General features: G+C 37.2%; 1 protein-coding gene and 1 long non-coding RNA gene across 2 annotated transcripts; both read right to left on the bottom strand.

The window, feature by feature from the left end:
• Positions 1 to 52,303: 52,303 nt before the first annotated feature.
• LOC121368545 lies at positions 52,304 to 63,161 on the bottom strand. Its single transcript, XM_041493281.1, has 10 exons — positions 62,904 to 63,161; positions 61,710 to 61,826; positions 61,059 to 61,127; positions 60,451 to 60,519; positions 57,353 to 57,427; positions 56,576 to 56,755; positions 55,503 to 55,725; positions 55,132 to 55,208; positions 53,086 to 53,317; positions 52,304 to 52,773 (listed from the first exon to the last, which is right to left on the bottom strand). Exons 1-10 carry the CDS (start codon positions 63,159 to 63,161, stop codon positions 52,559 to 52,561), a joined length of 1,515 nt encoding a protein of 504 aa, XP_041349215.1. The 3' UTR covers positions 52,304 to 52,558.
• Positions 63,162 to 64,788: 1,627 nt separating this feature from the next.
• On the bottom strand, positions 64,789 to 66,916 carry LOC121368342. The gene is made up of 4 exons (XR_005957505.1): positions 66,826 to 66,916; positions 66,149 to 66,214; positions 65,397 to 65,477; positions 64,789 to 64,911 (listed from the first exon to the last, which is right to left on the bottom strand). It is a non-coding gene; the product is annotated as an uncharacterized LOC121368342 (long non-coding RNA).
• Between the last annotated feature and the right edge of the window lie 5,173 nt (positions 66,917 to 72,089).

Below are 72,089 nucleotides of genomic sequence, written 5' to 3'. Positions count from 1 at the left end.
ATTTTATACTGGAATAACCAATCTACCATAGTGTGTGATATGTATTTTTATGTAATACTCATCGTCAATCAAAAACGAGAAAATAGACATCTTACCGCAACGTCATCTTCCTCAAAATCATCAGAATATTCCTTGTCACTACCATCACCGGGATCACTCTCCTAAAACAAAACCATTACAATAATCCATAACACAATAAAAACCGCGACCACAAACATCATCACTACCTTCAGCAGGAACACTCTCCTAAAATAAAACAAACATCAGCACAGCAATTCTTGTCACTACTACCACCACCATGATCAATCTCCTAAATAAAACACCCATCATCACAGCAATCCGTGTCACTGCAATCACCAGAACCACTCTCCTCCTAAAATAAAACAAACATCATCACAGTAATCCTTGTCACTACCATCACCAGTGCCACTCTCCTGAAATAAAACAAACATCAACACAACAATCCTTGTCACTGCCATCAACACGATCAATATCCTAAAAAAACAACAACATCATCACAGCAATCCTTGTCACTACCATAACCACGATCAATATCCTAAAAAAACAACAACATCATCACAGCAATCCTTGTCACTACCATCACCAGGACCACTCTTCTGAACTAAAACAAACATCATCACAGCAATCCTTGTCACTACTATCACTTGTCACTACCATCACCAGTACAACTCACCTAAAATAAAACAAACATCAACACAACAATCCTTGTCACTGCCATCACCAGGACCACTTTCCTAAAATAAAACATTATCATGGTAATGTCAGTGCCATCATCTGGATCACTCTCCTAAAATAAAACAAACATTACAATAATCCTAAAACCTACCAAAACCAGGACCACTCTCCTAAAATAAAACAAACATTATCACAGTAATCTGTGTCACTGCCATCATCTGCACCGTATCAACATCCACAATATCCCTTATCACTTACGTATCCAAGAAAAATATCATAAAATAAAAGAAAGATCATCACAATAATATTTGTTTTACCATTCCATTGACATCCAATAGCCGATGATTAATTAATCAATGTGCTCTAGTGGCGTCGTTAAACTAAACAAACTTTTTTCTACCATTCCAATATGTCGCATTGTCAGTGTATTATACTTAAATATGTAACAGAAAAATATCAACCTCCACTGAGGGGATTCGAACCACAAGCTCTCGGTACGAGAGTCCAGCGCTCTACCAACTGAGCTAATAGGGAAATTCCCTCTAGCTACTGCCAGTAGGAGCACTTTATATCAACACTACTACATACTCCCCCCTCAAGTGAAGCTACGTCCCGGGCTGTGGGCCACGGGCAGTTGAATTGTTACGGGTCCTGACTGGGTTATAATTGTATTCTTGTGTTAAGAACACACCCAGTCCCTACGTCGGTTCCAAATGTAACAGAAAAATATCATCCTCCACTGAGGGGATTCGAACCACAGACTCTCAGTACGAGAGTCCAGCGCTCTACCAACTGAGCTAATAGAGAAATTCCCACTAGCTACTGCCAGTAGGAGCACTTTATATCAACACTACTACAAATACACAACACGGCTGATTTGCTATGTAACGGCAGTTGAACCTGGAAGACTCCGTGTGTTTGCCCAGTTTAATTACAAAAATTACACGGAAAGGTTAAAGACCAGCATGTCCCTGCCTTTACTAAGTAACTTGAGGAATTTTCTTAATCATTATTTTCATTCCTGTCAACCACCAACCTAAACTTTGTTGGTCTCAAACGGGCCTCGGGTTACACAATATAGTTCATTAAAATAGACCAACATTTATGTAAACCTAGACAAAATAAGTTCATATGACAATCAGGCTAAATATTCAAATACCTCATAGATAACTTCTCCATTTGGACCAATAATTCGTCGTTTTCTTCGAATCTTTCGATGGCGCTTTCGCTTTCCGTGTTTCTTTTCTCTCTCTGCCCGACTTTCGACGTTCTCATCGATGACGCGTGCGGTTGGGTCGGGCGAAAATCCCGAGTCAACAGACCCAGAGTCCGTATTTTCTGGATAAATAATAATGTTGTTTTATATTTGTCTCAGTACGGTTGCTGTGCATTTTACACGTGTATAGTTCAGTTACAAAGCCATATCGATGGAAGGCGGACTTGTCTAGATAATAGTTTATGCATGCACGTATGCACGAGGATACTTTTAAACACCATTCTAAGCACCGGTACAGCTATTTAATTATTTTTAATCGTTATATTTGCAAATGTCATATTTCCCTCTTTCTTTTTGTGATAAAAAATTAAATTAATCAAGCTCCTATATCATCCTTGCAGTTAACAGCTGATATTTTGTGGGTCAAGGAAAGAAAGAAATGTTTTATTTAACGACGCACGCAGCACATTTTATTTACGGTTATATGGCGTCAGACATATGGATAAGGACCACACAGATATTGTGAGAGGAAACCCGCTGTCGCCACTTCATGGGCTACTCTTTTCGATTAGCAGCAAGGGATCTTTTATATACACCATCCCACAGACTGGGTAGTACACACCACGGCCTTTGATATACCAATCGTGGTGCACTGTCTGGAACGAGAAATAGCCCCATGGGCCCACTAACGGGGATCGATCCCAGAACAATCGCGCATCGAGCGAGCGCTTTACCACTGGGCAACGAGTGGGTCAAGGAATTCGTTTAGAACAACTCAGCAAATTAAAGGGACATTCCTGAGTTTGCTGCACGTTTTAAGATGTTATTGACTAACAGAGACTTTTTAAAGATTGTAATTACATATCAAATTTATTTTTGTGCATAAAATATTAGTGGCTGTATATTAAACGTGTTTATGATCGTTTTAATATTTGTACTAGGTTAAATTTCATCGTTTTTCCTAAAATATAGTAGTTTCGTAGGTACGAAATTATTTGAAGACAAAATCCAGTTTGGCCTTCTTACAAATATTAAGACGACCAGAAACACATTGAATATACAGACACTGATATTCTAAACAAGAAAATATATTTAATATGTAAGTTTAATCGTAGAAATATTTTATTGGTCGGAAACATCTTACAATGCAGCAAACTCAGGAATGTCCCTTTAAGGCATCACAACATCATTTAAATCTAAGATGGCCGCTACTACAGCAGCTAGAACCAAAACAAAGTTAATTATCGTATTATACATACACTGGATAAATATTTCGATTTTAGTGATTGAGTTTCATGGACCAAGGAATTAATTTGTAACAACATTTAATGCGAAAAACGTGTGCGATAACTGAGGTTACACGTTTAAAATGTGGATCAAGTTTTACAGTTTAAAATAAAACTGATTATTTTGATATTTTCTACCAGAAAATTAAATTATTTGATTCTAATTGTTTATGAGCATGAGCATAGTCCTATGGTAAGCTTGAAAGACCAAACTTAGGTATGTTTTATATCCTGCAGAGGGAAAAGGAGTCTATTTATCAAATGGTTCACTCAGTAAATCAGTTGCTGGTGAACTGATACCTCTTATGGGACTTAATGCTCTTTTATCTTCGTTTTTTTTCTGTCGTTTTTTTTTCGTCTTTTCGCGAGACACCAGCACAAGAGAATGATGAGCAGTAGAAGCAACAGCAGCAGCAAGAGCACACCGACGGAGATCAGCGCTATGGTGGCTGGTTCCAAGTCTGTAGGTGTCGTAGATGTCGTGGAATTCAAAATGGCTAGAACAGAATTGTGTATTCATGATATTTATGTACGATATTTATCTCATGGAAATTCAAATCAATGCACCTGAGAAGATTGATTTCGATTGGTTAATGAATTAATTCATATTCATAAAGTTTATTACGAGTTCACGAGAAGCATTACACACCCTTTCTAGCAATGATAGAGTTGTAAGGTATAAAGTCCGGAGTAACTGCCAGGTGCTTTATTTACAAAGGAGAGCTGATCTTGACCACTATAGGCGTGCCGTGTATACGTCCTTTCGAGGAGGACTGCCACTTTTATCATGCGCCAGTACAGACGCCACAAACCTTTTCACAGCTACCATTAACTAAGAGTTGTTTCAATCCGCACACGGCTGATGACGTTTTCAAGTAAGAACCAAGTATTTTACAGACATATTGCTGGAATTATTTGGTAGGTTAAGAACTTTTAACGTTAGATTTGTCATACTATGAATTACCAAAATAACGTGGCATTACTAACTCCGTACAAGCTAAATCTATGATTTACCAAAATATGTGATACTCACGACATAATTCTGAAAAAAAGAAAGAAAAGAAAAATGTTTAAGTGACAGAAAAAAAAAATGTATTCTTTTTAATAACAAAATAATTTTTTCTCCACTACTTCTTTTATAAACAAATATACATAGATTATAAGTCAGAAATGGAATAAACAGAGCTATCTGTTGTTCTGCTATTACAAGTTACATAATTCTGATTTCTTGTATAGCCATAATATTGGATAACACATTCAATGTTAAATATTACTTGAGGTGTGCATATATCCAAATGTTCAATGTACATTGTGTTATGTGTTCCTTTTCGGTTTCATATTTAAGATATCCTTATACCCACAAAAAACGATACTGTTTTAATTTCATCAAGTCCTACAAAGGGTTACATCAGAAATTATCAGGGTCACTTGAGCATCATGTATGTAAATGAGCTAGGTCATGTGACCGCTTCTGATTGACTGCCTCTAAACGTGAGGGTGTGGCCTAATGACGTCAAGGCATGGGGATGCTGACCTTTAAGCGTGGCATCGGTGCTAACTAGGTTAATGGCTTTGGCAGCTGTCAGAAGAAAGCGTCATGACCTCGGTGACCTGGGTTAATAGGTTTGGCAGCTACCGTGGGTCATTTGATGTACAGGAAACAGATGGAACGGGAGTGGGCAGTAGCCAATGGGATGTCGTGTAGATTACCAATACTTACATTGAAATGTGCTATTTATTTGTTATGTTGTGTTCAACAGAACCAAACTTTAGGTTCAGTTTTAACTGCTTTTTATAGCATTAAGTATGCTCACGAGATGATTGGTTTGTCAAGTCCAACTGATAATAAAATGGTTGTTAATGTATTAGAAGCAGCAAAACGAAAGCTTGCAAAACCTGTGGTGAAAAAGGAGCCCATTTCACACGATATACTTGAAAAGCTATTTGATGCTAAAATGAATCATCCTTCATTGTTTGATTTGAGAACGGTCACTATGTGTTTAATTGCTTATGCAGGGTTTCTGAGGTCATCAGAACTAATTAATATTACAAGAACTGATATTGTTTTTATGGAAGGGTACATGTCTTTATTGAGAAATCTAAAACTGACATGTATAGAAATGGTGCATGGTTAGTGATCGGTAGAACAGGTACAAAAATGTGTCCTGTGGCGTGTTTAGAACAATATGTGTGTGAAGCTTCAATTCCACACGAATCGGATGTTTATATTTTTTCGGAATATGACTAAATGTAGAAGTGGATATATTTTGCGGGAGAAAGATTGTCCAATGTCTTATACTAGACTTAGAGAAGTGTTTTTGGAAGCATTTGAACCATATGTCATAGACATTAAAAAGTATGGTCTGCATAGTTTAAGAGCCGCTGGTGCTACAGCAGCAGCTAATTGTGGCATTCCTGATAGAATGTTTAAAAGACATGGTCGTTGGAAAAGCGAAAATGCTAAGGATGGTTATATTAAAGATACTTTGGAAAATCGATTAAAAGTTTCACTTTCCCTGGGTATTTAGGCTTTCTTTGATCCTCATATTCGGCACTGACTGTATGCAATTATATGGTGTTTGTTTCTTCTATATGGGCCAGAATGTTTATTGTAGGGGGGGGGGGGGGGGGTCTAGTAGAAATGTAATTTCTTTCGTTTGAGATCCGAATTAGAAAGAAATTTATTTCTCCTAGTATACGGAAATAAACAAGGGAGGTAATATGTATTTATAGAGGGTGTTTTGTATGTGGTATAAAAGGCAATGTATCATGTGATGAGTTCACTCAGTTCAGTGGTCGGCAGTCAGAATGACGAATAGATTATTATATTATTTTTTATAACTGTACTTAGGCTGTTAAGGGTTGGCGAACCTTTATAATACGTATTAAGTTCAGAACAGAGTTCTCAGACTGACAAGTCTTTATAATATGTTTTGTTTTGAATTATACATTATACATTTTTTTACATGTTGCAGATTATTATCGGAGTTGGTCCTAAAGGAGGTTGACGAACCCTTAGAATACGTGTTGAAGAGTCTGTATTGATGTCGTGAGACTGACCAAGTCTTGATAATATGGTTAAGGTTGTTATTATAATAAAGCTCGTCTGGTCATATTCGGCACTGACTGTATGCAATTATATTGTGTTTGTTTCTTCTATATGGGCCAGAATGTTTATTGTAGGGGGGGGGGGGGGGGGGGGGGGGTCTAGGAGAACTGTTTTTATGGCACAAAAATAGATGTCGGTCTATCAGATGTCAACACAGCGTGGGGGCGCAGACCTACTGGTGTCGGGATGCTGACGTCTAAGCGTGGTAACTGAGTTAATGTTTTTTCTGCTGTGTGTTGAAAGTGGCAACCTGACCTCTCGGCTTCACCTTTTTTAACTGGGTTAATGGCTTTGACAGCTGTCAGGTATAGAATGTCAGGGGAAAATTCCACGGCGTGGGTAGCGCCAAAAACGTGTCCATATATGGTGCGGAGCGAGACGTAGCCCAGTGATAAGGTACTCGATTAATGCGCGGTCGGTTTGGGATCGATGCCAGTCAGTGGGCCCATTGAGCTATTTCTCGCTCCAGCCAGTGCACCACGACTGGTACATCAAATGCCGTTGTATGTGTTTTTCTGTCTATGGGATAGTGCATATAAAAGATTCCTTACTGCTAATTGAAAAAAGTAAGCCATGAACTGGCGACAGCGGGTTTCCTCTCTCAATATGTGTGTGGTCCTTAACCATATGTCTGACGCCATATAACCGTAAATAAAATGTGTTGAGTGCGTCGTTAAATAAACCATTTTCTTCCTTCCTTCCATATATGGTTCTGACCCGATGTAGCGTGGGTACGCTATGGATGGCAAGTAATGGTTTTCGCAGCTGTACAAAGAATGTCAGAGAAAAATTCCACCAGAGCGTTGACCAGTAAGCGTGACGTCGGTGTAAACTAGGTTAATGGATTTTGAAGCTATGTGTGCGTTGGGGGGGGGGGGGGGGGGGGGGGTCAGCGTGGGTACGCTATGGATGGCGTGGGGTGTGATGTCACAAGACTTGTCCAGAAATGTCGCAGACATTACTTAATATGTATTTAAATCCATAATTAAATAAAACCCACATTATTATCGGCCTCGGTGGTGTAGTGGTTAAGCCATCGGACTTAAGACTGGGTTCGTATCTTGATACCAACTGGGTAGGTGTAAGGTCACTACCCGGACTTTTCTCTCACTAACCACTACCTCACACTGTCCTGGACATTATATTATTACATTATTTATGTTTTGTCTTGTTAACGTTCGTAGAACGGAGAATGAACTGAAAGAATACCACAGAGACTTCCAGATTTATTCATAAAAAGGTAAGCCAATCAGAACGTTGCTAGAGTGTTGTCGCACGATTATAATTTCAAAAAGAAGCTAACAAAAAATTAATGAATATTACATATGTATAGCTATAGAATAAGTACTGGTATTTGATGAATGTATACTAAAACGATATATAATAGTTAAAATCATAATAAACACAGGGTTTAGGTAGTGGTGTTTTATGAAAGTAAAAATGACACACAGCGGTGCTGGGCTGAAACGGTTTGTGAATAGGAAATATGATACACTCAAGTCACAGAGTCGAGATTAAACAAAAACAGATGTGTTTAGCAGACACAGTCACAGAGAAAAAGTCCTAGTAAACGAAAGACATATGTGTGACACCCTATCCCATCACTTTAAAAGCAGAACTTATCAAGTATTAAAATGAAAGAAAGGAATGTGTTAATGCACTTAATCAGCGGATATTAGGGAAAGAAAGGCATATTTGTTAAGGAGAAGAAAGGAATGTTTGTTAAAGAGAAGAAAGGAATGTTTGTTAAGGGGAAGAATGAAATATGTGTGGCACCTCAGCCCATAGCTTTGAAAAGAGACATTATTAGGTATTAAAAGAAAAATGTGTAGACACCATAATCAGTGGTTAGTAGAGAAATAAAGGAATGTTTGTGACACCCCAGCCCATTGTTTATCTATAGAAGAAAGGAATATTTAACATGTGACTGCAACTCGAAATAACAGAATCACTTCTGTCGAAAAGGTCCTCTAAGTCTTGCCTGTTTTTCTGAATGAGCCTTCGAAACTGCCCTACTTTTGTTTTCGTAGATTTGTAGATTGTCTTTCGCATACATCATCCACTATCTGATGGTGCATGAATCATATTGAATATCGAATATTTGGTTGCTAAGTTTCCTATATTGCTTCAGAAAGAGTTTCATCGCTTGTGGAAACAACTTCTCGTCAGCTGTGATTTTGGCTTTCTTTTGTGAAATATCCTCCGTCTTGTATTTTAAAACTTTTGTTCCACAGCTCTAGATGCTTCCGCCATGAACTGATCGAACACCAAGTGCGCCATCAGTGTTAGTCACTGTCACTGTCCCCCATTTTCGAAAACGTCTTCCGCTTGAATGTCTTTATGTTAGAGTCGTCATCATCCAAATATCGCTTTCTATTGAATAATCCATTAGAGGTTTCGGGATACCATGTCTTCACGTGTCACTGTAGTTCGTGTATCTTTTGAAACATCAATCCACAGACGCCACACGACTGCACGACTGCATCTGTTTAAAAAGTACTCTACCTCTACTCGTCACTTTTGTGGGCAGGTATGCCTGGCATTTTTCTCTCGAATGCGTTTCTTTGCATGATTTTACGGTATACGCAGAGTCCTTTCCCCAACAGTGGATGCAAGTCTTCTGAGGCATCCACCGTTGCATTCGTACTTTTATAACGTTCAGTATCACCTGTTTCTAAGCAATTAGTTCAAAGGCACCAGGGTCCGGGCGTGGTCGGTATCATGTCCACCAAGATATGGCCGTAGGTCTTGTGGGTGGCTTCCTCAAACTGTTGCATCAAATGACGAGTGTTTTCTGGATACATCTGCCGTGTCAACGTCAGAAATTCTGCTTGTTGATGGAGTTGCTGAACAGCGTCAGGTAATGACAGGCATTTTTCTGTGATAGAGGTTCTGATTAATGTCAATCACCGATAGATTTCAGTGGTGACTTCCTTCTGTGAACAGGTCAGCGATGTGAGGGTTTTATTGGCCGTGCATATCACGTCGTCTAGGACGATGAGATTTTTGATTCTGGGATCCCAATAATGATCTTTCTCCAGGTCCTCATGTATGCCATGGATGAATTCATCTTTTGCAACCACCTTGATACTGTCATATAGAGGCTGCCAACGTCTGTAGAGCCAGATAATGCGTTGGGGAAATGGGTTGATAATACCATCCCTCAATAGTTTATACAACCAAAACATTGGTAGTGGTGGTTGTGGTGGCGTTGGCTACTGCTGCTGTAGTGGTGGTTGTCGTAGATCTTTTGATGAAAATAATTCAACATGGCATCTTTCCTGTAAAATGTGAAGCCACATTCTGAACATGTGGTCTGCATGATGACTAATCTTGAAATGAAGATATCTGACTTGTGTGGTTCCTTGTGTACTCTTTTGTTATAAGTGCATCTGTTACGTTTCGGCGCTTCCCATCCCGTACCACTATGATGTTGCTTCGGTTTCAGATCGGCTTTGGCTTGCTCCAGCACCTGTTGTGTGTATGAGATCATGACAGTGTTGGGCTTCGTGGCTTCCGAGGATTTGTTCTCATTTTCTTTCTTCCACGTGGGATCATAAAGTTCCAGACACTCATCCACATGAGCTGCCTTTGTCCACTGTGTTGAAGTTTGCCTTGCACTTGTGGATTGTAAAACCGGATCCATAACGATGTTGGTCAGTACCTCTTTATTTATACTATCTACAATCTCGCGCAAGCACATAAAATGTAGTTTGAATTTGTGTAATAATTATGGAAGTGTCCCATCCCAAAGCATAGCTCATGTACTCGCCTCAGGGCCACCATTACATTAATAACAAACAAAACGTGTTATTCATATGGGTTTTTTTTACAAAGGAAATGTAGCCCACCAAAGCAATAAATGTTTAATGTCTTGAACACATTGTTAATGTAGGGACATTCCTGGGATAGCCTGTAATATTCGATCATGGGTTCATCCATCTTCTTCCATCCGTAGGCACGTAGTCCGCAACAGTAACAGACGGCGGCATCATGGTCTCCCGTGTAGAAGAAACCGGCCTTGATGAGCTCCCTCGGTATCTGACTCATCTGGATGGGCCACCGACCAATGTGTACAGTCGTCTCATTTCTGGACGATGACGGAACATCGAGAGGACATCCCGTTTGTAATCAAGCGTCATAGGCTTCATCCACGATTTCACCGGCTTCACGAGTAACATCCGTTTGATCCATGTCATTCGTATGTGTGTTCTGATTTTGTTTGGTTGTCAATCTTTTGCATTTGATCATGTGTCTTTCGGAACATTTGCAGACGAAGACGTCTTCAATGCTACCGCTGCTACTGATTTTGTCCATTCTACAATGTCTAAGAGTGTACGTTTTCTCTCTACAAAGGTCGACTGACGAATGGCGCACAGTTCTAAATCTAAGGTTTTTATGCACAGTGTCTGGAGTTTTCCCCTGATGTTATAACTCCGAACATGTCTGAACAGGTTTGTAGAACTGGCTGAAACCAATTTCTTTTTATCACCTTTCCCACGATCATCCCAACAGCTGCAAAATATATTAACCCAGTTCACACTGATGTCACCCTAGGGGTCTACGCCATAGTGAAATTTTCCTCCGACATGCTTTGTACAGCTGCCAAAACCAATACTTGCCATGCATAGCGTACCCACGTTACCTCGAGCCGTCACCATATATGGTCATATCTCAACACGTCCTGGGTTTTTTTTAACCCTGGATTTTCCCCTCTGAAGCTCCCCGTTACCAAGGCTGACATCTGGTTCTCATTATACAAAAAAAAGAGAAACCCCACTCAGCCCACACCTGTCAAAACCATTAACGACGTTAGCATGCTTAGAGGTCAGGTTCCCACTTTCAACCCACAGCTACAAAAGCCATTAACCCAGTTACCACACTTAGAGGTCAGCATCCTGACGCCAGCCGGCAAAGTCAGATAATCCCAACGTGACTTGAAGCCCCTCTGCGGGCCATTACCGACTTTCATTCCATCTGTTTCCTGTACATCAAAGGACCCCTGATAGCTGTCAAACCCATTAAGCCAGGTCACCGAGATCATAACGTTTTCCTCTCACAGCTTCTAAAGTCTTTAACCTAGTTAGTACCGACGCCACGCTTAGAGGTCAGCGTCCCCACGCCGTGACGTCATTAAGCCACGCCCCTCACGCTTAGAAGTCAGCCAATCAGAAGCGGTCATGTGACCCAGTTCGTTTCATACATGACGGTCAAGTGACTATTATTTTAATCTTAGAAATTAAACTTGTGATTTGTCAATGAAATATAGTATAAACTGAAAAATTAGATATCCTTCATTTTAATAATAATATGTGTTGTGAACGTTAACTTGGATATTCGTTTCATAATTTGTGAATTCTTAACATCCATATGCAAATGTTTAATAAATCAATGTGGTCTTATGGTGTAGTAAAACAAAAAGAAGTTTAACTTCTTTGCGAACATACAGTTATGTTTCATATAGTGCAAACATTCGCCTATGAATTGAAAAATTAAACATGTTTCGTTGATAAAAATTAATAATATCTGTATTTTGCCCACTTGTATATGAGAAATCAAATGCCAGCTTTCCTAGAGGAGTACTTGAGTCCGCTGTTTGGTTCCATAGACACTCCCGTGGATTTTGAGATATATTTACACCATGTCCCGTTTTCTGTATTGCCTAAAACAAGTAAATGAAAACGTAACGAAACGTAATATATTATTTTTATATACTATGTGTACTAATTATAGTATCATAATTAATTATTTCACAAAGCCACAAGCCGCTGCGAGTTTATAATTTCAAAAAGATATATTTTTATCGGCACATTTAAGAAAAAAACAACAACTAGACTAATCTGTTGTGTGTGTGTGATTTTCGATGTGTCTGTATGTCTGTCTGTATGTCTGTCTGTGTGTGTGTCTGCGTGTGCGGGTGGAGCGGGGGTGTTTTTGTTTTTCTTTGTTAATTAAACATTTATAAACCATTTAATTTAGAATGTTTAAGTTTCATTCGATCAGTCAAACTACCGCTGACAAACATTTGTTTTTAAATTAGTCGGCACCTTAGAAAACGAATAATAGCCATTCATGATTACTGCATCAGCTCATTGGAAACCAAAAGGAGACATCCATGGCGTACGTTTAAGAAACAGTATTCGGAAATGTGTGCAAAACCTGTAAGATTTGTGACATCCGCAATAAGACATCGAGTTATTATGATGCAACTCTTACCAAACACGTGAACGGTTCTGTTGTACTTGGTGTCACCGTGCCGTTGTTGTAGATCATCAGGTAAGTTGTTGAGTGTTTTACCACACCATGAAGACACTTCACAGAGGACCCATCTGGACAAAGACATTAGTACAAAACGAAGATATAAAAAGCTGATTGTATTGAAAATATACTAATTTTTAATTAAGATTGTAGCTGGATTTTTTTAATGTTTTGTTTTCTTTCTCTTTTTTTTTTTTTTCATTAACACAATACTAGATAGATAGTCTCAATGTTACAACTGAACATTATATTTGGATTCATTTTCGTGTTCAGTATACAAATAAGACTAAATGTCAAAATGACCAAATGTGTTTGCACACAATAAATAGTCTCGTATATTCAATTTCTAAACGGCGAGGTGGCACATCTAAAGCTACAGTGACGCCTATCCATAATGCAGCGTGTTTTCTATGTATGCCTAAATGTCAAAATTACCAAATGTGTTTGCATTAACACAATAGATAGTTTCGTATATTCAATTTATAAACGGCGAGGTTGCACATCTAAAGCTACAGTGACGCCTATCCATAATGTAGCGTGTTTCCTCTTTAAGACTAAATATCAAAATTACCAAATGTTTTTGCATTAACACAGTAGATAGTCTCGTATATTCAATTTCTAAACGGCGAGGTTGCACATCTAAAGCTACAGTGACGCCTATCCATAATGCAGCGTGTTTTTTATGTATGCCTAAATGTCAAAATTACCAAATGTGTTTGCATTAACACAATAGATAGTTTCGTATATTCAATTTATAAACGGCGAGGTTGCACATCTAAAGCTACAGTGACGCCTATCCATAATGCAGCGTGTTTTCTATGTATGCCTAAATGTCAAAATTACCAAATGTGTTTGCATTAACACAATAGATAGTTTCGTATATTCAATTTATAAACGGCGAGGTTGCACATCTAAAGCTACAGTGACGCCTATCCATAATGCAGCGTGTTTTCTATGTATGCCTAAATGTCAAAATTACCAAATGTGTTTGCATTAACACAATAGATAGTTTCGTATATTCAATTTATAAACGGCGAGGTTGCACATCTAAAGCTACAGTGACGCCTATCCATAATGTAGCGTGTTTCCTCTTTAAGACTAAATATCAAAATTACCAAATGTTTTTGCATTTACACAGTAGATAGTCTCGTATATTCAATTTCTAAACGGCGAGGTTGCACATCTAAAGCTACAGTGACGCCTATCCATACTGTAGCGTGTTTCCTCTTTAAGACTAAATGACCAAATGTTTTTGCATTAACACAGCAGATAGTCTCGTATATTCAATTTCTAAACGGCGAGGTTGCACATCTAAAGCTACAGTGGTGCCTAACCATACTGTAATATATTTTACCAAATAGAAACCCGTCTAAATGAAAACGCAAACGGTTTGGATGTCAATTCATAAAATGCCTAAGTCTTACTCACAAATTTCCTTTACATTTTTAAAACATTTAACTGGTTATTATTTCTATATGCTATTTCTTAGAAATATTAATAATATATTAATTAATATTCTACAAACGGGAGGAAGTATATGCTGCTGGCATGATTCCAGGACAGTGTGCTTGAACGTTAATTGGATATAGTCAAGTCAAGTAGCATAAAATTAAATTTAAAGTAATGGGGGATACCAGTAGCAAACATAGCAGCAGTTAACACTGTACATTATTAGTAGGGGTTTCGGATCGACCCCCATCGGTGGGCCCATTGGGCTGTTTATTGTTCCAGCCGGTGCACCACGACTGGTATATCAAAAATCATGGTATATGCCATCCTATTTGTGGGATGGTGCATATAAAAGATCACATGCTACTAATGGGAAAAATATGTAGCGTGTTTCCTCTTTAAGACTAAATGTGAAAATCACCAAATGTTTGACATCCAATAGCCCATGATTAATAAACCAATGTGCTCTAGTGGTGTCGTTAAAGAAAATAAACATTTTTATTGGTAGGCTCCTTGAATGTGAACCAAATCGTCATTTAGAGCCCCGCTGTGTGACAAATCTATTACATATTTCAACAATTGCAGGTAGGGCATTACTATTTGTATACTGAACACCAAAATGAATCTCAATATAATGATCAATTGTAAAATTTTGAAGACCACCCCCCCCCCCCCCCCCCACAAAAACCAAGAGATTAACACATTGAGTTTCAGAATAATTACTGGTATTCATTTATACCGTGTGTCATTTCACAGACTTCCTCGTGTAACCAGTGCACCACAACTTGACAAAGGTCGTGGTATGTGTTTTCCTGTCTGTGGTAAAGTACATATTATAAAAGATCCTTTGCTACATTAGGGAAAATGTATCGGGTTTCCTCTGATGACTCATAGTCAGAATTACCAAATGTTTGACATCCATTAGCCTATGATTAAATAATCAATGCGCTCCAGTGGTGTCGTTAAACAAACCAAACTTCATTTCACGGAATTGATCGTTTGTACTATTACAAACTAATCATAACCCTGATTTGCGTTTCTGTTGGTGTTTAGTATATTTCTGTTGGTGTTTATTATATATGTCACATTTAAAGTTCGGGATACTTTGAACTTTGACCCAGCAAGTGCTATGTGCAGGGCCGTAGCTAGGACTTTTTATTGGGGGGGGGGGGGGGCAACTGAGTAGTTAATAGTCTAAAACTGCCCCACCCCCTCCTTGTCCCCCGCTAGCTACGGCCCTGATGTGGTATATTACTACCAGAAACGATTAGCCGCCAGTGTCCTACAACACGCACTACTTACCAATTACTTGTGATGTGGTAAGTTTGAGTACTATCAGAAACGATTAACAGGCAGTGCCCTATAATAAACACTACTTACCATTATTTTGACTCACCTGTAAAGAATGGGTTTGTACTACAGTCAGTCTGGCCGGATAATGCAATAGCCGTATTATCTGTACAGACATCAATCGTAAGCCTGCATGAAGAAGTCGTATCTTTATATCGGCCGAGAATGTCTGAAGGACAAACTTTGTTGGTCATTTCCAATGAATCTAATCAAAAAGAAGGATCGTACATGGTACAACATTACACTATTTAATAAGCTTATTGATCACCTACTAAGCTAACAGGTGAAACAAGATGATGCGATATCAAAGTAAAATATACGGTGGAGCCTTATTCAACAGAATTATATTAATAATAATTTAAAGGCATACTCAGGTGTTGTGTACGCGCACAACTGCCGCGCATATATGAAACAATACTTCGGTAGCTTGTTGAGATGGAAAGAAAGAAAGAAATGTTTTATTTAACGACGCACTCAACACATTTTATTTACGGTTATATGGCGTCAGACATATGCTTAAGGACCACACAGATTTTCAGAGGAAACCCGCTGTCGCCACTTCATGGGCTACTCTTTCCGATTGGCAGCAAGGGATCTTTTATTTGCGCTTCCCACAGGCAGGATAACACAAACCATGGCCTTTGTTGAACCAGTTATGGATCACTGGTCGGTGCAAGTGGTTTACACCTACACATTAAGCCTTGCGGAGCACTCACTCAGGGTTTGGAGTCGGTACCTGGATTAAAAATCCCATGCCTCGACTGGGATCCGAACCCAGTACCTACCAGCCTGTTGACCGATGGCCTAACCACGACGCCACCGAGGCCGGTTGTTGAGATGGAATGACGTCAATATTACAATGACGTCACTTTGCATCTTCTTACGATAACAATAAACTGGGTACATGAATTCCCTCTTCAAAATACAGGGGAAATTCCAGTACAAAATTGCCACTGAACATAATTTTGTTTAAAAATTAGGAATGCACCTGATTGTGTAAGAAGAAAATTTTGTAATTTAAAATTTTTTTTACAAAAATTGCCTACAATATTGATTTGAAATGAGATTAGGGTAATATATATTATAATTATTATTTATAGAATACAAACTCAAAACAAGGGTGCGAAAAGTGACTTCTATCCTAAACCTGTTACGGATCGTAGACATGGGTCCTAATTGCGAGTGTAACACATAGCTACTTGAGTATTATGTAATACTGGCCCAAATGAAATAAATACACAATTACATGCAGGGGTGGATGCATGATTTTTCTAGGAAGGGGTGCAACATTTTAAAAGGGCGCCTACAGTATTCAAAATTATACTAACGTAATCTTCCACAAAAATATCAAGTTGAGCAAGATATTAGATGTTCCCCCACTAAATTCCAATAAATGCATTATACTCATGTGATATACATACATTTTTCGGGGGGGGGGGGGGGGTGAACGCCCCCAACATCCCCGTTGGTTCCGCGCCTATCATATTTTTGAAGAGTTATATACTTTTCATTATTGTTAGAAATATTGATAGTTAGACAAAACATTGCATTTTACATTACACAACGTTAAAAAAAATGGTAAGAGGTAGGGATATATGTTGTGAAAGATTTTTTAAATAGGGCAGAGACTTATCTTTTTTATTTAAGTTTTAGCAAGTACACATGCTAGTAGTCTTTATACAAGATTTGTGGAAATATTTGAGTGGTGAATTTTTTTTATATAAGCCAAAATGTCCTAATAAAATATGAAATTGTAGTTTAAATATAGTGAAATAACTCCGCAAACGTTAATGGATATTACGTTGTACCAAAATAATTTCTATAATTCACACATATACATTAAAGTTGACATGTATTTCAATTAAAAAACTCTTTATTAGGTATAGATTAAATCAAATTTCAATTTTAAGGTATTTGTACTCAAAATAGGAGAAACTGACACGACCTCTGAGATATGTAAAAAGAATCTAGCCCAGTGACATCCCATTTTTTACAGATATGCTTCTAGAATAAATAGTTGGAAAATTAGCACATTTTGAGTTGTAGAAATATTTGTAGCGTATGTCTGTAATAGTGAGTATTATTGCAATAGGTGTTGTTACAGTAAAGTTTGTTACAGACACTATGACAATCGCAAACCTATATCATGTAATTCGTATATCTACACGCATGTGTGTTTCAGTATTTTATACCAAAAAAAAAAGCATGTTAGAAGAGTGTGGACATATTTTGTAGAATTACATTAATTGTTTTCCAGGAATCCATATATCATGCAATTACCATGCTAACGTCTTAATGGTCAGTACACAAAACACTGAATTCATATGTCTAATACTAGTTTATTTATTTGGTTCTCATTTTATGTATCTGCTTAATGCACATGTTCATATCAAACACTGTTAAACGTCTGATTGAGATTTAGTCCATGAGCCGAGACCCCAAATTTGACCAACTGGTACCATCCGAGGGCACCAAACGTAATTATGCTTTATTGAAAGGGATATGAATCTGGATCTCAAAACGGCATGATGGACTTTTCTACAGTCAAAAAATTAGTTTTAGTAAAGAGTGAGTATTTGTTCTAAAGCTTTAATAACCTTTCTCTGTATTAATATACGTGCCATTATATAGCTACTTTTAATCACACAAATTGAAATGTACTTGTCAACATTCAGCAGGAATTTATTTTGAACTATCCCCAGCTAATTAAGGAACTGCAACATCGTTGTAATCCAAGATAGCCGCCAATATATAAGCAAATCGTAATTTATAACATGGAAATCGTAATTTATCGTATTTTACATCAACTGAGAAGATATATTTATATTATTGAATGAAGTTTATGGGCTATAACGACCTCTTGCAAAATGACATATTGCATTATCATTTCAATCCAAGATGGTCATGAAAATGGCCGCCAACAGTAAGAAGTAGCCATATCTTACGTTCTACATATATTTCCTAAATAATAATTTATATTTCAAATACAGGTTTTTTTTTTATGACAAGCATTTCAATTCTGGTAATCATTTTGTAATACAGATAAATTTTATCAGTGCCTGAATCCAAGATTCCAAAAACAAAAAATGACCCATGTATTTGGGGGGCTGGGTCAAAGTTGGAGGGCACCCAACTTTTGATAGGATTGGTTATAAATGTGAGTGTGTTGGTTGAGTTTCATCTGGGTGAAAAAAAAATGTGCAATTTTTTTAATGTGTCAAGTAAACATGTATGGGGTACCTGTAAAGTACTCGAATTGAAAAAAAAATGTGGTAATAGGGTAGTCATAGACGCTACCCGTTTGTAATGCAGATAAATTTATATCACTGGCGTTTATGCGGTTGAATCCAAGGAGTTTTCCAAAAACTAAAAAATATACACCCATGTATTCAGTGTAATAAAAGTATTATCACGTTTTATTTAATTAAAAACAATCATCACTCGATCATTTGACAATCTTGAACTGCAATACGTACATGTTAATGGGTTTGAATCAAAACTGAAGAAAAGTTGGTTTTCCCTATAACATCTACTTAAAGATTTATAATTTCTTTTTACATGGCTTGGCTCATGGTATCACATACGACTTCACAATGCAAACATTTGCTGTGATAAATGGGTTATAGCACGCAAATCACCAGTGACGAAGGGCATTGTAGGGGCAGCAGTGTGTAGACCGTGGAGGGGATTATGTTGAAAAACATTACCAACAAACTCCATCAGTGTATTTTTCATCATAGTTAGATCTCAGAATCTTTCAATCACTCATGAAAAGCATATAGTTTTATCATTCCAATTTTTTCTAACTAATATATATTACTTTCATCATTGCAATGTGTCGACCAAGACAATTTATCTCACAAAATGTATAATCATGTGACATGGAATTTGAACCAAAGTTGCAGCCTGTAACCCAGACTAACATTACTCGCCATAACATGGCAATTACTAGTGTACTAGTATGCTTCAGCTATATATTGAAATGATCGGCCATCACCCAAAATGAACTTAGTGGCTAATTATTAACAGGATTGTAAAATAACGACAAAATTATTGCAGCTGTAGAAACAACAGTTTCAGTGAGGTTTGTTTTCGCATTTGTCCCACATAGCAGCTATAGAAAATTATCTAACTTAATGATGTTCAGGTGCACATCAACATTTTATGTGATTCAAAAAGGCTATTGTTTCAGTTGAAAAGCTACACGGAATTGTCAATGGCATAATTTCAGAGATGAATTTTTCTGGTTTCTGTCCAAATCTCAGAAAGAGCTACTAGCAGATTCACTGCAATGGGATCTCCCTTGCCCGCCCAGTCTGTAATAGCTGCTACTATAAAATGGGTTGCAAAAGCAAGAGATTTCAAAAATTATGTCAATAGCACTTATCTACCAAATTATATTACACATACCTGGGGATTAGATTCTGTGATATGGGCATATGTAGCATCAGTGAAGGGCATTGTTGGCAGCATTTAGATGGTACAGACGGTGATTGGTGAAGAACCTTTCAACACGATATAGTTTTAGCTTTAGATCACTTATACAATTATGCGACCACGACTATTCCAAATGTATAATCAGTGAAACCATGCACTCTCTGAAATTGTCCAATTCAATGCAGAATTTTCAAATAACGACAAAATTACTGCAGCGGTTGTTTTCGCATTTGTCCCATAGCAGCTATAGAAAATCGCCAACTCAGAAATATTTCAAGGTGATGTAGTTTGTTTTTGGGCACCTAAGACTGGGTGGTGTATATTCAAAATCAACCATCTTTTATGGATCTGAACATCCTCAAAACTTAGCAGTTGCTTTGAAAAAGATTGTTTTATGTGATGCATAGAGCACATTTCTTTGTTTCTGCAGCCATTTTGTTAGCTATCTTTAATTATGGAAATGATGAAATTTCTCTGTAGAAAGTTAATGCAAGAATTTAATTACTTGCCACCTAGAAACCCCTGTATTTGAAGTAAACATTTTGAAGTTTGGGGTAAAACGGAATGTAAGATATGGACACTTCTTACTCCTAAGGACCATTTCCGGGCCATCTTGTATTTAAATGACGATGCAATATCTCAGTTAGTATCTGTTGTAAATGTATTCCTTGAAAAGTACAACAAAACACCCTCAATTCATAACATTTCAATCTTGCTATAGTTGATGTAAAATGAGATAAATTTTAATTTTCTTGTTCTAACTACTATAGTCATCTTGGGTGTAAATAATGTTGCAATATCTTGATTCGCTGTGAGTAATTCAATACGAATCCTTTGACCCCTAAAATACCGTCATCAACATAACAGTTTCATCATACTAGTAGTTGATAAAGTATTGGAGATGCTTCCAGCTCTGTTTTGACCGCCACCTTAGACGCCAATATTTGTAAATGCTCAAGGATATCAAATTACAACTCTCGGACCATTAATCAACACTTATTAAAGATACAAAAACCACAGAAAACATTGTGGGTACCGATTTACAAGGTTTACAAGTGTTTTAGTAATAATTAACACACGGATTTCCCGGATTTGTTTTACCACCTGAATAATAAATGTTAAAATTGAGATAACTAGGTAAAGCTACCCTATTGGAAAGTCCATCAAGCATTTTTGTTTTGTCCCTGGGTGTACTGAAACAATTATAACATTTTTGTTTGGTGTATTCAGAGGGGTACCAATTTTGGTCTGGCTCATGGACTAATTGTAAATGTTCGAAGTAAACTGTAAACTGAAAACATTTAAAATACCTGAAGTATTGGTAGATGTTTCTCTCGACACTACATATATCTCCTTTGCAAAAACAAATGCACTCGACGTCTTGTGAACTTAGCAAAAATTACTCTTTATGAAGGCTGTGCTATTTTAAGTTAATAACTGTTGCGCAAACATATGTCTAATTATCAGTGAGTACTTACCAAGCTTTATTAATAACGTCTGCGGTGAACCTGAGGTGTCCAATTGGCATCGATTTGTTGTTTTATCATCATGTGTCATTCGATTAGAACCAAAAGCTCTAGTACCTAGATAAATGGAAAATATATGTACATGTTCATCTACACGATAAACCATAATCTGACTTTAAATAAAATTCGATAGTAAAATACCATTCATATTCATATCACAATCAAATAATTCAATATTGGCGGCTGCGATTGTTTCAAGGCCTTTATCGTTATGTGTTATTCGATTAGGTCTAAAACCATTATAACCTAGATATATAGTAAAAATATCTACATATATATGTACACCATGAACTATGAATAATGTGAAAGAAATAGTTAAAGGAAAGGCAAACAAAGGAAGGAAACGTAAATAATGCCTTGCTGGTAATTTTTGTTGTTTGTCGGGGGTTTTTGTGTTTTTTTGGTGTTTTTTGTGTTTTTTTGTGTGTGTTTTTTGTGGGTTTTTTTGTACTCGGATTAAATAAAAGAAACCCGAATGAGCTTATCTGAGACCTTTTCAACATGTATTTCCATCATTCAGTCCACATTATTAGTTGTAATCCATGTAAAAATTCGTACTGATTCGTTCGCAACTCTATATAGCTATTTGGCAGTAATGCTAATATGAATAAATGTTGTTATCTAGATTCGGACATTTTCGTTTAATTCGTCCTAACATCAGCCCCCATCCACTACTGAAATGAGAGCTCCTATGCCTATGTCCACACAAAAACAACAATAACCCTACTAACAATGGAATTATTTTAAAAGTGCATGGGACATATGCAATTCCGTGGGACTTGAATGTTAATTTTTGGAACCATCCATGATTGTAATTGTTATATTATGTAGATTAAAAAAAATATGGTTCAATTTATTCTAGTGGAGGTCAAGGCAAGTTTGATCATGTTCAAAGTCAGTACCCAAAATTGACATATAACATTAATGTGAGAGGTGTTGTTTCTTTAGAACATGAACATGTAGTATATCAATGGATAGGTTGCGGAGCCTTTTGTACAGACAAGTCAATATTGTGTATAAACATGGTATACAGGGTCATAAAACATGTTAATAACCATTTTTAATTAAATATAGTTTTAAAACATCTTTCTTTTTTTTCTAAAATCCTATGCGAATTTAGTTTATATTATAAAATTTGTATGTGCCTAAATTATCTCTGTTTCTTAGGTAAATTAAGGGAATATATGGCATTTTTTATTATATTACCCGCCCTGAAATATTATGAGTACATTTCAACTAAAAAGTTTCACTTAATATTAACATCATCTTCCAACAGGTCACCATCAAGAACAAATGTGTGTCTTTGATGACAAAAATATACCATCTTTTTATTTTAAGACATATCTTAGGAAATATTTTTAAAAAAGGAACATTGGAGATTTATTCTGTGATTGTTGTGGCAGCCATTTTTTTAAATGGACACTTTGGCTGCCATGAAAGCCAGTGTAGGTGTCAGAATTGAACACATTTATTGTTATATACACAGATATACATATATAAGTCCACTACACATATTGTAGTTTACTGCTTAATGACAATTTCATGTTGTTTTTAAATAGCTAACATTAAAGATTTACATAGTTTATACTAGACTAGTATGGCTTCTATTTAATACATATTTCAAGGGCAGCATCAGAGTTAATTATTTCTTTTGTATGCGTTTTTGTGACGCAGCCTATTTCATTACTCAGTGTGTGTAGTGAAGATGGAAGTTACTTGGCATTCTGAATCGCACTACCAAATGTTCATAATCATCCTTTGTAAGTGAATGATAAACGGATCGAATGTATATTATGTTCATTAAGTCATAGTGAATATCACTTAATTGTGCTTCTCAGATGCCTTGATATGAAGATGGCCGCTCTCAATGTGGTAGCCGATATTGTTGAAAATAGTGAATTAGTGGATGTCCTAGTATAGTTACAGTCAATGTGTAAAACCAGGCAATCTGTAGAATGCCTGAAAATTTCAGGCCATCTATAAAGTAACTGATTCACTCAGGCAATCTGTATATTGCCTAAATATTTCAGGCAATATAAACATTGCCTGACTTTTCAAGGTAATTTCTAGACACATTGCCTGAAATGAAAGATCCACCATTCATTGACAGCAATTGTTGTAAAGGTAAACACAACTAGTGACAAAATGCAATATTATTTAATTCGCTACGGATTGGAGATAAAGACATTAAAACAAGTAAAAATCTAAACCAAACACATAATTGATAATTAATCACAACATGCACATCATTAAAACAATTTCAATATTTTTGCTACAGATTTGAGATAAATACATTAAAACATACATCACATACATCATTAAAACAATTTGAATATTTTTGCTACGGTTTTGAGATAAATACATTAAAACATACATAGATGCAAATCATTAAAACAATTTGAATATGTTTGCTACGGATTTGAGACAAATGCATTAAAACATACATCACATTAAAACATTTACAAACTAGCACTTCTACACATTTATTTATTTAGACAGGTCAGACTGGAGTGGTATCTGCTATTGCACTTTACACGGTTTGATGAGCATCGTTTGCCACTAATAGCACAATTACATTTTGCGTAGCCCTGACCTCCACCCAATGACTCGTCTTTCACTGCATGTCTGAGTCCCACCTCAATGTCGGTAAACATGTCACTTAAAGTATATAACTTTTGGTTACATAAATCAAACTGGTTCCTGCTGTATCGTCCTTTAAGTAGTCCTGCGTGAACTGCAATGAAGTACAAGTCACTTTGATCTCGATCAACAATCACACACACGATGTTACGAGGATCCCCTTTACCATGGTCTACCAAAGGGATAGGAATGGTCACGTTGCGATTATTCTTTCAAAGTGTAGAATTAACAGATTAAGACAGTGTGAGATTAAAAGCAATATTTCGAATCTTAATTACTTTGATGTCAAGCTTTGCATTTTGACACTAGGTGTGTTTACCTTTACAACAATTGCTGTCAATGAATGGTGGATCTTTCATTTCAGGCAATGTGTCTAGACATTATCTTGAAAAGTCAGGCAATGTGTATATTGCCTGAAATATTTAGGCAATATACAGATTGCCTGAGTGAATCAGTTACTTTACAGATTGCCTGAAATCTTCAGGCATTCTACAGATTGCCTGGTTTTACACATTGACTGTAACATATATAGGCTGACGTTGCCGCTTTAGGATTCCTTTTCCAAAAGCCGCTAATGTGACACATCCCCACCATCCTACACTAGAAGGCATGTGTGATTTATATCTCATGTCGGTCAAAGACTGATGCAATGACATAGCTAAATCATGAACCCTGTTCCAGTTTTGTTTTCCAGTTCTACAGTTGGAAATAAAAGTAATGCTCTGAAAATTTGAAAAGCAAACTTCCGTTTGTATATAAGTATTTTATCATTATTGGTTTTACTTTTGGCCGATCTTCATAAATGACTCCAGCTCTACTGTCACCTTTCACAGAAGAAGCATTCTGGTCATGTTCCTGGTCAACAGCAACAGCAGAGAATGGTTATCATGCTTTTTTTTCAGTGTGAAGCAGCCTGCCAAAATTCAGCATATTCATTAAGTGTCGCCAAATCTTGCAAATGGACTGAAAGTCAGATAGTTTGTGTTGTTTCACGAAACCAATAATGATAAAATTCTTAAAATATTAAAATTATAAAAATCTGTATTAATTATTGCCTCCCACTAGGGAGGCAATAATTAATACAGATTTCTGTACTTTAACCAGACCAGCATCCCCAGAGCACGGAAAGTAATGCAAGAAAATATATTTTACCATAATACTAAAATCGATAAATGCCTTGCGTTGGAGTACCATAGAGCTAGAAAGTTATCATTTGTTTTGTTCTACAACACAATTAGAAGACATTGATTTATTAATCATCGGCTATTGGATGTCAGACATTTGGTCATATAATCGAAGAGAAAACCGCTATACCTTTCAGTTGATGTACCAGGCGTGGGGCACTAGTTAAGACAGAAAAACACAAAACAGTCAGAGCTTAGGTTCACCTAAGTGATTCAATCCTTGGACTCAAGCACCCCAGGTGAATCCTCTATCGACTGAGCTAGATCCCGCCCCATGGAGAGCTAGAAGTCAGTGTAGAGAATTCTACCATAGGCCATTAATGCATGTAGAAAATTCGCTGCAAGAAATGGTATTGAAATATTTCAAGGCTTTTCAGAGACATGTCAGTATGTGACGTAGTCAGATCCTGAGGGTACCCTTTTTATAACATACTAGTATTTGTTGCATTGTGACAGGCTATCGGGTCGAAAACTATTTGTTATTGACTATTTTTTGAAATGCAGAAAGGGGCCACCTATAACGTACATTTCCCCATGCGGGGATTCGGGCATTACAAAGGGGGGGGGTGGGTACATACGCCAAATTTATATATTTTATTGGTGTAAGATGGATGCAATCTAAGCTAATTGTATCCGATGTGCTTTTTCAGCGTGGAAAATCAATGTACACCTACATGCGCAGGGAGGGGTGTAATGATCACATGTACCAATTTTTTTTACACGGGGAGAGGTGATAAATAATCCTTAATTAGTAGTCTGAAAGACCTACTACCCATTTTACAGTGTCCAGATGGCACACATCAATCAGCAAACTGACCTGTGCTCTAGTCAATGTCCACGTTGTATACACTACCAGAAAGGTGTGTGCGCCCCTACATTTGTGTTAGACTGAACAGACCTTTTTCGATAGAGACTAAATACCACATGTTTAACAGAAAATGTGCAACTTTGGGGTGAATTTGACTAAATATGATATAACATTTAGTAGTTAGAATATTTCACGCCTCCACCCCCAACCTTTTCAATTTTCTTCTAACTCCGCCCCTAACAACAACAAAACAAACATTTATTGCTGTTTTAGTGTAGTTTACATGGTTTCCTTTCTTTTAACATGCTACATGCCGATATTTTAAAGACAGTATACGGTGTCACCTTATTTCACTTAGCGCCTTGAAGAGATTTATCCCTTGCTGCTAATCGGAAAGAGTAGCCTATGAAGTGGCGACAGCGGGTTTCTTCTCTCAATATCTGTATGGTCCTTAACCGTATGTCTGACGCCAATGTCTGCGTCGTTAAATAAAACATTTCTTTGAACAGATTTATAGTGGTGACCTTAGGTCACTTCAAAATGACATTGACATTCATTAGAAAAAATGGAACCATATGTTTTCTGAATCTGTATAAAATAGTGATTACAAATATCATTGGTTCCAAAAATTAACATGAAATTCACACGGGGTCTATTTTAGCTACATATACCCCTACACTAAGTATGGAGACTATAACTGATATTTCACACCCATTTGCCACTGATGTATCGTATGTGGACCTGTTTCGGTGAGGTCCCTCTTTCGGTGGTTGCGTCGCTTGTGCGGAACAGTACGTACATTTGAAAATTTCTGACGTCGTTGACTTTTGCATGGGGGATGTAAACAAAACTCCTGTGATCTGGAAAAACCTAGTAAGTCGAATTTGGGTGAAAATTTAGTTAGACCCATATTTGGACTTACTAGGTTTTACCTCTTCATTTTATCAGGTTAAAGATTGTGAAACTCTTCTCTGTTGGCAGTTTTCCTCTGGAAGAACCTAGTATGTCAACAAGTTTTGAGCATGTCATGTATACTGATCTGAAAAAACCTAGCAAGTCGAATGGACCAATCACGTTTTTTCATTCTGGTCATGTGATTACATGGCAATGGCAGCCTCCATTATTAGAGTTCTGTGCTGATATTGCTCACGTTTTCTGCTTATTTACTGATAATAAAATGGCGTCCCGTGGGAAAATGATGCTAGAGTTGGCTTTAAAGAAGGCTGGGTCACAACAAGTCGATCAAACAGTAACAGTTACAGCCGATCAAAGTGTACAGAAGGACAATTTACCCTTGCGATCCACTCATGCCATTGTTAAGGTAAACATGCCTGCTAGTACAGCTAGTACTGGGCCTACACAATGTACATCCACTATAGCAGCAACACGTAAGCCTAGATCTGAACGCATACCAAGTCTGCCACCGGCCATCCCCAAAAAGACTACTGCCGTGGCTGAGAGTACCGTGGGCAGATCTGATGGATCTAGGCCTGTTGATGAGGTCCCAGAGGAAATGAATGAAGTCCCTCAACAGCAGCCAGGTGTTCCAAGGCCAAAGTAAGTATAAAGGATAATAAATGAGTTACCATTTACTATCAAGTTTATTTCCCGAGTGAAATAATGTTCAGTTGTCACGAGCTTTAGCGAGTGACAAATGAAAATTATTTCACGAGGGACATGAACTTGGTAATAAATTGTACCGAATATATTATTCTATTTATTACCCACAGCTATTTTCTAATTTCTTCAAGACCCATGTCAATACAATCTAGAATATATGAAAACCACTACTCATTACATTTTGTGTTGTTTTAACTTGTTTTATTAGTTTTCGCTTTCGAAAATAATTAGTAAAAACCAAAATTCTATTTATTATATAAAAACTAAATCAATAAACAACTGTATTGAAATATTTTACTGGAAATGTATAGTGGGAATGTAGACGTTTTGAAGCAAACGCTCTTTAAACAGCTGACGTAATTTTGTAATTTTACCTTGTCGCAATGACGTCATGTATAATACCGATAAGATGATTGGCGAGAAAGCGTTAAATCATCCAATGAAATGATCTGTTAGACCAATGCGTGATAATTCCCTAGTGAAATTATGATTTTTATTTCCCCAGTTCTGAGTTCCCGCTTGGATAATAAATACTGTTACTAACCATGCTGTCCGAGGCCGTTTCAGTCATTAGACAAAGGTCGACGACGGTCACTTTTCGCACTCTTGTTTTGGGTTTGTACACAATAAATGTAGAGTATCTTACCGTAATTTCACTTGAAATCCATATTTCGTGAAAGGTACAATTTTTTAATCACAAGATTTTCTTCAAACACATTCAGGTGCATTAGTAATGTTCAAACAAAAATATTTCAATAGCAATTTTGCATTAGAATTGTTCCCGCACTTTTAAAACGGAAACGTTATGTACCCAGTGTATGGTTATTGTAAGGAGATTCAAAGTGACATCATTGGAATACTGATGTCATTCACATTCAAAATTAGCTATATTGGTACAATGCTTCGCCACATTAAAATAAAAACTAGTCTACTAATAGTGAAAAAAACAAAGAATAAATTGGCAGGATTCGAACCTACAGCACCGATTCGCTTGCCATTTGACAGACCAGCGCGTTAACCACTCGGCTACGCTACATTCCCAAAAGAAGATGCGCATATAACCTAGTAGTTACAGGGTGTTCTGTCAAACACTCGGTCCGAAACCTTGACCCCTGTCAGATTTCTATAACATTCATAATTCTCGACAAAATATTAATTTTAAGTTTCAAAAGATGAAACAAATAAAACGTACCTTTTGTCAAATATATCATATCAAAAAAATACCATTGGATATGTTTTAATTTAACTGTGTTATCATTCGATATTCCTGTTGTCCCTTTGAATATGTACCAGTATTCACTTTTTTATCATATAATAGGTAATGCATCCAATGCAATCAAAGTGTATAATATTTTTCAGATTACATACTTTCAAAAGTAGTTAACTTTGCAAATTAGATGCACATTTTACCAGGTCACGACCTACAGTTATTGACACAAGTAAACATACTAGTAAACAAATAAACAAGACTGTATAATTTTAAATTGTTGACATTCCATTGTAGGAAAAGACGCCGACTTATTGAAAAGCAGAATGCCCATCATAAGGACAAATACCCACTCCTCGACGGATGCAAGGAAACGTGCAGAAAGAAGTGCCAGACTAAGTTTACAAACGAACAGAGGATGGACATCAATGAATCGTACTGGGGTTTATCCTTTACTGAAAGGAGGTTGTGGCTTGATGGCCACATTCTTGTTACACCTGTGAATAGCAGGAAAAATACCCAAGACCAATATTTACGTTCCCATACTCTAACCTACTCGCTGCCGCTCTCAACATCAAAGGAATCAGTTTGTAAATGTATGTTCCTCAGAACACTGGGACTGAAAACGGACGGGATAATCACGGAGTTCGTAAGATGTAAAGAAACTGGTGGACTGGGGACTGTGATAAAGGACAATCGCGGAAAGACAGCTCCAAAAAACAAAATAGATAAAGACTTAATTCGGGAGCACATCATGTCATATCATCCCCAGGTTAGCCACTATAAGCTTGAGAATGCCCCCAACAAGCGGTACCTTGAACCCCACCTGACAATCACCGCTATGTGGGAGGACTATAAGTCGAAGCACGGAGATATTAGCTACATTGTATATCAGCGTGTATTTCAATCAGAAAACATTGGCTTTGGCAAACCATCACAGGACGATTGTGACGTTTGTGCAAAGTACAAGGCGCACTGCAAGGACCCTGATGATGCTCATCATGTAGATGCTTGTGAAGTATGCCAAGTTGGGCGAGATCATGAGGAGAAGGCTAAAGCAGCTCGCACTCATTACCGCAAAGACCGGGATGAGACAGCCGATGCAGTGAACACTGGGTTATTTACTGTAGACATGCAGAAGGTTATCCTTCTCCCCAAGATGACTCTCAAAGAACACTTCTTTGTCAGCAGACTAGTTGTCTTCAATGAGACATTTGCATCCGTAAAGGAAGATGGCGATCTTGTTATATTGTGGCACGAGGCTATCTCAGGTAGATTGGGTGTGGACGTTGCCTCCACGTATATAAAGTGTGTGAACCTTTGTGAGAAGGACATGGTGATATTCTGGGCAGACAACTGTACAGGACAAAACAAAAACTGGGTCCTATACACTGTGTTGTGTTGGTGTGTCAATCAAAACTGGGGCCCTCAGAGTATCACCATGAAATATTTTGAAAGGGGACACACTTTTATGCGTGCCGACAGCGTCCATTGTAGCATTGGAAGTAAAATGAAGAAGTCTCCTGAAATTTGTACATTTCAGGATTTTGTAGATCTATGCGACAAATCTGGGGCCAAGATCAAGCCAATCATAATGCAATACCATGATTTTTATGAATTTGAGGACGGTCACCGTAATAGAAAATCCAAGAACGTTACGCTACCTCATCTGAACTCGATATCTGTGGCAGAATTCCGGAAAGGTTCGTGCGCAATTTGGTTTAAGCAGGGTTTCGAGGAAGACTACCAGGAAGTCGAGTTTCTGAAACCCAAGTTCAGACTGGACGTTACTCCACCTACCAAGAATCAACCAAGGGGTATTCCTGGAGTGAAACGTCAGAATATTATCAAACTGGCACCAGTCATTCCCAGCTGCTAAGAGGAAATTCTGGCAGGACATTCCAGTGAATGATGGAAATGCTGATCTGGTTGAACAGTTTGAGTAATATCTGTCTGAACTAGACAGGGTCCATTGAAAACATGCACTTTTTTACATGTCATGTTAGAATGTATTCTCAGATTCTAAGAACTGTGAAATAATAACAGTTTATTAAAGCCCCTTTAAACATGCAAAGGTTTGCAAGTGAAGAATATGCATCGATAAACAGTTGTAGTTTATACGACCCATGCCATGAAAGAATGTCATTGATATTGTAATCAAACTAGAGTTGCTGTTTGTTCATATTTCTGTTGAATTTGTTCAGGTTTTAAGCAATACAGTGAAGTACTGCCGACATACTAGTTTTTTGTTGATGAAAATATTTGGTTGTACAATTGGTTTGATCAGGTGAAACCTAGTAAGTCGTTATGTAACCAGATTAAACCAGTCAACGTGATAAAAACAAATGTACTGGAAAGACTTCTAATTATGTTCATCTAAAAAGCCCAAATAAAATTTATTTTATTTTCAGTAGCTTAAACCTAAAGCAAAACGGTTTTCCTTTGTTTTCTCAAATTTGCGCTCAACAGACTTACTAGGTTTGTCCAGATCACAGTCTTTTAAAGACTGTCACATTCACAGAAATGTTCGTAAAATAAGGTTAAAACGTTCACACCCCCCCCCCCCCAAAAAAACAACAACAACACACAAACAACAACACACAAACAAAACAAACAACAACAACAACAAAACCCACAAAAAACAGATTGAACTCAACCCACTCATAAACAGCTCATTTCTTAATACCTTTTTGCTATGATTTTCAAAGACTGTTATTTGACAGAAAACTGTTCTCAGCTGTACTACTATCTTGTTATTGAAGAAGAAATGTTTTATTTAACGACGCACTCAACACATTTTATTTTACGGTTATATGGCGTCAGACATATGGTTAAGGACCACACAGATTTTGAGAGGAAACCCGCTGTCGCCACTACATGGGCTACTCTTCCGATTAGCAGCAAGGGATCTTTTAGTTGCGCTTCCCACAGGCAGGATAGCACAAACCATGGCCTTTGTTGAACCAGTTATGGATCACTGGTCGGTGCAAGTGGTTTACACCTACCCATTGAGCCTTGCGGAACACTCACTCAGGGTTTGGAGTCGGTATCTGGATTAAAAATCCCATGCCTCGACTGGGATCCGAACCCAGTACCTACCAGCCTGTAGACCGATGGCCTACCACGACGCTACCGAGGCCGGTTCTTGTTATTGAAGTCACATAATTGTCACGGCGTCTGCTGGCGAAACTCTCTTTACAGATACTTGCCAAAAATATAACATGGTCCTTATATGTTTGAGCATAAATATCTTTCTGGATAGCTGTTTATATATTTATTAAAATTCAGAATGCAGCTTATATTTTTAACCAAACAATTTTATCATTATAACTTTCATTTGCTCAATTTACAACACATCACAACTGTTATATTCGTTTTTCTAAAATGTTGTCTGTTAACATTGATTCTCGAGGTCTCCATTTTGTAATTTGTCTTAAAACATTTAAAATAAGTTTTATAATTATTATAAGTATACGTTTTGTTGAACAACATACATTTTTTGATAAACCAGTCAAAACTTTGGTGTTGGAAAGTTTTGGCTGTAAGCTATACTACTAACCGTTTCACTCACCGAAACCGGTTACTTTGTTAACAATATTTACTGCTGATGCATGCTACAGTTTTTGACGCACGTTTGGTGATCTTTGCTACATAGCGGCCAGTTTAGTGGTCATCTGAAGCGTAGAAATACTAATAAAAAGGTAGCTATTTGAATAGCAACTGTCTGTTTATAAATATTGATATGTTTTAAAACCGAATGCTTATGCTCACCGAAACTGGTTCACCCATGCTACTGATTTTCGCTAGTTGAAATCTGAACCGATATACCAAGTTGATATTTATCTGTACTAATGAAAATATCTAATATCGCTGGGTGCTTTACACGCTGTGAAATAAACATGTTATAGACAGTCTAAGATTTCTCTACGCGTGTGAGAGGCGCGCGTCTCGTCTCACGTTGACGTGTGGTATTATAATTGTACACAAAACATGTGTAAGTATATGTACTGTATTCTTAGATATGTGTTCATTTCATTTAACATTTTAGTGTTATTGGACTATTTGATATATAAAAAACAAATGTATATATGTGTTGAATGAAACCGAGGTAGATTTCGGACTTTACAATGCTTGAAAACATGTGCGTTTTGATTTAATGTTTTCATAGAAATCTATGAAGAACGAAATTAGTTGCTTTCTTAATGTTCTTTAACAGATTAACTTAATGTATATTTCTTTGCTGTTACATGTACATTTACCACATGCAATTTGGTGTTGGAACAGATGTATCATCGTATGTGTGAATCGCCTGCAACGCGTAAAAACGCGAACCACTCGCCCGTGTAGAGTGATTTTTCTCACCTAGATATACGTCACGCGTGTGAGGCGCGTTACGCGGGAGATCACGCAGAGACATCTTAATTTAACGTTACTTCACCCTCAAAAGAAAGGGTTTTTTTCGAGAGACATTCTATAATCTGAGTTAATTTCCTTGCCAGTAATTCACGAAAACAATATGAATGTTTTAGTTTATAATAGAAGCGATTATATATATATATTGTTACATATGAAATACCGTATCTCTTCACAAGACTGATCCCAAAAGGTAATAATAATAGAGTCGCGAGAACATGCAGTCATCACTCACTGTTAAGCGTTTTGTCTGGCCTCAGACCACACTTAATTTCGCTATATGTGTCTATGTAGCCTTAGTGGCTATAACATTTTTATTAATATCAGCAGGCCCGTGGATTTTTATATGTACCTTTGCCTGCCTGGGGGACACATACCCTGAAAAGGACAACCCCTGTTGTCCAGCTCTATCTCCCAGCATATTGGTTTAAACAAACACACCCTCTAAACCAGGCCGGAGTACTCCCATTTTACACAAAAAGCACTACTTTTGCATGGGCCGGAATTACCACAAACAAGTCTTCAATGTCAACAAGTTACACATGTTTACAAACTACATGATCTCCCCTGTCACTTCAGTCAAATAGTTGCCACTTCATAGCTGTCTGCCATGAAATAATCACAGTCAAACAGCAGACTACTTGCGCGGTCAAATTTCCAGATAACTGTAATCTGAGGCCGTCTACAGACAGCCGGTCCTGACCACGATATAGCTTTATAGCAAGCGCCAGTATAAGAGCTAAAATCCTTTCTGTAGTTTCCGTAAACAAAGAAATTGCAACGGATGTGAAAAGAATAATAGTTCAATAATGGACCTATAAGTAGTTTATACAAATATTGCACAAAGTATGTTAATGGAGAAGTATTTTTAACAACTATACTGAGTCAAATTAAAAACTTCACAACTGTTTCAGCTTGGCCAAGTTGCAAATATAACAGAAGAACGTATTGAATAAGGTATATTTTAATTTTATGACGTCTAAAGTAAAAATAGCAATAAATGTTGAGTCCAAAATCTGTTCGATGCGCCCACAGCATTCGACAAAATCAGAAGCAGTCAAAAGGGTAAATAACAAGCGGGGTTGTCTTAGGGATACGGCGCCATTGTTCCACTAATGCGGCACCAAATTCCTGTAAAGTCTGTAGAGGGTTCCTGAGAGTGCGCAGTCGTCTTCTCAGCACATCCCCGACGTGTTCAACGAAGGCCACCCCATGACATTGGTGCTCGCGTTCCTCGGGTAATCCCTTGTCAAGATGGCCGTATGGGGTCTGGCGTTGTTGTGCTGAATGATCAGGCCTGGACCATAAACTGACATAAAGGACACAAGTTCCTGGGATAGCACCTGGTCGCAGTATGCAGCAGCGTTGAGGTTGCCACGGATGACAATAAGTCGAGAACTGCCATTCCCACAGAAAACACCCCAAATCATTACGTTTTCGCCTCCGAATCTATCAACTTCATTGACACAACACTGAGCATGACGTTAACCACGTCGTCGTCTACAAACCATCTGCCTGCCATCGGCAAATCGCAGTGTGAATCTCGATTCATCGCTAAACACGACTATTCCATTCCCTCTGAGTCCATCACAAGTGCTGTTGTGCCCACAGTTGAAGTTGACATCGGTGTTATTGCGTCACAATGGGTCCAACATATGGGCGCCGTGCTTGGAGGTGAGCGGTTCGCAGCCGATTTCGGATTATTTTCGCGGATATCCGACGTCTGAAACGTTCATTCGTGGTCGCTGTAGCCGCCATGAAACGGTTGCGGAGGTGACGTAAGACGATATACCGGACATCTGCCTGTGACGTAATACGTGGTCTACCCGGTCGGGGACGATCAGCTGTGGTGCCCGCTTGTTGCAGTACTCGTATCCGCAGACAATAAACTGCTCGTCGACTGCAACCAAACACCTTCGCAACGTCGGCTACTTACGTTCCCAAGTGCGTCATGCCGACGGCACGTTCACGCTGCACATTTGTGAAGCGTGGCAGCGGAATAGGTCGTAACAAATATGGTATCAAAGTGGGGTTGTTTTTTGTTTTTTCAGACCACCGTGTGTGTGTAAAGACGAAAACGTGCGCTATTGTAGTCACTTGACCAGTGGCACGTACAACAACAATCTCGCCTCAATGGTGCTGTGCACGTACTATGGATCAGGTCAGGTGATGTGCTTCAGATGAAGTGTTGACATTGTCATTACCATGTCTACTACCTGATTTCAACACTCGTTGATTTTATTCAATTTTAACATTGTGAAGTTTTTATTCCGTACTCAATATATATATATATATATATATATATATATATATATATATATATATATATATATATATTTATATTATTTATATTATTATAATACTATCATATGTGTATGTTTTGAATAATAAAAAAAAAACATCTTACTTGGAGTTAGTTCGTAAACTACTACAGTCGATTTGTCAACAGGATCCAAGTCCAGGCACATGTATATCAATTCTCCACCTCTGACAATTGGTATTCTATCCACACTTCTGCAAATACAAATAAATGTAGAAGCAATGGCCGGATCGAATCCAAACTGAATTTACATTAAGAAAATACTGAATAATTGTTATGCACTACTTGGTAATGTCTAAGCAGGATTTTAACCTATAACCTTTAGTATAGTGTATCATTAATTACTATCATAGAATATGTGTCTTACACCACTAAACCATTGTTGTTAACTGAGCCATTGAAACTCACTCTGGTTTAAAGCCTGTAAAGGTATGAAAAGGCAATACCTACCAGCCTCATAACCGATGTTTTAACCACTAACCCACAGAGGCCGGCTATCAACAACAACAGCATTCAAACATATATAGCCCGACATCGAAAACTGTTAGAATTTGTGACTTACTAGATCACATGATATTTCCAAATATAACAAAAAATAATAAAATACAAACCTATGAAAAACATACCAACACCGGCCTCGGTGAGATAGTGGTCAGCCTTCACACCAAGGGCTGATAGGCATCGAGTTCGTATCTCGGAATTGTCCTGGCACCCACCCATGGGTAGGTGTAAGGCTGCTACACCGACTTTACTTCTCTCTCACTAACCACTAACTCGGTGTCCCGGACAAACAAGGGACGGGACGTAGTCTACTGATAGCGGCTTTACCAAGCGCTTGTCTAATGCGTGGTGGGTTTAGGTTCGACCCCTGAGGGTGGGCCATGGCTTGTGTAATAAAGGCCGAGGTAGTACTATTTTGTCTGTGGGATGCTGCATGTAAAAGATTATTTGTTTGTAATCAAAAAGTGAAACCTGTTGGGTGGCTGCAACGGGTTTCTTGTTTCGTTATCTGTGTGGTCGTTAACTGAATGTCGAACGCACTAAAACCGGAACTAATATGTGTAGAGTACGTCGTAAAATAATGCATTTACCAGGTAGCTTAGGTATGTGCCCAGAATAGCGTGTTTGAACCTTAATTTGATATACGCACGAAATAACTAAACATGAATGAATATATGAAATGCCATTCTATATAGAGTACTTCCACAATTAACATAATGCAAATTAATTTGCCATACAATTACTTTTTACTTTTTAATTACCAATTCTGCTGTATGTTCTTTACTTATTTTACAATTTAAAATGGGGGTTTAATCGGTTACGTTGTATATTTTGTTACCTTTTTACCAACGTGACTCCATTACAAAGGCCAACTGAGACGTAGTCCAGTGGTAAAGTGCTAGCCTCATGCGCGGTCGGTCTGGTATCGATCCTCGTCAGTTGGGCTATTACTCGTTCTAGCCAGAGCACCACGACTAGTATATCAAAGACTGTGCTATTTCTTATGTGGAATGGTGCATATAAAAGATACCTAGCTACTAATGGAAAAATGTAGCCGGTTTCCTCTCTAAAACTATATCTAAAAATTACTATGTGGTGTCGTGAAATAAAACATTATATTGAACTCCATTACAAAGGTAATTGTTAGGTCAAAGTGTGCAACAGTGTAATGAATAAAATGGTTGCATTTTTAAATGATAAAGTTGTTGGTGTCCATTTTGGTTTCCACAATTGATTTTAAAGACATATATAACTAATAAGCAACCATGGTTTAAATCACATAATATAGTTTATCTTTTACGTTCAAAATATTCAAAACTAACCTGAATACAAATTGGGTTTCAGTTATTCTATTGAAACAATAGAAATCATAGGCTGTTGCGCATTGCTGACATGTTGTTGTGTTAACTGGATACTGCAGAATATGTGTATCATTAAAGGTGATACCAGTTAAACCAAAGCGAGTCATTGCCCACGAGCCCCGCAAAACACTGGGTAGACTACATCCTGGAGTTACAGAATCTGAAATAAAAGGAAACATTTTGATGATGAACTTTATGATCAAGTCAATGATAATGGTGATGATAACAGACGATGGTGATAATTTAATGCAACATAATACAATACGATACGATACGATACTGTATGGTTAGAATGCTCGTTTGACATGTGATGTGGTGTTATGCGGGTTGCTTGTGACACCCTCGTTCCAGCTAGTGTACCTCGACTGGTATATCAAAGGACGTGGCATGTGCTATCCAGTCTGTGGTGTATATAAAAGACTCCTTGATACTAATGGAACAAATGTTGCGGGTTTCCTCTTAACCTATATGTCAACATTACCAAATGTTTGCATCCAATAGCCGATGGTTAATACATCAATGTACTCTAGTGGTGTCGTTAAACGAAACAAACTACCGTTTGACATCGTTTACATTAGGGTTAAACAAACACCTCTTTTACTGTAATATAAAATATAAAAAGTAGTTTTACTATAGTAAAACAAATGACCAACATCTTCAGGATAAGAAACAAAATTACATTTGTAACGTATTTCATATATTCGTAATATTGTTTGTGGAAGTGGAAATTAAATTGGCCGCAATTAACTTCCGTAAAACATATTTTAATTTATATTAAATATTTTAATAGTGACTTTTAATACAATAGATGTAATGACAGTAAAGTTAGTTATAGGGATGCAGTAATAAACCTATATTCAATAATTCGTATTTGTACACGCATACATAATATAATGCACATGTGCTTCAGCAATTTATATAAAACTATATATCATATGAGTATGCAGATATTCTTCTAAGACTCAGTGTAATGGTCACATTTACTATGTTTTTCACATCTAATGTGGTAGGGTTAAACAAACGCCTCTTTTTTATCATAATATAAAATCTAAAAATAGATTTTCCTGTAGCCAGCTTATGGTTAAAATCGGTTAAATATATATTTCGTTCGTACAAAATACCCCCAACATCTTCAGAGGAAACAAAGGGGGGAGGGGTCAACGAAAAAACAGACATTGGTAAGCAAGTGAGTTATTGAAAACGACAACTTGGTATAATTTTATAATGGCACACTCACCACAAAGAAGAAAAATATTCCAGATTAACAGGAAAATTACGTGTGTTTGAAATATCTTCATTTTAGTATCCTATGCACACGGTATCTCCAGTCAACACCAGCAAGAACTGTTAACTTTTCAAAACAAATTCTCTCGTTTAACAGATCACCTTGACGATACACTAGTAAAAGTATGGAAACACATTACGGCCAGGACTTACCCAAACCCCATACAATATTGTAAATAATCTCATTATTAGAGTATTCACAAGTTACAGGCGTATTTGACAAAAAAACATTGCGTACAGTCGGAAACAGTTTGTTACATTTTAAAAAGTATTTTGTATATTTATAATATTGTATGTGGAAGCGTAAAATAATTTGACCGCAGTGGACTTTGGTAACATATTTTGTGTTTAAAGCCGACAGGACAGAATGCAAGGTCCTACAATAAGAACATTCACGATTTCGACACAGCATATGTAAATCGCTTACCGTTACGCGGTCAGCCACAATGACACAGCACAATGTACTTTCTGTGCGAGTGTTTAGAAGAACTAAACATTTGTGAAGTCTTCAATGCAAGGAAGACATAATACAATAAATCGTGTGTACGCTACCATTTCAATAGAGACACTTTCACGACCTCCTCGTTGTTAGTGCGAGAAGCGTCCCGTAATAAATAAAAACACTTTTTTACAGCGGTTAACATTTTATTTAAAACAATTACTTTTTTCATTCTGCTTCCACACCCTCAACCCCCATATATTATACAAACACTATTATCAGACACGAAAGCAGGGTGTAGGGTTCGGGGTTCGGGAGTCGAATTGTCAAATGCTGCTCAAGTGAATTTTTATTTATTTATTTTATTATTATATTTTTTTTACATACATTTTCTAGGGAATACGGCTTGACCTCTAGAAACGTAGCTCGCTACCTCCACCCCCACCCCTGCTAGTTTCCAACATAGGAGCCTGATTATATTTATTTATTGTTAAAAACAAAACAAAAACTACTTATTGCTCACATGTTCAAATTGGTATGGCAAAGGGAATGGAGATGACTTCTTCTGAGAAAAGAAGAATGACCTGTACATGTGGTGCCCTGTATTTCTGTGTTGAACAGTGTACCTAGATGAATGTCATAGGTGTATTTTAGTTGTGGAACTGATATTTGTGGGTCATAGTTTGGTTGATATATTGCTTATAGTATTTTTAACTACAAATGTTAACATTGTAGCCTATGGGATTGTATTAGGTATAGTAGAACCTATAACGGTATCCCGGTCGTTCATCTTGACGGAAATTCTCGATATCGAAAGTCGATCGATCGAGATAGTAAGTCGATCGATCGAGATAGTAAGTAGATTGATCGACACTGTAAGTCGAGCGATCGCGATAGTAAGTAGACCGATCGACATAGTAAGTCGAGCGATCGAGACAGTAAGTTGATCGATCGAGAAAAATAATTTGATGTGATATCCTTTCCCAGCCACCGTATATTATAGACAGAGTCGCAATCACAAATATTTATTAAATAACTCGTATTGATAAACGCATATAAAACCGCATGTTAGAAGAGTAGGCAAACAGATTTTGAGATCTACGGTGATTGTTTCCCTGAGCAGAGTATGTATATTGCAATTATAGTGTCATTTGAGAGGTTTCGCAGTCGCATTGCTACTGTTACGGATAGTGATACGTAACCACTACTTACTTACACTACGTACTTTACGTGACGGCAAGCGACATATATTTGCTTCCAACTTTTTACGATTAAAAGGCCAGATAGTACACATATCGAAATGTGATTAGTAGCTATTATTTATGGCGAGACGATGTTCAGAGCGATAGTTTGTGACGTGGAAATGACATACTGAACCGTGTATTTTGATCCGCTTCTCACAATAGGAGTTCCATCCAAGAAGGGGTGAGAAGGTTGTGCCCCTCCCCCTGCATCAGATTAGAATTTTACGTTATATTACAAAGACCATTCCAAACAATTTGTATCACAAGGACCTTTACAGGATTTTCTCTTATTCTTTTTCTAATATATTTCCTTATGGGATTTCTTTCCGTATTTCATTTCGTGACAGTGTCACTAACTTGAACCGATCTGCGAAACTATCTAAACTATCAGTATTAACTGTTACAGTATTGGTTGTAAAACCGCTCAATGGTCGATACACAACATACTGAATTCAGATAACTATGGCATTCGATGATAATTGATGTATCGATTTAAAACACAGTTGTCACTGCAAACACTGAACAAGAGCAATGAAAGTCTCATTGGGATTGTAAATGTGCGAGTTTAAAAAAAACCGTTACTGTATATATGTCAATGTGCATGCGCGTGGGATATATTTACAATACTTGAAGGATTCCTGTATGTTCTCTTGTCAATACATATTTCTCCTTAGCATTAAAATGTGTTCGACTGCTTATTGAAACTAACAAATGTGCTATGTATGAAGGTCGTGCCATTTTCAGTTTATAAATGCTGAACAAACACATCAGTTTAATTTCCAATGAGGACTGTAGTGAATTCGGGATGTCCAACTGACATCGATCCAGTGTGCTGTGATCATGTGTCATTCGATTACGTCCTAAGCCATTACTACCTAGATAAATAGCAAAGATATCTACATGTACATATACAAATATTGATCTTATATTAATTTTAAAGTAAAATACCATTCCAGTATCGCAAGTAAAAAGACTGGACATTCACTGGAAATAATTCAATATCGGCAACTGCGATTGTTTCAAGGCTTTTAACAGAATAATGTGAAAGAAATAGTCCAAGGAAGGGGGAAGAAATTAAACAAAAGTAAATAATGTTTTCTGGTAATTTTGTATCTTTTACTCAAATTGACAAACAATTCCACACTCTGTCTGTTTTTAATTATTTTGTTTTATATTTGTAGTTGAATATGTGTTTGATGTATTTGGTTCTTTGTACACATAAGAGCTATGTCCAAATATCCATATGATCATCCCCGATTTTCTGTGATGAATTGAGTTGTTTTAGGTCATAGTGTGAAATAGCTTCATGTTTGGAATTACCATAGTTTGACACCAAATAGCCCATGTATTTTTCGTGCTGTGGTGTCGTTAAACACATTCATTCATTCATGGTGTGAAATAGAAGAACACAATTTTTGTGTGATTTCCCGGTACTTTATCAGAATTTTAAAAAAGAGTTTGTTTTAATAAGTATCATATGATAATTAACATGGGGAGGATTATATACAGGGCATTGGTAATTAGATGCGTTTCTTTTGTTGTTCAGTTTATCCATATTATTTGGCGAATATGGAGAACATATATATTACTCTCTTTTTACATGTACCATTAGATTCATTGTTCCTTGAAACATGAGTATAGGTGCTGGTAAAATGGTTTTATGTGCCTTAGAATAAGAGTTTCAATACAAATTGTAGTTAATGGCGGCCATTTTGAAATTCAAATAGCGGCCACCAGAAGGAGAAATCGATTTTGTTATGTCCCTATTTTAAATTGACACCACAATGATACAGATCATATGTGCCAAGTTTCTTTGATATTTGTGCCTTGGCAGGGTATTTTTTGATTAGATGCATTTCTTCTTTTTATGAACAGTATATTCATATATTTTCAAAACTAATGATTAATATGTAACAGCAACACAAAAATAGTAATTATATTGTCATTGGAGCTAATATTTTACAGCTTGCACTTTTAAATGTGATACAAAAAGAGTAAGAAATAGTTACTTTGTGGCCATTTTGAATTGTGACGTCACGTGGCCAATATCGGTCACTGCTAGGTTGGTCCTATATCACGATTTACTTTACATATGATGGCCTAACTGCATGTAAAGTGGCATGTTAGTATCCCATTTTGGACTATTTTACCACTATATGTACCAACTCTACTACACTATTGTGAACATTATTCAATTTATTTACATTGATTTGACCATTTAACGTGTGTCTGTTGTTTAACACTAATTGCTGATCTATTGGTTAAAAATCGTTCCTAAGTGTTGACAGAAATTAAATTCAAAGAAATAATAGACGCTACTTTCAAAGTGATATCCACAATGATTGCATGATGGTGAATCGACACAAAGTTAACACCGATATAAGTCTGCATTTAAAGTGTTGCAATCGCGTTTTGATCTACTAAGTAAGTAGCTTATGTTCCCTTCGAGTTACTTTTGGTAAAATCAATCTGGAATTTGCTATTTTTGATCTTATTAAACAATCTGCAACAATGTCAAATAGTATTGTACAAAACGTTTCGAAATTTTAAAAACCTAAATACGGTGTAGAGTAATACACTTACACAAACTCCCTCGACGTTTGATAATCATACTTTTACTTTTTTGTGAAATTTCATGAAATGTGAACTTAAGATATCATGAGAAATGATTGACCCTGACCTTTGTCGCAGAGAGACGATAGGCGAATAGGTTCAAGAGGTCATGATTCTATTCCAATATGTGGAGTTTCATGAACATTGGACGAGAAATGAAATGACTAGAGTGATAGCGTGGTAGTTCTATTATGTTAATAACAGTTACTTTCACCTATTAGTATTGCAGTTGGATTTGTGTGACAAAATGGATTTTATTGCCCTACGTTATCACATCGTGTTTTCCAATATATAATATGTGTATGTTATAGTATGTGTGTGTGTGTGTGTTTGTATGTGTATGTGCGCGCGTGTATGTATATATATATATATATATATATATATATATATATATATATATATATATATGTGTGTGTGTGTGTGTGTGTGTGTGTGTGTGTTTTCCCCCCCCCCCCCTCCCCCATCTCCAGCACACTTGGATGTGTTTCACCCCAACCAATATTATTAAGTAGGCGAAATGTGCTGAATAGCCTTGATCTTTCGGGATTTTGAATCAATATCATGTTTTGCCCCGTTTACTATCTATATTCCAATATTTGCAAGCTAATGAAAAGGATATCACTTTGTTTCAGTATGTCATCTGTATAGTCATAGATGTTTTGTAGGTTATTTTTTTCTGACAGTCCCTACAATTGCATTACATTTAACACCCCATCCTTGGTTCCGCCAATGTTTCTTCGTTTACTCCTTGCTGTATGTTTGGTAATATGTACTCTGTCACAAACGAAACGCATAGATGATAGGGAAAGAAGAAAAGTGTTTGATTTTACAAAATATCGGGGGTGGGGGTGGGGGTGGGGGTGGGGGGGGTTTCTATGCTGAACGACCATGTTAATGTTCCTGGAATGGGACAGCATGCCCAAATGCACTCTAAAACAAATTTGCATTGCAGGAAATCAGCGAGAAATGGTCAGATTTTGGCGAATGCAAGTGAACTCTGGGAAAAGATTGGGGTAGTGATGGGTATTTAAAGCTGCAATGCTCTCAATGATGCCTCATTTCCATTTCGACGTAGACGAGTTACAAGATGCCAAGACTAAGCCTGCGGAATCGAAACACTGCAATAGGCCGCCTCCAGGTGAATCGCAGGCAGCAATCGTACGCCACATGAATGTCCATCAGAGCACCATTTCACGTCTCTGGGACAGGTACCAGCAGGTTCAATCAGCTGAAGACCGGCCCAGAAGTGGAAGACCTCGCATAACAACTGCAGCACAAGATCGCTACATCCGGGTTCTGCACTTGCGTCACCGAACTGCCACAGCAACGAACACTGCTGGGCGCATACCTGGTTTGAGAAGGGTGTCTACACAAACCATTCGGAATCGACTTCGAGAAGCTGGTTCGAGAAGCTACGGCCTAGGAGACCGTATGTTGGCCCCGTCCTGCAACGTCAACATCGACATTTACGTGTTCGCTGGTGCGCGAATGTACAGAGGTGGAACATGGGAAACTGGCGGCGAGTATGGTTCAGCGACGAGTCACGTTTCCTTCTACAGCGACGTGATGGACGCCAACGTGTTTACAGACGCCGCAATGAACGTTTTGCCAACAACTGCGTCGCCCAAGTTGACATATTCGGTGGAGGGAGTGTCGTGATGTGGAGAGCCATCTCATACACCGGCAGAAGTGAATTCGTACACGGCAACCTGAAGCTGTACGAAAATTCTTCGCCGTCACATGCTTCCCATTTTGGATCGCAGATTACTCTTTCAGCCAAGGCCGCTATGTAACTGGATTTCTACAGAATGAGAACGCATTGCTGCCATGGCCATCAAGATCACCAGATCTCAACCCCATTGAACATCTATGGGACGAATACAGACGTGTGATGAGCCTCAGACGCTTGCAATTGTCACATGCACTGCAGGACATGGGGCTGATTCCACGTGCCCGGATTCGTTTTATGCCAAGGAGATGTCGCACATGATTGCTGCTGCTGGTGGCCACACAAGGTATTGATTTGCGCCCTCGTGCGACGCTGTTTGGTGACGAAAACGCCTCCACTGCCGTCAGTCCATAGCAAGAACATTGTCACATACTCATGTCAAATTTGACTGTGATACGATTATAAATAACGAAATTATGCCACTTTGTATTAAAGAGATAATTCCATGAATATTTCGCCTATGCGTACATGTAGGCTGATTTTTGCCCAATTTAAAGGAAAATGCCTGATTCTGAGTAACAAAATTTTATTCATATACCTTGTTTGCATTTTACATGAATTGTAACTAATATTGTGATAGAATGTGGAAATACATGGTGAAACGTTTTTAGGCCGGTGACCATTTTTGCCCGAATGTTTGATTGTTTGGGGAGGGGTTAGGTAACGAAGTGCAGGTACTAGAGCTAGTCTTGAAGACATAAGCATCTGACCTTATGGTACTGGACGAGCTCCAACTACAAAGTGTGACCTTGTAAGGTATCCTGGTGATGCAGGTGCAGGTGCGACGTTCGCCTTGAACAAGGGCACGTCTGTATTTCATCTAACGTGCAGGCAACTAGCGTTTAATATATTTAGTATGTCTTCCCCTTTTCTTGCTAGCTTCTCTTCCAAACACAAGTTGCATTGCCCAGAGTTGCGTTTGAACGTGTTAGACTCCTTTATGATTTCCCAGCTTTTAACTCCCATATATGTTTTCATCGGTGGGACCATTGGGTTATTTCTCGTTCCAGCCAGTGCTCCACAGCTGGTGTAGCAAAGGCAGTGGTGTGTACTATCCTGTCTGTGTGATGCTGCATATAAAAGATCCCTTGCTGCTAATCGACAAGTGTAGCCCATAGTAGCATCTGTTTCGTATTCATGGCCAGCATCCGTCTGATCTGTGGGTTCATCCACGAGTTTGCCGTCTTTATTTCTATCCCCAATTTCGCGTGTAGCATCCATTTGATCCATATAATGAGTACCCGTCTTATCAAATGATCGAGCGTGAATTCGACATCAACAGTGACTATTTCGAAAACAAGAGGAAACGCTACGAAGAAAAAAGCATCTCCCAAGATGCAATCGAAAACTTTAAGACTTGAAGACTTTACAATGGAAGTTATTTAAAAACACGTACTCCCGCTTCCTCACGTTTATGCATTACTTTGACAACGGCCCCAACTCGAGGAAAATTCTAGTCTGTGAATCGCAAAAGAGATGTGAGACCACAGATTCGTTCTAAATTAAATCAGTATCGTTCCTGGATCAGTGAATATTTGGACGAAGTAGATGACGACGATACCGATGATGATTCCAGTACTGACGAAGATGACGACGAGAAATGAACACTAATAACATTCACCTGTTGGCATTGAGTTTTAATCCAATGTGTGTCCATTTTATATACGTGTTGTACAACAAAACTGATGTTTATTTGTCATTGTTACAGGCGTTATTTCACTCGTCTTCGTCTTTAAAGTTAAATGCAATAAAAACAGTTAAGTGGTGGAATGTGTTTTTGTTATTTTTTGTTTTATTTCGACAGTCGCAGATTTTGATGGTTATTAGGGGCGGGACGTATCCCCATGATAAAACGCCCGTTTGATGCGCGGTCGGTTTGGGATCGACTCCCCTCGGTGGGCCTATTGGGCTATTTCTCGCTCCGGCCAATGCACCACGACTGGTATACCAAAGGCCGTGGTATGTGTTATCCTGTCCATGAGATGGTTTATATAAAAGATTCCTTGATACTCATGGAAAAACATGTAGCGGGTTTCCTCTCTAAAACTGTCAAAATTATGTTTGACATCCAATAGCCGATGAATATGCTCTAGTGACGTGTTAAACAAAAACAAACTTTGACGGTCAGTGTGCAGACCATGAAGGCCAGTATGTAACATGATTTCTTCTGCTGCTCAAGACGTGCACGCGCAGGTGTTTCTTTTGCAGTTTTAGTTCACACTCAATTATCTGTTCACCTGGTGGCGAAGGGTTTTCATAAACACTGTGTGGTCTTAATAAAATGCTTTTGGATGTGGTCCGACAGTTGTAATATGGTTATCAATAAAGGTTATAATGTTTTGCAGTTTGAATAGAAAACGATTCACCGTTTATCCTTTGTACTTCTCTATTACTAAACGAATGAATGAATGGCTCAACGGCACTTAAGAGCACAAAAAAGTCGACTATGTGTCAAAGAAATACAAATGAATGAAAGTCACCACACACGCATTTTGTCTGGCGTCATTAAAGTCTCACTTTAGACCAAACCATACCAGAGTATGTTCTTTTCGCACAATATAAAAAATAGTGGTACGCTGGAGGTTGCCAGACTATCCTTTCAAATTCACCAGTGAAATACAGTTTTACAGATACAACAAATATATCACACACACACGCACAAAAGGTTTTTATGGCTATTGATTATTTTTCGTGTCAAGTCAACTAGAATAATAAAAAAAGGCACTGTGAAAAAACATCCACGTGTATGTCCACTGTGAACACAAAAATAACAACACAATAGACTTTATACAAGAAAAACAAAAAGAAAACGCTAGTTGCCTGCACGTTAGATGAAATACAGACGTGCCCTTGCTCAAGGCGAACGTCGCACCTGCACACCAAGGATATCAAGGTCACTGCCTGCGCACACCAAGGTCAGACTTACACCAAGATCACACACCTGCACACCAAGGTCGCACACGTGCACGAAGGCCATTGCCTCCCACCAAGGTCACGTGATCACGGAAACGTAGGTCATGACTCCACACAGGCCTTGCTACTACTCACGAGGAGGAGTAAGACAACTGCATCGACTTCTGTCTCATCAACCATTAACAGCCATTAATTCACTGCTATGGACAGACATCACATATAGCTAATGTCTGCCTAGGGTAGCGTGCTTGAATTGTAATTGAACACAAGCACGGGAATCAAGCTAAACTGAATTAATGAAGATATTTACATAGTTTAGGCATACAGGCAGTTGAAGATGGTACTAACATGTACTGTATTTGAACATCTCTGATATATCCTTGAAAACTATTAAAGACACCAAGCTCAATGAGAACAACTGAAAACCTACACTTTCAAGGAAGATCAACACAAAGTTGGAAAAATCGGTAATATTTATTTTATTATAAAAAACGTAACACGGCAAACGTCAGTTTAAATTCACACACATGTTCACTCAAACGAAACTATATGATGGATATACCATAGACAAACACTAATATTTATATTAGATAATAATATAAGAACATGTAACGAACATATATTAATAAATTAAAGAGGATATAAATATCTTCAGCAGAAACGTAATGACAGACAACGAAAGGAAAACTTTAGACAAAATATTAACAGTGGTATTTAATGTAAAAACAAAAAGTACAACACGTGAATAAATGAAAATGCAAAAATAAAACTTTGGCAAAATTTGTCTGCTATATTGCTCGGTTACACAGACACAAACTACAGGCAGAGGGTATCACGGCAGTTTACCTACTAAAGACGGATTTAGGTGAAATAAACAGTGTTTTTGCCATAATTCAATAATAAAAAAAGGTGTGTGTGTGTGTGTGTGTGTGTGTGTGTGTGTGTGTGTGAATTCAATATTCTAGTATTGTTATATACAATATGGCAGTAATAGTGGTCAACACTATAAAGGTGGAGCCTACAAAGACTATACCATGGCTATAGTCATAATACCCATATGAAGTGATTCGTAAAGTTGGGAAATAATCAAGGAGTCTAACCCGTTCAAACGCAACTCTGGGCAATGCAACGTGTGTTTGGAAGAGAAGCTAGCAAGAAAAGGGGAAAACATACTAAACAAAACTTCTGAACTCATTTCCAACAACAATCACTCCATGACGTCATAAGTAAGCAGGTAAGAGTAACGTTCATCCATCTGATGAACACCAGAAGGCTGAAACTCGAGTCATGGCACACTAAGGCTATATCCGTGGTACAATCTATATATTAGAACATGCAAAGAGGCTATTTTCAATCTCTTTCTTTCTTAAATTACTATTAAATTGCAGAAAATTGCAAAACTTATTTTAGACTCTCTCATCCTTAAATTAGAAATGCGTATATCTCAATTAATAATTAGACTATTACGAAACTCAATGCCCTGGATATATCTGAAGTATTAACCAGGGCCGGACTTAATATAAATGAACTAGGGGTGGGCGGTAAAAAGAACCCAGTCATACTAATATATCGAAACAAATAGGCCAATTTTAAACCACATGTATAAGCAATATGTTTCGTATTTTTCTCACTGTCCCTTGCCCCCGCTAAGATGGCCGAAGTAACTAACTGTATTTTTTGTTCTGCTAATACTCATCCATATCCTTTTGATTTAATTTCGAGGTTTCAGCAGTTTAAAAAGATTGTCTCGAAACTACATAATTTGCAAAGCTATATATAATATAAAATATTCCAAAAAAATACATCCACATAATTTTATACACTAGTAGCAAAACAGTAATTTTATTGTAAAATCCATAAAAGGAGTTTACTTTCTTTTTACATCCATAATTGTTTTAGGAAGCCACTGTTTACGCCGTAGCAGCACAATATATACTGCTCACAAAACGTATGGGATACAGCGAATACACGAGAGGCCGTTAGATACCATTTATTTTACGAGTTGTTTTAAAATGTATCGAACGAGCGAAAGCGAATTTGATACGTTTTTAAACAACGAGTTGTAAGATAAATGGTATCTAACTGACACGAATGTATTATTCTATTTCTTACATATCCTCAAAAACCAGGTTTTAAGCACATTTTAACATCTTTTTCGATTAAATGTTATTTACAACCCTTGCGCTTGTCGCTCTACTTACGCGTCACAGACAAATTGTCAGGTTAACTATACGTCACAGTGTAATCGAGTTCGATTGTGCTGTTTTTCCATTGGATGTATGGCATTAGTGACCTGGTTATCACCTAGGAGCAGCCAGTCGTATGTCTTGAAATTGTTAACACATGCACATGTGTAAACATAAATAAGTATGTGTTATCAAAAACAACGAATGATGTTCTCACCAACGGGTGTGTAAGAAATTCAAAATTCAAAATTTTAAAAATTAACATGTTATGATATTTAGGATATTTAATTTCACTTTATACACAGTGTAGCCACGTCATTATTGATTACGAACATGTGATGTGTTGTCCTAATTCACCAACTGAGTTTATTTCCTTCGCACTCGAATGCAAAAGGCGGTAGGAATAGCTTGTCTGTAAATCAATATTCTGTTATCCTACATCAAGCAATTCTGCCTGGTACAGAGTCTATAGAGGGGATTAGGCCCTACCCACCTCTCTTATATTAGAATCACAACTCACAGCTTCAGTTGTTAACTGTTAACACCCTTTGGTAGATAAAACAATAAACGATTAGTCGCCATCGACTGAAGTTACATAAAACAATTAACGAGAGTACTGATATACATGAAATAAATACAAAATGTTTATCAAATGCGCTTGGAAATTTGTTGTTGCAACATGTATCGCTATTTGCAGAAAACGAACAGTGATCCTAAAATTGAAGGCCACATTTTTGTTTCTGATCAGTGTTAGTTAGCAGTTAATAACTTATTTGTGTTACCTTTTGTAAAATGAATATTCTAATACAACTTTCAATAAATTGAATTATGACTGTATTTTGTTTGTGTTTTCCTTTATGGTTTACTAGAAAATCGAGACATCACTTTAAGCACACTTCAAACTGGAAAATAGTGCGTGCGTATTAATTTCGCGACATAAGGTTGGACGCGAACGACGCGAAATTTATACGCACGCATTTTTTTCACAGTTTACAGTACTTAAACTGCTTAAAAGGCTTTGAGGATTGTGGGGGAGTGACCTAGCTCAGTGTTACAGCGTTCGCTCGATGCGCGGTCGGTCTGGGATCGATCCCCATCGGTGGGCCCATTGGACTATTTCTCGTCACAGCCAGTGCACCACGACTTGTATATCAAAGGCCGTGGTATGTGCTATCCTGTCTGTCTGCTAATCGAAAAGAGTAGCCCATGAAGTGGCGACAGCGGGTTTCTTCTCTCAATATCTTAACCATATGTCTGACGCCATATAACCGCAATTAAAATGTGTTGAGTGCGTCGTTAAATAAAAACATTTTCTTTTGAGGATTATGATTGCTCAGTCACTTGTTCAATTGTAACAACGCGCCGACTGTCATTGGAGCAAGATCTTAGAGTCATAGATATACTCCAGGATGGACAAACACATACCACGAAGTGAACGTCCAACTGCCGTAACTAGACGCCAAGACAGACTTCTTATCACCAGAGCCCTCCGTAATCGACAAATCAATTCAACTCATCGGCAACTCTAACAGGCAACTGGGATCAGAGTCTGCACACAGACAGTTCGTACCGCCAGCATGCTGCTTTATTACGCGCCCATAGACCATACATTCCTTTATCTCTAACTGCAAGGCATCGCCAAACTCGTCTGGAATTGAGTAGGTGTCATCTGCGAAGGATAAACGCTCGTTGGTCAAAGGTCATGTTCAGTGACAAATCAAGATTGAATCTGGACTTCAATTACGATCGGGGGCGGGACGTACCTCAGTGGTACAGCGCTCGCTCGACGCGCGGTCAGTTTGGGATCGATCACCGTCGGTGGGCCCATTGGGCTATTTCTCGTCACAGTCAGTGCATCACGACTGGTATATAAAAGGTCGTGGTATGTGCTATCCTGTCTGTGGGATGGTGCATATAAAATATCCCTTGCTGCTAATCGGAAAGAGTAGCCCATTAAGTGGCGACAGCGGGTTTCCTCTCTAAATATTTGTGTGGTCCTTAACGATATGTCTGACGCCATATAACCGTAATTAAAATGTGTTGAGAGCGTCGTTAAATAAACCATTTCTTTCTTTCTTTCAATTACGATCGTGTTAGGGTTTGACGTAGTTTAGGTGAACGCTAATAAGAGGCTGCTATGGTATCTCATTATCAGTATGGAAGTGGGTCAATAATGGTATGGGGTGGCATCACGATGACACGCAGAACAGATCTCCACATTTGTCAAGGGAGAGTCACAGATCTGTACTACTGAGATAACATCACCAATCATCATGTTCTACCATTTTCTCATCGCCATGATTCAGGATTTGTGTTCCAAGATGACAATGCCAGAGCTCACCGTGTACGAGTTGTCACAGATCATCTAAAGAGGCCTCAAATACAGATCGTGTCTCGGCCAGCAATGTCCCTTGATCTGTCGCTAAAAGAAGACGTGTCCACTGACATTACATTTATTGCGGGACATGACATCTAGTGCATGTGTAAGGTATGTATATGTTATGTTCAAGTAAAGTTGAAATTATTTCAATATTACAGAGTGTTGGTAATATTGGGGAATACCCCCTACTTTTTGTGAGCACTATATTTTTTAGTTATTATTTGCGGCATACATTGATATTTTGCTGTTTATAAACATAATAAATGTTAACATTGTAAATATGCTTTTGCAACTATTGATAATACACTTTTAAAGTCCACATGCACATTTCTAGAAAAAACGTTCAGGTACTATATTTAGGTTATCTGTCCTGAACAGAGATTTAAGCGTTATCGAGACAGACTGGGTCTACTGGCGTCTGGTTTTGTGTCTTTGGTTTGTGCATTTAAACTCAACGATGTTTTAGAACGAACAGGCGTCAAGGAACCAGGGATTGTCTGCTCTGGACGTGTCGGAAGAATACCCTTAGACTCCCAAAAGTCTGCGATTTGTAACAGGTAGTCCCGTCCATAGTGTGCCAGCTCTCTTACTTCTGCGGGTTTGCCTATTAAAAGAGAAAACACCCTTTAGTTTAGCTCCTCTAAAGACATTCTACGTAGTTGCATGTAAGCAGGACCTAACATAAATAATTCATAACCAGATATAGTCTAGATGCTGAACAATTACAAAGTCTCTTTGAGCAATTACCAATCGAAAATAAACATACATTTTCTCTCTCTCTCTCTCTCTCTCTCTCTCTCTCTCTCTCTCTCTCTCTCTCTCTCTCTCTCTCTCTCTCTCTCTCTCTCTCTCTCTCTCTCTCTCTCTCTATATATATATATATATATATATATATATATACAGTCAAACTTCAAACCTTGTTTGTGTAGGAGTAGATCCATGTATTTCTTATCCTTATACAGCTCCTCCAGCAGTTTCCTCAGCCTCCATTCGTCCATGGACAAGACGTCTACGTGTCTGGATCTGGTCGTGTAGCTTATCGGCGCCTTGGATACGTTCACGTCTCTCCTGGACACAAACGTCAGTGGAGCGGTCGGATTCGTAACTGCTATGGGGTGATATGGACTCGGCACCATCTCAGCCAGTTTCTAAAAACCAAATATTTAAAAACAGAATTTCTTTATTTTTGGATGGTCCTTCTAAGACGCTTCAAATTATATAAATATTCGGCCGGGAAAAAACCATGTTGGCTTGTTATCCTTCTTAATTAAAAAGGTTCTATTAACCAATTGCTAATCTACATTCTGCCCATTTCCAACTGAACCCCTCCCCTTCTATCACGGACTCCGTCACTGGTGAAGACATAAATTTGCCTGGGAGGGTCTGGGGCCAATTTCACAAAACATCGTAACTTTACGTCTGCTACTAACAGTTAATACCGGATATACATTTACACGTGTTTGGCATCTATTTCAAACGAAAAATTACATCATTATGGAAGATGGATCATTTTAATGACAAAAGAAAATGAAATATGTGTACTTGAAACTATATTTGTTGTACTATGATGGTAATAAGAACTGTTTTAGTCGTAGATTTACGTTTACCTTAATTGCTATTCCGTATCCCCGCATTACCATTGGGGGTATTTGCACAACTTTTTACAGTGTTTTAATTTAACTTTCAATTTTGATATTGATGTTGACCATCACTTCATTTATGTATTTACCTTAGTCTGACCCTCAATAGCAGAATTATTGTTCGTGATGGGGTGTTGTTAAACACTGATTCATTAATTCTCCTGGAAATACGGTGCTAGAATTGTGCAGTTTCTGAGTTCACAAACATTCCGAGAGCATTGCTAAAGCAATATATGTCCCCTTTCGGGCCAACACATTTCCTTATATCAGTACAGTAAGGGGTGGCGAACAAATATCACCACTGAATATTACTATATTGGATTAAATGTTATCGTGTTCATACACTACTATATCTGTTATCAAGTGGTTTCAATAGGTAGTCTGTTTTCAAGTGACTGCTATTATATAACTTTCTTTATGGTTTATTTGATATTTTATTTTATTTTTTAAGTTATTATTATTGTTTTACTGATTGCATATCTCTCATTAATTTGTATTTGTCTTACAATTTAAGTAAATTAATTAACTTTTTGTATGTGAAAATATACCGTATATACATTCACTGTTTTTGGTGTCATTGGTTACTTATAAAATGGCCTTTTATAAAACACAAATTAAATGTAGTCTTGGTTGATATCAGAATTTATCTACATATATTTATTACGCGTGTTTTTGAATAGTATATAATTCTATGTTTAACAAATTTCGACTCCTATCATTGTCATATTATTAAGTTTGTTCAAAGTATTAATAGACCACAATACATGACACAACTCACTTATACTGTACATGTGTTTATGATTAAACTAATTTTTATCCAGTTACATTCATACTGAAGGTAACTGGATAAGCTGCTACAAGAAAATAATTATTTGGTTTTAGATGTACATATTTACCAAATTAGGTTACTATCAGTTATTCTGTACCTTTTTCTCTCTTTACTTCATTACAATTCCAAGTAAATCAAACATCTTTTATGATGTGTTTTAACTTAACTGTGTGTATGGTAATTATTCAAGACTCCTGACCTTTAACAATACCATGACTATCTTGGGCAATACAGATTTCAAACCAAAATCTTGAGGTAGTGCAATAAAAAGGTCAAAAAACCTGTATGCGGGACAGGTAGATAGACATATGGACAGACAGACATACAGATGGGTGGAGACAAGGCATGTAGTCGCCACCGGTTGGACCACGACGGGACTAATAACATGGGGTAGGCGCTGTAATTAATATTTTATATCTGGAAGGTTTAATATGGGCTTTTTTTCTTTATGCATACTACTTGGTATATACAAATATTGCTTTTAGAATATTACCTGTGTATCATCAACATGTTTTTCAAAGCGTCTCTCGGGTCCACCATTATAGTCTGACTTCAACCAATGAATATGACCTATAAGAACAGTGACCTTGTTATAAATAAGAATATAAAATACCTGATAAAAATACGAATATTAAACACACTAATATTCTCATACACATGCAAATACGACTTGGAGTTTAATTGAATGAAACTATTAACGTTGCTTTCGTGGGGTAAACTAGCACTGAGTATTGATGTATTTTTATTTTGCCCTCTGCCTTTTTGACCAAACTCTTTCTACCTAGTAATAAGTGGTTCACGTCATTTATGTCAGAATGTTCCCACTCACCTTTGTACCCCCTCCGTAGTTCGCTAATCACTTACTTTTCTGAGATCGGTGTATAAATATTTTATCTTTCTCGAGACCATCGGCTAATATAGTAGACTGATCAGAAGCTCCAAGACCGGTATGTGGATATGACGTAGAGCCTGGCGCCACTGATGGTGGGATTGGTTCTGACAGGGGAGGCAACCCACTATCTGATGGCAATGCAGATTTATTGGCGTCTGCAGATTCATTGTATTCATCAACGAAAACAACTTTTGACTGAAATATACAATACACGCAGAAGAGGTTAGTAGATGACATATAGCCCATACAGATAAACAAAATTACTCTTTCTAGGTATACTGGGTGAAATTATTGAAAGTCAATATGTAGAAATAATCTACAGAATTTAGAAAACAAATTATATATAATTAACCATTATGTTTATTATATTTATTCTCATCACATCAGTCTTCAATTAGGGGATATTGTCACTGTGTTTCGTTGTTAAATATATGGATTTATTCCAAAATTAGGATTTTGGGACGAGACGAAAATGAATAAAAATTATGACTTACGGTGAGTTTTATGTTAGCTTTATAACCATTCCACAGAGCAACCTTACGGTAATCATAAGTGCCCCTCTAAAAATTAACAAATTAACTACGAAGAAGGTAAATATTGCATTAGTTACAGGCTATTCAGTTTATTTACGAGGCGATAATTGACAAACGCATAAGACATGAGAGTTGTCTCCTATAATTTCGAGTACAGGTCGTGTGGCCTAACATGTTTTTTTATGAACGCTGAGTTTCATAAAAGGTATATCGTGTATATTAGATCCATTTTCACTCAAAAGAATTCGTACCCTCTGAAAATCACCAGATAATCAAATAGTTGGCATTTGACATCTACATTAGTGGATTAGAACTGCCTAAGACCAATTGAAAATATTCAACTTAATTTACGAGTTGTACGCTACGTCTCGTCGTAAAACAGGATGGCTTTGGTAGGTAGGCTAAATTTACGGTCGCGATGGTAGGTATATATGAAGATAGTAATTTTTTATCGTTTTGTGGAAAGGATCATGTAATTCGTGGAACAAAATTAATATGTGACGTTGTCCCACCTTTTCCTTGTTGGATAATCCGCCACCACCAACAGCTGGTCCGCCAAACCCCTTTCTTGATCCAGCACCGCCTCTGGTTGAGCCTCTAGCATCACTGGCTGATCCACCATGGCCATTCGTCAAACCGAAAAGTCTTTCAGTTAAAAGATGACGTATAGCTGAGCGAACTCGTTCCTTGTCCTATATAAGGTTAAAGTTTGTTTTGTACAACGACTCCGCTAGAGTACATTGATTCATTAATCATCGGCTGTTGGATGTCAAACATTTGGTAACTTTAACATATAGTCTCAGAGCTGAAACTGCTTCATTTTTTCATTCGTAGCTAGGTATGTTTTATATGCACCATCCCACAGACAGAATAGCACATACACCAGCCTTTAATATACCAGTCGTGGTGCACTGGTTAAAGCTAGAAATAACCCATTGGGCTATATAAATATACGAAATACAATTTAACTGAGAAAACGTTTACTATATAAATATATGAAATACAATTTAACTTAAATCACCATGTTATATATTTATATGTCGCCCCATGACATGACTCATATATAGTGTGGTCCCCACAATATAAAAGCCTGGCTATGCCAGTGACTGAAATCCCGTATCCTATATAAATATATGAAAAACAATTTATATTGAAATCGTGTGAAAACTTGGGCAAATCTTCTTCAAAAACATTAATGTTATGATCTTACTGAGAACATATTTAGCTTAAATAGTGTTTAAAATGTTTACGAAAATAGTTCTAATAACAACTATTAAAGCAAAAGTTACCTTTTTGAGTGCTACGTCATCTGTACTGCGTTCAGGGAATCTAGTTTTAGATTCAGCATCGCTGTCAGGAAACGTCTGTAACAAAGAAATTTGATAGAACCAGTGACGGCGGTTGCAGGAATATTTAGGGAGGGGTGCAACGTTTAAAAGGGTGACTCCATTATGCAGGGAGGGAACGTACCTACAGTATTTGAAAGTACATTTTGGCAATCTTCTTAGAAAATATAAAGGTAGTGGCGAAACAGAAGGTTACATTAATGTGTGCGAGTTTCTAGGAATTTTAGTTATTCCAACTAAAGCACGTTATAGTAAATACAGAAAAACCTGTCTAATCCGGACCATGAACAAACTGGAATTCTGTCAAAACCGACCAAGTTGAATGGGTCCGAATTTTTTAAAATCTAAAATGCGACCTTCTAAACACTGGATGCTGTCCTAATCGAATAAATATTAGGTCTCCAGCGTGATCCAGTTTAGACAGGTTTCACTGTATATACAAAACATAAATAATAATAATAATAATAATAATAAGAGGACTATCGGCCTTTAGACCTTCTATTATTATTTTTTTAATTGTGTCAGTAGTAGATAATTCATTAATTTGTAAAGACCACCTTAGAATATCCAAGTATCAAGTTTAATAATTATCGAATTAAAACTGTGTGAGAACTATTTTGAGACTTGTAAAAATAGAAGATTTTAAGAAGATAGACGTTCAAATTTTCAATTTTAAGTTTAATTCTTAAAACTAAAAATTCAGCATTTAAACCTTTCCAATTATCTCTCTATTAGTTTGTGTATAGTGCCACTGAGGATCATTGTACCACGTTTTAGAACAATCCAATCGAAACTATACGATAGACTTCAAAGTAAAAGTAGAACAGACACCGGACAGACAGACACTAGGCATATATGTGTTAGAAAAGCTTCACTGACGGATGTCAAAGCGGAGATAAAAGTTCTATTTAAATATTTTAATTTTAAAACTCTAGGAGAAAATAGGCTTCGAAAATGTTTGATGTTAAAAAAGATTTCTTTTTTGTAAATACACTACAAATTCCAAAATATCTCTCCATTAGTTAGTGAAGACTGCCACTGTGAATACTTATACTAAGTTCCAAAGAAAAACCTAGAAGATAGACTTTTATATTAAATTGCATAAAAACTCTAAAATGTCTAAATTTCCTAAATATATCTCTATTAGTTTCTGATGACAGTCCTAGAGAATCATAGGACCAAGTTTTATAACTATCCGTTCAAAACTCTAAGAGAAAATAGATTTTAATGTGTCTTATTTAAAATTTAATAACATTTAACAAAAATTTGAAAATTCGAAATTTCCTAAATATCTCTCTGTTGTTTGTGGAAGGTGCACCAGAGGATAATTATAAAAAGTTTCAGAACACTTTAATCAAAACTGTTGGAGAAGATATGATTCAATGGAAAGATTGACGGACGAACGGGCGCCGGACAAATCAAGGCAGATACACAAGTAATAATGATCATGTCATGTTGCTTAAGAGGGCTTAAAACTATTTTGTGAATTACGACCCATGGTGTACAGACGACCGTTCACGGTACTTTAACTTGACAAGTCCTTTGTCAATAGGCAACGAGTTATTATCTGAAGAACCAACACTGAGCTATTCAATACCCTGTTCAGTATCGTGTTTACATGGCATGACAGTGATTTATTCACTTCACATTCGATACGTTACACGTTCTTGCTGTTATTATATCAACTCCCAAAGAGGACAAAACATATTTGGCTAAAGCTGCCACATGCAACGTTTCAATTAACATATATAATTATATAGTTTTTTATCAAAAGAAAAAGAGAGAAATTTCCATTTCTTCAAACCCTTGAGTAAATAGGTGACATTATAACAAAGAAAAGTGTTTATTTAAGAGATTTATTAATAAACGACAACAGTTCAATCATTACTTTCTCTTACAGTAAATTAAAATATGGGGGAGGGGAGGGTGGTATTCTGCTAGTTGCAAATGTATCGAGAAGCGACATTGACTACCATAGTTTTGCACACAATCTGTCATCCTTGAACACAATAGAACCTGGTTTTTGTTCAAACAATATACTAGTCAAACGAACAAACACTTTGTAACTTAAAGTCCTGTCACAAATGTCAGACATGTCAGTGTTTAATGCTCTATTTAAGAAAGAAAGAAATGTTTTATTTAACGACGCACTCAACACATTTTATTTACGGTTATATGGCGTCAGACATATGGTTAAGGACCACACAGATTTTGAGAGGAAACCCGCTGTCGCCACTACATGGGCTACTCTTCCGATTAGCAGCAAGGGATCTTTTATTTGCACTTCCCACAGGCAGGATAGCACAAACCATGGCCTTTGTTGAACCAGTTATGGATCACTGGTCGGTGCAAGTGGTTTACACCTACACGTTGAGTCTTGCGGAGCACTCACTCAGGGTTTGGAGTCGGTATCTGGATTAAATATCCCATGCCTCGACTGGGATCCGAACCCAGTACCTACCAGCCTGTAGACCGATGGCCTGCCACGACGCCACCGAGTGCTCTATTTAAATTCAGACGCAGTGACTTGGCCAGATACTATTTTATAAGCTGCTACCTTAATAATGGCAATATATTGTATAACAAAGACGCCACTGGCAGTACAAAACAGCACAAAATAATGTCGGAATCGGTTGGAATTCCACTAATGATTATCGATTATAATCAGTTGTCACGAACCGATTAACTTTTAATTATACAATCGGTTATAATTATATAAAGTTAACATAGATTTGAATTGTCAAACCATGAACCTTTTGATGTGTTCACCGAGATATACTCTACAAATGGCTAACTTTACCTTTAGTAACCATTCAGTATATATTTTGTGAATAAGACACAAGCACAAGCCTCGGCATATATATATATATATATATATATATATATATATATATATATATATATATATATATATATATATATATATATATACAATCGATTATGGGTGTTTACAATCGATTATCGATAGAGCCCAATAGATCGATTTTTCGATTATAATCGACCATTGTAACATGATTAACACATAATGCAAGTTGCCTCACCACTGAGCTATCTGGGGCTGATTTCATGGTTGGACTGGTCGGTTTCTTTCCTGGCGAATCTTCAGAATCCTGAAGAAAACAATTAACAGTAACTGGAAAGAAACGGGATTTTTTTTTATAATTGGAATAGGAATTTACTTCTCTGAGTATGTATTTCCAGCAATGGTTATTTATATATACATCCCGACAGTCGAGAGCAGTTACCTTGACATTTGGTATACAAATTAGAATAGAATAGATGTGTAACAACGCCCTAGCATGAAAAATACATCGATTATTGGGGATCAAACTATGGTAAATGCAAACAAATAGGCATAACTATACCCATTAAGAAGCACTTGATTGAGGGAAACATATTATATTGTTTTGAAAAACAAATGGATTAGGCAGAAGTCTTCCAATTTACTAGTCATTCTTGTTAAATGAAATACATGTTTGTTGGAATAGGAAATAACCACAATGGTCAAGTTTTAAACCTTAATTGAGATCTCCTCCACTGGCCTACCTAGTGTTCCTCAAAGTTTTGATTTGGAATGAAACAACATTCAAAATGAAGTTCAATGTCCGTGTGAAAACCAACTGAGAATCATAACCATAGTATTTCTCACCACTGTGGTGTCCGAGGCTGACTTCATGGCAGGACTGGTGGACTTCGTTGGTGACGGATCTCTAGGATCCTGAAAATTAATTGTTCACGTTTTCAGTAACTAATGAAAATCTACATAAAATGATGTGTTATGGATGTAAATCAATGATAACTTTAAGAAAGTCTAAATCTGAATGACAAATCCGTTATCCAAAACCATAATCAAATAGGCATTTCGCCAAATAGTGTTAAATTTCATGAATCTCTCTCTCTAGTGCCTAGTTTATACGAGGACGGCCACTGTGTACTGTGTGGATATGATCAGCAGTGTCCTGGAGATCATCATCATTGTGGTCTAATGAATCGTGTTAATTAGCAGGATGGCCTGTCATAGTATACTATCTGAACAGCTCTAAATGTTCTGTTAGAAGATAACGCAGAGTATGGTGTCATTATGTGCGAAGATCGCTTCAGTATCATCATCAATTATTCAATTTGTTCAAACCGTTATGAATTGCTTTTTTGCAATGCCTTTGAAAATAAAAACAATGATTTTATTTCACCGGACGTGTGGGACGATATATAGGGTACAAATTACGTTTCATGACAAAATACATTTTTACAACGGACTGCATCTAATAAAAATACATTGGAATCCTAATAAATGATTTACATCGATATCTTTAGATGTTTCTTCTTGTGAATCCTTGTCTTTTTCAGACCCGTCTGTACGTCTTTCTGAATCTTCCACATCACGGCCATCCAGCAGTTTATCTAACTTGTCCAGTCCCTACAAAAAACAATGTATAGACAGGGTTACCAGGACAAATACGTTGCAGACCCCAGAGGACACTTAAAATACAATTACTCTTACAATTTTTAAGGTACATGGCCATACATATAATTTTACTTAGAATGAAAGAAATGTTTTATTTAACGACGCACTCAACACATTTTATTTACGGTTATATGGCGTCAGACATATGGTTAAGGACCACACAGATTTTTTAGAGGAAACTCGCTGTCGCCACTACATGGGCTACTCTTTCCGATTAGCAGCAAGGGATCTTTTATTTGCGCTTCCCATAGGCAGGATAGCACAAACCATGGCCTTTGTTGAATCAGTTATGGATCACTGGTCGGTGCAAGTGGTTTACACCTACCCATTGAGCCTTGCGTAGCACTCACTCAGGGTTTGGAGTCGGTATCTGGATTAAAAATTCCATGCCTCGACTGGGATCCAAACCCAGTACCTACCAGCCTGTAGACCGATGGCCTAACCACTACGCCACCGAGGCCGGTAATTTTACGTAGAAGACATCCATTGAGGTTTTGTTTGGAATGGTCAAACGGGATTATTGACCCGGAGCCCAATATCCGTCAGTTGAGTCATGATTGTAGAGGACAGTCTTGTTTTGCTATAAAGATTTTGTTAGTAGTGAAGTCAGCGAGTTATTCAATCAGATTGTTTGCCCTTGAATCTCGACACATCAGCACGTAGGCTGATGTTACCCAGTAGTCATATGCTGCGGCTTTACGCTATTACCTCTTCAAACGACATCGCCAGATGGTAATTTTCGCATTGTTAAACTATTTACCTGAGTTAACGTATGCAAACTAAATAAGTAGTAACTATCCAATAAACTAAAAATAAGTAACTGATAAGTCGAGGATGGAGGAGCGGTGTGCAATAGTGTTGATGTTAAAAAGGTGCTATCGTTTTCACTGAAACGAACACTTTTTATGGAAAAACCGGACCCTCCATATTTAAGCAAATCTTGGATCTGTTCTGGAATCATTAATTCACATTAGGAAAATTACCACAAACTTTAAACACACAATTAAAATTAATATTTCATAAACATACAAAAAGCTCAACAGCTGTTGCTTTAGAGGCAGGGTCGTCCCAAAAACCCTCGTCTGCAAACCGTCTGTCCATGGACATCTTGTATTCGTATTCCTGCATGAAGGGTGTTTTACGTCCTTCGTTAGAGGAGGAGGCATCGTCACTAAAATCATCATCCTGATTCTTTTTTCGTTTCTTCTTCATTTCAGATTTTAGAATCTCTTTGGTCGTCTTCTGCTTTTCTGGTTGAAATCGTCGGTCGTTTTTGTTTCTTGTCATAATCGATTTTGTTTGAAATAATGGATTGTGACCCTAAAAGAGAAACAGCAAGACATTTTAGTATTATTTATTATATTATTGCCGAAAAGAAGGATGCATACGATACACAGTTATTCATTTTAAGAAGCAAAATCATCCAAAGTAAATCAAACCATACTTGAATGACAAAAAAAAGAAAGTGTTCAAGCTGGAGGGAGACTATGTAAAAAGTAAAGATGAAATTGACATTTATATCTCTTTGGTAAACAGCAGATAATTCAACTATATATTATCCCCACCCCACCACACCCCACACCCAAAATATTCACAAACACACGCATGGTATATACAGCAAATAGTTAAAGCATATATGCATTTATTAGCCAATTTCATGTGACGCATCAGATAATTTATAATTAAAATAAAATGGAGACTACACTTAGTGTCGAGAGTTGATTTCATAGGCATCCTGGCCACCCTTCCCATTTCTTACATGCACAATAAATAGATAAGAAGCCTTGGTTACATTTCACATTCCTACTTCTATTTTATTTAGTATCATTTTATTCCCGCCATGGTGTGTACCTAGGATAAATTAATATCTAACGGCTACACACACACACACACACACACACACAGAGAGAGAGAGAGAGAGAGAGAGAGAGAGAGAGAGAGAGAGAGAGAGAGAGAGAGAGAGAGAGAGAGAGAGAGAGAGAGAGAGAGAGAGAGAGAGAGAGAGAGAGAGAGAGAGAGAGAGAGGATTCGTCACCAGTGTTTTTAATATAAAAAATATAAACAGTCTACGTTAATCGGTATTTGTCGAGATAAGGTTGATATTTTACAGATTCAACACGAGTAGCTAATTCTATTTATCTTATAACACTTCTAAAATACCACTTTCATTCGATATTTAGTAAATTACAGTACTAAAGATTAGTAATATGACATCATCACCATTAGCAATAATTAGTTTGACGTCACGCATTTTAATTAAATTTTATGAAGACGTTACGCTCAAATGTACAGCTCTTGTTGGCTTGTAGACAAATGGCCCATTGACAACAACACATTATTAGACACCTTGCAAATTTGCATATACCTTTAAATTTGAATACCATTATGAACCGGTTTATACATTAAAATATCATCCATTAGAAGTTTTATTAGGAGATATCGCTGGCATTATAATTTGCGATATCTCCTGCGATATCTCTGCTTCTTATAATCTTGATTGGTCAAATTTTAATCACAAGACAATGTTTTGTTAGGTCACTGTGTTTGTTTCAGCGCTAAACCTACCATTAGTGACGTCACGCCACTGCCGTTCTGCTAGTTAACAAGTCTACCGCTGACATTCAACCCACATTACTGACATTGTTTACAAATGTCGCAAATGAAAAGAATGATAATGGATGATAAAAAGAATACCCCTCTCGTGTCTTGTGATATCATAATTTATCAGCACTCATTGATAAAAGTATAAAATCCTCGGCAAGCCTCGGATTTCATACTTTTATCAACTCGTGCTGATAAATTATGATATCACAAGACACTCGGGGAGTATCCTCTATTTATCACAAGGGATGTTGACATGGATATCATGGGTAAGTTATAGGATAAATAGATATATATTACTCACATATTTCTGGAGCATCTGTTTACGTTGTTCTCTTGCCTCGTGGATTTGGACCCGGATTGGATCTAGTTGCCACGACTCCACGGAACCGTCCGAGTCTGTCTCATAGCACTCGCTCTCTACCTCCTCCGTGATCTGCACCATCACAAAGAACAACATTCAACACCAGAGAGAAACATCATAGACACGGGGGAGGAGGAAGCTGTCCTCATGTGGAAAATTCCCTTTAGTTCAGGATAATATTTTTGTCCAGTTAACGAAGACCCTCTATTAGTATAAGTGATTTTTTTAAGCTCATTATATTGCAATCCAAATAGACTGTACAGTAGTTAGGCCATATGAGTTTGAGTTGGGTTAGTATCCCAGTCTCAGTACTGGGAACACATATGATAAAAAGCTATTTAATAGTTCAGTGAGGGCAATATTTCTGCGGGATCTAGTGTAAATGATGAAACCTTTGCTAAACTATAGTCGCAACTACGGAGACGCTCAACCACACAGTCAGTCAACTCGAAATCCTATGATCTGTTAAACATCGAACTACATCCCCCATTATCTACTGAGTATTATTCCGAAAAAAAAGTCATATATAACTTTAATGCAAACAACAATAAGCTTACCACTTTTCCATCTGGTCCTATTCGTTGTCTAGTGTATGTTCTAACTTTTCTTTTAAGTCTTCTGCTCTTGCCTTTTTCATCCTAAAATGAAAATATTGGCATTGTTATTTACATTTTAAACTGATACACGACAGTCCCCGCGTACACGTGACAACTGCCAATAAACTGTCATGGAATCCTGTACTAAAGAATCTGAACGACAAAACCGTATTCCCATATCAAAATCGTATATTTGCACAAGGCAGAGTCCAACTTGCTTCCATGATCCATTGCCAGGTGCTCGTCCTTAGGAGGACCGCCACTACTCCAGGAGATCCGTAACAGAATGTTTTATCCCTCCTGCGCCGCTTTTAAGAACACTGCCACTGCCAAGAATAGCTTTTAAAAATCAAACTTGCACGAGAAAAACCGTGGCTTCAATTTAGGTTAATTTTGTGCGTCACATCATCTCTTAAATAAAGTTGTATATTCATATCCCCGGGATTCGGTTAATTTTCGACGATCATGGGAGGGGTGTTGTTGTAGGTGTGGCTAGATCTTACTGGAATGGGATGTGACGTAGATACTTAGAATAGAAAATGAATGTTTAAAAACTGTGGTGTATAAAATAAAATGAACATGTTTATATTATGAAGCACGTCTGTGTATGTGCGTGATTATTTTATACTGGAATAACCAATCTACCATAGTGTGTGTTATGTATTTTATGAAATAACCCATTGTCAATCAAAAAGAGAAAACAGAAATCTTACCGCATCTTCATCTTCCTCAAAATCATCAGAATAATCTGTATCACTGCCATCACCCGGATCACTCTCCTAAAACAAAACAAACATTACAATAATCCTTAATACTGTGAAAACCAGGGCCACCAACTTCATCACAGTAATCCTTGTCACTACCATCACCAGGGCCTCTTTCCTAAAATAAAACAAACATTATCACAGTAACCCTTGTCACTACCATCATTCATCTGCATAATTTTCCTAAAATAAAACACACCTCAATATCTGAACTGAACTGGCAACATCCACAATAATCCTTGTCCGTGACTACCGTCTCCAGGATAACTGATACAATAAAAAGAAAGATCATCACAATAATCCTTGTTACTACCATACAATATGTCGCAGTGTCATTGTATTTTGTTTAAATACACAGGGCAGTTGATTTCCTGTGTAACGGCCTTTGAAGCTGGAAGACTACGTCTCTTTTCTCAGTTCAATTACAAAAAAATGGAAAGCTTATTTAAAAGGGGGGTATGTCCCTGCCTTCACTACGTAACTTGAGGTATTTTGTTAATCATTATTTACATTCCTCTCCACATCCAACCTCAAAACGTTTCGTCTCTAGAGTCTCGGGTTACACAATATAGTCAAACATTTACGAGAACCTAGACAGAAGAAGGTCATAGGACAATCAGGCTCACCTCATAGATAACTTCTCCATTTGGGCCAATAATTCGTCGTTTCCCTCGAATTTTTCGATGGCGCTTTCGCTTTCGTTTTTCTTGTTTCTTTTCTTTCTCTGCCCGACGCTCGTCGTCCTCATCGATGAAGTGTACGGTTGGGTCGGGCGTAAAACCCGAATCAACGGACCCAGAGTCCGCATTTTCTGAATAAATAATAATGTTGTTTTATATTTGTCTCAATAGGCCTACTGTGGATGTTCACGCTACACCTATATAGTTTAGTAACAAAACGATATCGATAGAAGGTGGGCTTGTCCAGATAATAGTTTACGCACGCACGAGGATGATTTCAACGCTGTTTATTCTGTTTTACAGTGGTACAGCCATTTAATTATTTTTAGTCGTTAAACTTACAAGTGTTTTATTTCCCTAATGTTACCTTTATTGATGGTGGTTTACGGGTCATGTAGTTCATTTTGAATCACCCCTAGCAAATTAAGGCATCGCAACATCATTTAAATCCAAGAAGGCCACTACTACAGCAGCAACAACAAGACAATGCTAATTATCATATTTTAGATCCACTGGATAAAGATTTCGATGTTAGTGACTGAGTTTCTTGGACCAAGGAATTCATTTATAACACCATTGTATGCGAAACACTTACGCGATCACTGAGATTATACGTTTAAAATGTGGTGCAAATTTTACATGCAATATTGTAATATTTTCTACCAGAAAATGAAATAATTTGAAAATAATTGTTTAGGAGCATGACGTTAAAGGTATGGTCTTATGATAAGCTTGAAATACCAAACTGTTTTATGTCCTGCGGAGAGAAGAGGGGTCTATTTATTGAACGGCTTGCTCTGAGTTTACCGAAAACCCTTAGTAAATCAGCTGTTGGTGAACTAATACCTCTTATGGGACTTAATGCTCTCTTATCTTCGTTTTCTTTCTGTTGTTTTTTCTTTCGTCTTTTCGCGAGACACCAGCACAAGAGAACGATTAGCAGTAAAAGCAACAGCAGCAGCAAGAGCACACCGACGGAGATCAGCGCGATGGTGGCTGGTTCCAAGTCTGTAGGTGTCGTAGATGTCGTGGTATTCAAAATGGCTGGAATACAATTGTAAACTGATACTACTGACTCAGTGTTCACGAGAGACTTAAGGCAAGCTCTGTTTCACGACATTTAAGTATATGCACCTGATAAGACTGATTTCGATAGCTCATTGGTTAATCAGTTAATTCATATTCATAAAGCGTATTAAAAATATCTTAAAAGGCGGATTCAGCAGCCGAGTCTGATTTGAATTTGCCTTATGTCAGGTTTGGTATGCATTATACTGATTTCAAACATAACATTAACCAAGAGAGTGGTAGTCCTCCTATAGACGGTGCAGAAAGGATAACATAGACTTGTGCCGTGTTGGCATCGGCCATACATACTTTATTGATTGATTCTTTCATACTATGTTTGCCATCCAATAGCCAATGATTAATAAATCAATGTGCTCTAGTGGTGTCGTTAAAACAAAACAAATTTCATTCATACTGAAGAAGGATCTGCCATCTGTGAGAATTATCTCAAAGAAACTAAAAAGATATATTTGGACGAAGAAATGTGATGGAATCATTTCGATTCCATTCTGTACTTTTCGAGATACTGAATTTTATTCTAAATTTTAATTTTATCTATCTGTGATATTTGTATTTTTGCACAGTTTTTCACACTGTTTTACTTTAACTGTTGCATTTTTACATTGATGTTGATCATCACTTAATGTTTTGCATTTACCATAGTTTGACACACAATAGCCGATGTATGTTTCGTGCTGGGGTGTCGTTAAACATCTATTCTATACTATACTCTACTATCCACCTGTGTGAGTACTGTGAGTGTACTCTGACGGTGCTTTATATTTTGGTGGAGTGAAATCATCTTATCATGAATTAATCGACGATATATACTTACCATTGGTGTTAGGACTTACCTTTAGATCTAAGGTTTGTCTCATTATATTTATCATACTGTGAACTACCAAATGACGCGGCTTTACTAACTCCGTACAAGCTAAATCTATGGTTTACCAAAACATCTGATACTCACGACATAATTCTGAAAAACAAAACAGAAAATAGAAATATTTAAGTCACAGCAAAACAAATGAATGATTATTTTTAATGGCCAAAAATATTTTCCCCAGTGTTATTTCTATACATAGTGTATAAGTCAGAAATGGAATAAATAGACCTGCTTTATACTGTCCTGCTATTACAAGTTACAGGATCTGGATTTCTTGTAAAACTATAATATTGGATAACACATTCAATGTTAAATATTACTTGAGGTATGTATATGCCCAAATGTTCAACATACATTGTATTATTTGTTCCTTTTTGTAATATCGGTTTCATATTTAGGATCTACGTGTCTGTCCTTATCCCACAAACACGATAATGTCTCAATTTTATCATGGCCTGGTCCCTTTACATCAGAAAATATCGTACTTTTAAACGTGTGTGATGAAATAGGAACTTTAACATATTTATAATTTACAAATTATTTGGATCTGAGAAATTAAACTTGTGATTTGTCATTGAAATACATATGGTAAAACTTGAGAAATTAGCTATCCTTCATAATAATAATAATAATAATAATAATAATATGTATCGTGAACGTTAACTTTATCTTTACGTTTCATAACGTGTGAATTGTTAACATCCTCATACCAATGTTTAATAAATCAATGTGGTCTTGTACCGTCGTAAAACAAAACAACCTTTAACCTTTTTGTGAACATACACTTACGTTTTATAAAGTGCAAATACTAGTATATGAATTGACAATTAAACACTTTTCATAAATAACGAAATCGTAATAGCTGTATTATTTTACTCACCTAAAGGTGAGAAAGCAAATGCTAGCTTTCCTAAAGTAGTACTTGCGTCTGCTACTTGGTCCGACAGACACTCCAGTGGGTTTTGAGATATCTTTACAACCTCTCCCGTTTTCTGTATTGCCTAAAACAAGTACATCAAAAACATTAACGTAACGTAACATATTATCTTTATATACTATTTATGCTAATTATAGGTGTTAAAAAAACATTAATTATTTCACAAAGAACCACAAGCCACGGCAAGTTGAACATTAAAAAATAACGTTCATCGGAGTGTTCCAATTCAAGAAAGAAAAACAAAATGTAGATTATTGTGTTGTGTGTTGGTGGGTTTTTGGTGTGATTATTGTTTTGATTTTTTGTTTTCGTTTTAGTTTATTAGGTTTTTTAAATTGTTTTGGCGTGGGTGGTGACTGGGTTTGCTTTGGGGTTTTTTTGTTAATTAAATATTTAAAACACAATTAATTAAAACTGTTTAAATTAGTTGGGGTTTTGGTTGTATATATAATTATATCGAATGTCCAGATGACCTTCCATTCGACTAGTCAAACTTTCGCTGACAAAAATGTTTCTTTAAATATTATTAGTCGGCACCTTAGCACACGAATAATAACCATTCACGATTAAAGGTCACCGCGTCAGCTCCTACCAAATCGAAAGGAGACATCCATGGCATAATTGGCAGTACGTTCATGAAACGGTATATATCAGACTGAACAAATTCGGACATGTGTGCAAAACTTGTAAGATTTGTAACATCCTCGGTAAGACCTCGGGTTATTATGACGCAGTTCTTACCAAACATGTGAACGTTTCTGTTTTGTTTATGGTCGCTGTGCCGCTGTTGTAGACCATCAGGTACGTTGTGGAGGTTTTTACCACACCATGAAGACACTTCACAGAGGACCCATCTGGACAAAGACATCAGTAAGAAACCAAACGAAAATTTGAAAAACTGATTATTTCGGGAATATACAAGGTGCAAAAACACAAATATCACAGAATTTTACGGATACTGAATTTTACTCAAAAGTTCAGTTTTGTGCTGTATTGGCCATTCTCAAAGAGAATGTTACACCCCTGCACCACGGTGAGGTTACAGCACACGTAGGGGTACTACTAAATAGAAACACAAAGTGTCGTCCTGTCAATTCACCGAATGCCTACGTGTCAGACTTGCTCACAAAAGTCCTTGCCATTTAAAAACATTTAACTGGGTAGTATCTCTACCTGCTATTACTTGCAAATATTAAAATCGAAAGGTCGTGTTCTAACGGGGATACCTACTATCTGTCCTGGAGAGGAAGTGTATGCTGCTGGCCTGTCCCCAGGATACTTACACGTATACACCGTGTGTCATTTCACATAATTGTGTGAGTTTGTATTCAAATTAACCCAGTCAATTACAACTAGTCATAACTCCCGATTTGCGTTTCTTTTGGTTTTTAGTATATATGCCTTACTTATAGTTCGGAATATTTTGAACTTTGTCCAAGCAAGTGCTATTTGATATAGTAATACCAGAAACGATTAACCTCCAGGGTCATATAATAAGCTCTATTTACTGGTAAATGGACTCACTTGTGAAAAATGGTTGTGTACTACAGCCAGTCTGGCCGGATACTGCAATAGCCGTATTCTCTGTACAGACATCAATCGTAAGTTTGCATGAAGAAGTCGTATCTTCATATCGTCCGAGAATGTCTGAAGGACAAACTTTGCTGGTCGAATCCAAAGTATCTAATGAAGAAAAACGATAGTACGTTGTGCAACTTTACGACATATAATAAGCTTTTTTATCACCTACCAAGTTAATATGTAGATGGAGATGTAAAACACGATAGCGTGATATCAAAGTATAACTTTAGGCAACAGTAGTTTGTTATATACAGGGTGACAATCACAAACCTGTATTAAATAATTCGTATATTGGACATATGTGCTTCAGTATTTTTGTTACAAAACTACATAATGTTAGAAAAGTAGGCACACATTGTTTTAGAATTTCGTAGATTGTTTTTTTCTGGATAGAATATATCATGTAATTACTATGCTAATGTCTTAAAGGTTGATACACAAAACACTAAATTCAGATGTCTAAGATAATGTTGTGGATATTTGATGTATCTGTTTAATGAACATGTTCATATTAAACACTGAAAACTTGGAAATACAGTTCGAAGAAAGGCTGCTTCTTTCAGCCATTAATTGTTTTACTGAGATTGTAAATGTTCGAGTTAAAATAGCGCAACTGTGAACATAGAGCAAAAACGCGTTTGATCTATTTAACATGCTTGAAGGATTGGTACATGTCTGTATCGTCAATACAGCTCTCTCCTTGGCATTACAATGTATTCAACTTCTTATTGAAATATA

The sequence above is a fragment of the Gigantopelta aegis genome, chromosome 3 (assembly GCF_016097555.1).
Source record: "Gigantopelta aegis isolate Gae_Host chromosome 3, Gae_host_genome, whole genome shotgun sequence".
Taxonomy (NCBI): domain Eukaryota; kingdom Metazoa; phylum Mollusca; class Gastropoda; order Neomphalida; family Peltospiridae; genus Gigantopelta; species Gigantopelta aegis.
Note: the sequence above shows the minus strand (reverse complement) of the source record. Positions and strands in the feature narration are given on the sequence as shown.

Coding starts and splice junctions, on each gene's coding strand:
- LOC121368545 (XM_041493281.1), bottom strand. CDS start 63,161: ATGACAAGAAACAAAAACGACCGACGATTTCAACCAGAAAAGCAGAAG. Junction 61,827..62,903: donor CAACAGCTGTTGAGCTTTTT/GTATGTTTATGA, acceptor TGTTTTTTGTAG/GGACTGGACAAGTTAGATAA. Junction 57,428..60,450: donor CAGCCCCAGATAGCTCAGTG/GTGAGGCAACTT, acceptor TCTTTGTTACAG/ACGTTTCCTGACAGCGATGC.